Genomic DNA, 70,050 nt, shown 5'->3' with positions numbered 1-70,050 from the left:
TATATACATACATACATACATATGACCATACATACATACATACATACATACATACATACATATGAGAATACATACACATATATGACCATTCATACATACATATGAGCATACATACGTACATACATATGAGCATACATACATATGAGCATACATTCATACATATGGCCAAACATATGACCATGCATACAAACATACATACATATGACCATACATACATACATACATACATACATACATACATACATACATACATACATACATACTTATGACCATACATGCATACATATGACCATACATACATACATACACACATATGACCATACATACATATGACCATGCATACATTCATATGACCATACATACATACACACAGACATACATACATATGGTCATACATATGACCATGCATACATACATACATGTGACCATACATACATACATACATACATATGAGCATACATACATACATACATACATATGAGCATACATACATACATACATACATACATATGAGAATACATACATACATATGACCATTCATACATACATATGAGCATACATACATACATATGAGCATACATACATACATACGTACATACATATGAGCATACATACATATGAGCATACATTCATACATATGGCCAAACATATGACCATGCATACAAACATACATACATATGACCATACATACATACATACATACATACATACATACATATGACCATACATACATATGACCATGCATACATACATACATATGACCATGCATATATACATACATGTGACCATACATACATACATACATACATACATATGAGCATACATACATATGAGCATATATACATACATACATACATACATACATATGACCATACATACATACATACATACATACATACATATGAGCATACATACATACATACATATATATTGAAATTCTTTTCATAATTCTTTTAAATTCAAAATTTAAAATGAATTGTGACTTCTTGATGTTATTGAATATTTTTGCATATGTTTATGAAATAAACAATGTTCAAATTGGAAAAGGAACGTTCTTTTTCACTTATACACCATTATGGTACAATGTTGCCTACAGGCAACGAACCCCAAAAACTTCCAAAAATAAAAATAAAAATAAAATTTCTTCAGATTATGTTTATTTAGTCTATTTTGAGACATAAAAACACTCCAAACATTTTTTCCCTCACTGGCATCATAATGTGTACCATAGAGGGTTAAAGCCTTTCTCCAGCCTGATATCCTATAAAATTGCCAACTCATTACACAACATTGCCATGTTACATATTACATGACACAATGCCAGACCAGAGAATGTGCCAACTCAGTGGAGTGGGCAGATTCGAAGGTCTGGATCCAGGTAATCATTTCTGCATAATGTGAAATTATATATTTTTTTTAACTTGTTTTTTATTTTTCAAGATGTAAGGCTTGTTGAACTCATAACATCAGTAAATAGATGGATAAAAAGAAAGAGGAAAAAACAAAAAATAAACAGATTTAAGAGATTGAAAATGTTATATCGAAAATTGTTTTAAAAAAATGACGCACTAAAACAGCATTCAATCCATATATACATTCAAGTTTGTACTATTCAAAGGACTTTTGCTCAGCTCTTCTATCACTGGCCTCCCTCTTGTAGCCTAAAAGAAAAACAAGAGATAGAAATTAAAATATAATACAGTAATATGTACACTGAAAAGTAAAGTAGGATAAAATGGTAGATAAAAATAAATACAATATAATCTAGTCACAAAGTCATTCTAATCATGTAAAAGCCAGTTTAAACAGGTGTGTATTTATCTGATAAAATTACAAGCAAACACAGAAGAAGTGGTGTGGACTGTGACTGGTTTTGCATTCCACCGCTTGTTTGCAATAACAGTTTGATAGATGTTTTTTGAAGTGGAGCAAAGGGCAAACAGAAAACTTGACTGTACCTTAACAGGACCAAGGTTATTATAGTTAACTAAAACTAAACTAAAAAAAAAAAATAAAACTAGTTGTTTTTTGTAAACTTGAAGAAACTAACTACTAAAACAATATTGTGTACTTATGAAGCTAACCAAAATAAAATAAAAAGGAAGGAAGTACCTTAAAAGAATATTTTTAGTTTTAGTCTTTGTTAGTTTAGTTGAATTTGTAAACACAACAAGCACGAGGAAGTGTCAGTGCACAGACTGGGATCTCTGCATAACATGTGTCTGTATTGTAATACCTATTCTGAACTTCTTAAATCTAATGGAAAAATAAATCCCTTATTATATTAAGAACTAACACTAACACTGAAACTTGAGATGAAACTAATCATTTTTAAACAATAAAAAATAAACTAAAATGCGCAAAACCAGTCTGCAAACTAACTGAATTGAAAACAAGAGTTTAAAAACAACATGAAAAATAGAAGAATAAGTTAATCTGAGCAGGACAGCAGTGTGGTGCACAGTTATAAATAATTTTGTTATGAGTGAGTGGCTCATAAAAAACTGTTTGCTTATCTAAGCACAGCTGCAGACCGTGCTCTTGTTAGGAATGTCTTTGAAGACAGTTGAACTTTGATTAACAGGATAAACAGGCCTTGAGCTTTTAATTTTCTTATGGGTGGTGCTGCATTAAATTATTGTTGTATCATACTAAGAGACATACTGATAGAAATATTCTCAGACTTCTGGTTTGCTGGAGACTGATTACGTGTCTGTTGCCTGTGTCTCTGCAGGCCGTGTTGTGAACCTGGCCAGCATGTACGGGAGGATGGGAAATGTCATGCGGTCGCCTTACTGCGTGTCAAAATACGGCGTGGAAGCGTTTTCTGATTGCCTTCGCTACGAGATGAAGGCCTGGGGAGTAAAAGTGTCAGTGATCGAACCTGGGAACTTCATTGTGGCCACCGGCATCCTGACCCGTGACATTGTGGCGAGCACAGCCAATAAGCTGTGGAACGAGGCGCCCTCGCACGTGAAGGAGGATTATGGGAAAACCCACTTCGAGCACCACATGGCTCTAATGCGTTCTTACTGCAACAGCGGGCAGAAGGATGTGGCCCCTGTTCTGGATGACATCACCGACGCCATCATTTCCAAGCGTCCGTATACGCGATACAACCCCATGGAGCCCCACTGGTGGATCAGATCGCAGGTGATGACCCATCTGCCGGGCGCCATATCCGACTTCCTCTACTTCTAAACCCCTCAGATGACAGATAGCAGCATATGTATGTAGCACTACGCAGATCTACAAACTTACCCTGAGGAGGGGTCTCTGATTTGATATGATGTTCCTCAGCACTTGCAAACATTCACTGATTGAGCCTTAAAACTTAACGGTTTTTAAACTGTAAGTACATTATTGCACTTTGCTTTTTGTATGTCTGACAAAAAATCATAACTTTATCTATGCAGATATATTCCGTGATAAGTAGTAACTACTTTGTGTTGGATATCAGCAGGGCTATGACATACTTATAGCTATAAATACTGCATTGTAATTGCTTGTGACTTTGTCTTAAAAATATATATATCGTGTTCGTTCCCTTATATATTTTTTCCTCTGATACTTGTAACAGGGCTGGGTGATGTGGCTTTTAAATGCAAGCCCAGTTCCAAAAATATTGTAATGCTGTGTACAATGTAAACAAAAACAATGCAGTAATTTGCAAGTCCTACAATATATTGAATACAGTAATTGAATACAGTACAAAGACAAGATATTGAATGTTTCAATAGATCATTGTTCTTTTGTAAATATACATTTGAACTTTCAATCTGGATGGTTTTGGTACGTGAGACTTAACATCCATAATTTCTAAAAAAAAAAAAAAAAAAAAAAACTGAAAACACACTTTTGTACTTTCTGTCAGTCCAACTCAGATGAGCAGCATAGTAGAGTCTTGCATTTGTAGATGCAGCAACAGACTGTGTTCACTGGTTTTCCAAAGTGTTCCTGAGCCTGTGTTGTGTCCCTTCTATAATCATGTCGGTTTTTAATGCTTTGATGCTTGAGGGGTCAAAGGTCCTATGTATTCAGTGTTGGTTTTCGGCCTTGCCCCTTATATTGCCCCTCTGGAGTCTCTGAATCTTTTATTGATATTTTGAATTGAAGATGGTGAAATCTCTAAATTATTTGTGGTGAAAAATGCTATTAAACTGTTAAAAATTAAAAAGTTAAACTAAAATTTAACGGAATAGAGGTCAAAAAGAATTTGCGAATCATTGCATTCAGTTTTTGTTTGCATTTTACACAGCGTCTCAACTTTTTTGGAATTGGGATCATAATGTCTCAATATTTTTAGGCTATTCCACAGTAAACGATATTTGTCTAGAAATTCACATTTTCTCTAAAATAACTATAATTTTCAAATATTGCAAGCATATGATGATCTCTTTAGATTATGATGCATTGCTGTAGATTAAACTACCAAACAGTAAAGGCTTACAGTGAGGCTGATCGATATGGACAAAATCAAATATCATTTTTGACCAAATACCTTGACATTAATGTTGAGACAATTAAGTCGGGATGACAGGTGATACTTTTACAAATATTAACACAATGAGATTTTTGACAAAATAATCAACAGTACTGTGATGTAATGACTAAGTGGATAAAAGCCAATAATAGAACAGCTAGAACAATCTGGTATGTTCCTAAAATTACTTTACTTTGCTGTAATGCAGCCTTTAAAACCTGGAAAAGACATTATGTCATTTCATGACATATGGTTATCCAAAATCTAAGATGTCCAGATTTCTAATCTCATATCACAGTGTAGATGTAATATGAACATATTTCCCAGCCCTAACTTCTAATGTTTTGCCTTATGAAAATCTTTGGGAGACCCACTGGAACAAGGACCAAAGCTGGTAGAACTGGAGAGAACGCTCCTGCTGTTCTGTTGTGACCGACGCCGGAACAAACCAAGGTCAGCTACTGTAAGACTGTGGTGAGATTTGGCTCGACTCGCCCCAAAGTTATGTAACAACCAACACAAGTCCACTTTGTTTCACATGCGCCATGAGATCCTGCGTGCCACTTCAACAGTGAGGTTGATTGATGTGATTAATGGGCATGCTTGAACACAAAGGTCCACTCCCCCTCTCCACCTCTTTGGTGCAACAATATTTTGTATATTCAATGATGTGAATGAATAGAGCATTTTATTTTGAAAATATTACAATCACAGTATCATTTTTTTCCAAGAATGATTTGAAATAAAGTGACCAAAATGTGATTGTGTGTCTGCTGGTCTGATTTGAGATAGGCCTGGGTGGTGTCAGCATGTGTAATGATACAAATGGCCACCAAGTGGCATACATGCATCACACAAAACTACCACTGCTGCCCTCATGCGAATCATCTGCATCATCAGATAATGTTAATGTCCTAATTTAAACTACATTATAATGAAGCTAAAGTACAGGGAAGAAAAAAAATCTGCCCTGTTTAAAACACCAAGCCTGGTCTATAAAACATTTTATTTGCAATTCAGTAAAGTATTACTTTAAAGGGACAGTTCATGCATATTTTCCTTTAGGCCTGTTGTTTTGTTGATTTGAAGAGTTTCTTTCTACTGTAGAAAAAGTTTTCAAACATGTTTTTGATGCTTTGACAGCAACGAGCCAAGTGCCATCTAGTTCCATTATATTCGAGAAAAGGCAGGCATCTTTGTGGCTGATATTGGTAAAACTCAGCAGTTCACACCAAAACTATGTAGATGGATAAATAGCACCACAGGCCAGAAGAAAAATGGCTGCACTTTATTTTACAGTACACTAATAGGACATAACAAGCTGCATGCTTTGTATTAAATTAGACAAAAAAATCGAAATAAAATGTTCTTTATTAAACAGTATTAGACCCTTTATTAGAATTTATTAGAGGGTGATTAGGGACACATTTCACTGACATTTCACTTTCACTACAGTACAGTTCTGTTGTAATGTGTCCCTGATTACCCACAAATTGAGTCTGATGAGGGTAAAACACTGGGAAATAACACTAAAGTTCACAGTGCAGGACTGTTCTAATGGAAACCTAATGACCCTCAAATAAAGTCTAATAAAGTGTCTAACATTGTCTAATAACATTATTTCTAGTTTTTGTCTAATTTAATACAAAGTACAGCTTGTTACATCTTACCAGTGTACTGTATAATAAAGTGAAACTATAAAAATAGGTACTTTTGATTTTGGGGTGAACTGTCCCTTTAAAATAAAATGAAAGTGGAAGTACCGACATTAAACAACTCATTCTGAGAGTATTCAAACATGATACATAAAAACAACACTATAAATTTTTGTATCGTTTATTACGTCTTTTGAACACTCTAATAAACTCTTCTAAATTATTACACCTGAAGACGATCTCCCCTCCATAAAAACAGTATTAAGAGCATGACATTAAATTTCACAGCACTGCCTTTAATCATTCCACAGCATGGATCTGTTTTCTTCACTCTCTCTCCCTCTCATACAGAAAAAAAAAAAAGCTTTGTGAGACAAAGAACACCATAGAAGAAAATGTAAGCAGCACAAAAGCACCAAAAGTTTAACACGGGGGTCACTTGTTTGGGATATTATCAAGAAATCGAAGAAATCTCAGGGTTGTTTAGCAGTCGAGGGGCTGCGCTGTAGTTCTCGATCGTGGAAAATAGTTTGATACACAATCTCTTGATGATATCCGTCACAACTGACTTCAATGTCTTTTTAAGCAGATTTAAAATCATTTCTGTACAGCTACAAGGCTCTGCTCATGCGGCCTCCCGTTGGTGTAAAATGAAAAAGATCCCAGTTTATAACAATATCTATGCAGGGAGATACTGTAGTTCTGTATTTGAATATCAAGTAAAACATTTAAGTATTGAGGATTTTTTCTTTCTTTTTTACATATTTAAGTGGCTAAACTGCAAAAGTGAATGTCTTACACTAGTCTTATATGAAATGCATACAGACATAAAAAACTATTTCCTCGGAAACCATGACAGTTTCTTCACAACCAACAATATGTGATACCGTTAACTTGAGGTGCTCATACATGAGATTCAGGTCACACCTGGGGGTTATGTTTCTGAATGAACATCAGCACATATTTTATACTGTACATGTAGGCATTCACTGTTCAATTAAGTAAAGTAAAGTAAAGGTAAGGTCACTTGAAACTACACACAAGATCACCTAATGGGCATTTTATGCATGACAAAAAAAAAAAAGAAAGTTAGACAATGACATTTTCAGATTACGTCAATGAGGAAATACCCTTCTTCTCTGTAAGGATGTTTTCTGATCAGACTCAACTGACGCACATGCAAAGCTTTAACCAAATAGCACGCAAAGGTGATGGGAGAAGTGGGAAGAACAAGATAATGGTTTTTTTCTTTTTTTTTAAAAAAAAGGGGACACTAAACCTTTGGTTGACAGAAAGCTGTGAAGGCACATTAAAATCTCCTCCTAAATCCTTCAAACTGGGGCACATTGCGTTGGCGTTTGTCACTTTAATGCTGCGTAATAATTCAGATGCTGTAGAACTGGAAGTCAGGGAGGAAATTTCACAAAAAATAACAAGGTTGCTGTCTGAAAGCGGTTGATTTCTACTGTAGACAAACACTATCTCACATAAAGTGTCAGAAAAATGGCACAGATTCAACAGCCAGGGGATTGGGTTGTAATAAATGACAGGATTCCTGTAACCCAAATACTTATCTGGTGAGTGAAAACAGATCAGAAGGGTGAATAATACAGGCACAAATGTCCTATTCAACTTGAAATGTTTACAGGTTAAACTGAAATAAATATCGGGGCCCCAAAATGAACAAAATAACACTCAAAGCATGCTCAGATTTTGAACCATGTAGTCATAAACAAGACAAGATCTTTCAAGTCCTGACAGAAGCTTTTTTAAATCCTGGAATGTTTTTATACTGTTTAATAAAACTCACTTAAATTAAGCTCTCAAATGCTACTGTAGGTGTATAATTAGATCTTGCCATCTTAACCCATCATGAATCAAACTGAAAGCTAATTGTTTCACTGTTTATAATTCATCTCTTACAGCTCCAAAACAGAGAGAACGCTCAAGTCGTCACACATAGCTCTCATATGAATAGCTCTGTCAATCACCTGGGGAATGGAGAGAAAAGAAAGTTCACACCCATGTTTTGTGCTCTTTGTGGCATGACTGACTCTTTCATGCTTGGATTAGCTAGATCTCACCAGCCCTCCCAAAATACTGCCATCCAAAAATCTTTTATTCTCCACTATGATACATCAACGTTGGCCTCTGTTCATTTCCCCACCCGTATCCGACGGGGAGTGGTAATCCAGATACTCTATTCAGTGGAACAGATTCTCCAAGTCTCCTCCCTAGATCCTACTTTTGTTTTTAGGGTCCATTTTTCCATTGCTCCTCTATGAAATCCCTCTTCCTCCCTCCCTCTTTCTCTCTGTCTCCCCCCTCTTTCTCTGCGCACTCGGGTCCAACTGGCCACAGCTGGAGAACTCATCATCGCAAGCATCGTGATCATCATCATCCTCTCCCTGAGCCCACTGCTGGAGCGGCTCCCCGCCGGCGCTGCCGCTGCTCTGATTGCAGGCGCTGAAACTAGCTGCCCTTCAAACATTCAAACACTACTTGGTCCATTTTCACTCAACAAACAGCCACTCACTAGAGACTCGTACTGTAAATATAAACCATGTGTCTGCTGAAAACATTTAGGTCGCACTGATTTCTAACTTGACACTGACCATACCTTTGAAAAAAATAGCTAGATTCATCAAACCAGGAGACTTCTTCCCATCAAAATAAATGCCCAGATATAAAGCCTCTAAACCAATTTACTTTTCTTTCACCAGAACTTAGCTGTAAGAAATTGACGCTTCCTAAGTCCTGCCCCTTTTTGCTCTGTGCTCCAATAACAATTGAGCAAGCTTGGTACCTGTTAGAACCATGGTCAAATTTCTCCTTCACTGTTTCCTCTACTTAATAAACCTGTAAAAGCTACATATAGAGTCACATCTTAAGTTAGGTAATGTTTGCAAAACACTAGCAAACTAGCTTGCTAACGATTGATGTAGATCAGCTAGCTAGTTAGCTAGTGTTTTGCTATGGGCAAGGTGGTTAAAAGATGTTGCTGTGACATATGGTCACATCGTAAGTTAGCTAATCTTTGCAACACTAGCAAGGTAGCTAGCGTTTTGCTAACATCAGCTGTCAGATGTAACTAGCTAGCAAATGTTGATTAGCTAGCTAATTAACTAGGTGTTGGTGAGTAAACAAAATTCTACAAATCATTAAAAGATGTTGCTGAGGGACTTGTAAAAAAATATAGTCTAATCTTAAGTTAGTTAATGTTAGCAAAACACTAGCAAAGATTAGCAAAGTATTATCAACAGCTAACTTGAGATATGACTATATACATGTTGCTTTTACAGCGCCCCCAGCAGCATTTTTAATCATCTTCAAAATTTGGGTTTCTGTACAACATCGATGTGTCTAACACTTAGCATATGCATAGCATAGGTACAGGAAACAGGAACGGAGAAAGTTGACTGAGGTTCCAAAATTAGCAGGACTTGGAGGGGTCAATTGTTTTCTGAAAATCCTTGACGTATATGTGTTGCAACCACACTAACATGACCGCTGGGTGACCCTCAACTCCTCCATTCCCCCTAGTGATCACTAATTCAGGAGCAGTGACATCACCCTCTGGACTGATCCTCCATTTCCCCTCCCAGCTCCACAGCTCTGGCGGGTTTGTCTGGAAGCCGCACTGCTGTCAGCATACATACACCCTCCCCCTCTTCCTTCTAACTCCACCCCCACAGCCCTCTTTCCTCTTCATCCCCACAGAAACGTCCCCTTTGGCAACACTGGGAGGACTCATCGGTCGTCAGTCACACTCTAGCAGGGGAGGAGGGGGGTTCCCCTCTGCACCGAGGAGGGAAATACTTTTTGACTCTTCACATGACCACTCGACACATGGATAAACCCCCACAAACACTCATGCGGACTGACTGTCCATCTCTCTTTTGAGATACAGTGAAAGGTGTGAGGACACTATTCTGTTTGCGTGCATGCATGCAAAGTCACGGGGTCTTGAGCCCCCACACAGTCTGCGATGCCTCGGCTTTGTAACATTCACATGATATGGATACAGCAATATGTGAGACAAGCAGTTCTGTTGTACAAATAGAAAGTTGAACAACTAGTTTGAACTTGCACAAGAAGAGGAATCCTCTGAAATCCTCAAAAAACAGATGCGTGCGAGTGTGATATTCTGATCTCTATAACCGTGATCCTAACAGAATTGTATCAATAAATATATTTTGGTCACTTAATTTTTAATTCATGATTAGCAGTTAGCAGAAGTTGTGGATTAGTGAGTCCACAACCATACGAATTAAGACAGACAACACAAAAATGAGTTGAAATGTAGACCTCTATAGGCTAGATTTGCTAACACCCGAAGAAATGCCACATATGGGTGGTTGTGGTGTATTGGATACAGTTAAAAATCATCACATTTTAAAAAGAAACTGTTAAAAAGATTATATATTATCGACAAAAACAAAAAAAAATGAAACTAAATGCAACTCTAATAGATATCAAGGTGGAAATACATGGCATTGCCTATGACCTAACACATCTGGATAATTTAAAATAGGCGACCAAGAGGTCTGTAGTCAACTCTCAGGAGTCCATAGTCTCTTTGTCTCCCCTTTCCATTCCTCCTTGTCTCTCCCATGCTTTTTCCATACCTCCTCTTGGAATGCTCACAAATCGGGCATTGAAGTCCTGATGATGTGTTAAGTCCTCAGGCTGGGAGTTTAAATGTTAGTGTGTGTTTCTGGCGTAAGTATCTGTATGTGTGTATATATATATGTATATATATATATGTATGTATATATGGATGCAGTTAATGATGTATATGTATGTATGTGTGTGTGGGTGTGTGTGTGGTTGCCTGTGTGTAAGTGCGTGTGTGTGTGTGTGTGTGTGTGTGTGTGTGGCAGAGAGGGATCAGGAGGCAGCCAGGGCCTTGATCAGGTACAGTTTGTCTCCCTGCTCACTGGTGAAGATGGGGGCCTTTTTGTAGTGTTCAACAAGCTCTTCCATAGAGTTGAACTTGCGCTGTCCAATGCAGTAAAGGTTTTCCTTCAGCTGCACTTTGAAATGCTTGTTCTTGCTCTGCGCCTTCAGGGAGATGGAGAAGTCGTTTGGCTAAAGAAAGAAAAGGAAACAAGCTTTTATTATCAGTCAGACGGGTGTCTTCAGACTATTAACACTGTATAAATGTACTGTGCGTCACAATGTGAGAGATGGGCCTAATATAATCTTGGCTGCAACGTACAATATCTGTTTCAGACATGTAAGATACGCCACAGTGCTCACCCTTCTATGCATCAAAAAGGCAATGCAAGCAAAACAAAAACAAAAACAAAAACACCATCGAGGGCCAAGTGAGACGCCTGAGACGTCTGAAACAAATTTTGTGTGATTAGAGATGTTGTCAGTGGCTTTGCTGCTTGTAAAAAGAGCCAAACATTATTAGCTTCTGATAGCTGGAAACTAAATTGCCACTAAGGAAAAACATTAATGGAACAGGTGCTGTGCCAACTGACTTTGTATGTGTATTAAATCACTGGTCAGGTCGCAGGACTGATATTAATGTGTGTGGGTGCAGATTAGTGTTCTGACAATTACGCGGGTAACAGGTCTGTTCCACTATGGAAGTTTGCAAAATTGCAAAATTGGACCCGTGTAGGACTCTGTTCTGATTGGTTGGTTTCTAGACTTAGCTTGTAGCAGCAGTCACATTGTAAGATTTGGTCCAAATCAGCCATCTGTGGATGTGTGTCAGTTCTGATGACCTAAGATGTCACTACATTTCTCTATGTATCAACTTCTTCATCTCAAACAGCCCAAATCTTTCAGTGTAAAGGGGTCTTAGACTTTACAACAAATTTAAGATGGCAAGCAGGTGTAGGGTACTGACTGATGACTCGCTGTCTCGGATGAGGAAGTCTCCCTCGATGCCTCTCTGGTTGAGGGCCACCTCCGCTTGGTGGCGCGTCACCTTTCCGTAGTACCACTCCTTCCCCGCGAAGCGCCCACTGCCTGAGGGCGAGATGTAATCACAGTCAGGTGTGGGGGGCCCAGCGGGCCCTGCTGCGGGTTTATGGGAAGTGGAGTCTAGCACAGTGACGTAGTTTTTAGGCACCAAGCCCAACTGTCCATCCGCTTTGCGACATTTCCACCACTCTGGGTCATTCTCCGGCTTCTCCACGACCTCCATCATCTCGCCCTTCTCAAAGTTTAGCTCCTCATCGTTGCCCGAGCTGAACGGGTAGAGCGCCTGGACCGTGTGCAGCACCCTGTTCCCGTTTGTGGTGCTGTTCACCACGGCTGCCAGCTTCTCCGTTAGTGATCCAGCCGGGTCTCCGACCCCACCCATGCCCCCTCCCCCCGCCGTCCCGTCCACATCCTCCGTCACGTAGTTGGACGGAAACCAGCCAGAGCGTCCACTGTAGCTGCCGCGCCACCAGCCGTCACTGCACTTCTCCATCACCACCACCCGTGTGCCTTTCACCAGCGTCAGCTCGTCCTCACGCTCTGCTGTGTAGCTGAACTTGACCAGGGCGGGCAGGTTGAGGTCGTAGAGCCGCTCACCGTTGTCTGCATACATGTCTGTGTCTGCATTGGAGGCCGTGTCTCTCATTCCCCCCTTTCTGCTCTTCACCTTCCCAATTCCTGGAGAAAATAATCAAGTAAAGGTGTTAAGAGTTTACACAGAACATCATCATCATTATCTACGCTAAAATTAAGTCCAGTGAATTAGGAACCTTAATTACAAGGCAGCTGACACTTTGAATTAGCAGGCACACAGGCCTTTAGGTCTTTTTGTGTGAATTAACTTTAAAGTCACCATTTTTCTAAAACACAAGTCCCTGGAATTCCAATTTTCACATCGTTCCACTCATGTGGAACAAGTCTCGACAGAAAAAAACCACACACACAACATTAAAAACACCTCCAAATTTAAGGGAGGAGGAAAAAAGCCCAGACAAATACCAGGCAGCGATAATAAGCATTAAGGGTTGTGCTGAAATACAGAGAGGGTGGGTAAGTAGGGCTAAAAATCATTCCTTTTCCACATTACAGTGCCCTAACCCCCCACACTCCAAATCCAAATACATTCTTGGGGATTAGACCTAGGTACCGAGAAAACAAAAAAGCAATGCTGGTGTGGCTGAACAAAAAAAAATCTGAGTGGGATGAATCCTGTGGAAAGTTAAAAAAAAATGTACACTACTCTATCAAATCACTGCCTCCTAACACTGAAATTAATTACAACATGCACATGCTTTGAAGTCTGTAGGCGAAAAGAGCTCAGTCACATTTCATTGTTGCTAATCACATTGCGTTAATCACCTCGGCTGACCTGACACCTGCGGCCTTGCTTGCTCAGCAGCTGGATACCCAACTCCGACCCATTTCTGCCAACAGCTCTCTTTCCTCCCCTCTGTCCACACAAACTCTCCACTCCCCCGTCCCTCCCAACCCCCATTATGCTCCAAGCACCCCACTGAGCTAACCATTTGACTTCAGCATACAGCAGGGATGATTAAAAAGGGCAGATTTATTAAGTCTTTATCAACTCTGATCTAGCTGAGAACCAGCTTTTTCCTTTCTGTCTGCAAGCTAAATGTCAGCCAGTCAAACAGGGAATGACTACAGGGTGAATTTTATCATGAATGCAGTCAAACCTCTTGGCATAGAGTCTAAACAGCCCAGAGGCTAACAGAAGGGGGATTACCAGGCCCTTTAGCCTTTTCCTAGGTTATGGAGCCTGGAGGCCGAGCTTTGGCAGGCCTGTGGTCATCGTCTTACTGGACAAGAATTTCCACTTGGCAGCCTGGCAGGCGAACAGTTGTATGAGACTCATGTGTAGCTAGCAGTGGACACAGTGGTGAGATCACACCTTCTTCCAACTTTCCAAGAGACCAGAAAGCAGCTCTAACAGTCACAGTTTGATCTCTCTGTACATGTAGAAAAAAACAACAGCATCTGTGCACATTTTTGGTAGTTCTTGCTAATAAATGACAAATTGCTAGTTAATTAATCTTTTGTAAATTATTTTACTGTTATGTTTCAAAAACTGTTTATACTGGCTTGATCAGCATTTTTTTAAGCCATTGTAAAGTATTATTAACAAGTTACAACTTAACAATGACCATCCAAGTAGTGTTTATAATCAACTTGTTCTCATTTTCAACTTGTCAACTACAGCAGGTTTGTCAGTGGCCCTACGCTTCACCTAGCGTCAGTTTTGCCCCAGTCACATTAGCAATTGTAAATATGCAATGCAAAGTAAGTATGCAAAATAAGGCACAAACTTTTCCTGGGTAGGTTTGGGAAAACATCATGCTTAAAATAACTATGTTACTTGGGTGAGTTCAGGTACATAATGTAACATGTGCAAGTTATGTATGTAAGTATGTTGGGTATTGTATTCATCCTTTGCAACTTTATAATAGCCATTCAAAAATTAGGTTTTAAAAAAAGAATTATCAACCTTTAACAAGGTGCTACAAATATCTGACAAAAACACCTGACAAAAAAAACACCCCCTAACATCTGGCTTTTGTTTTCGCAGGGAAAGGGTACAACTGTCATTCCCACAGGCTTTTCATCGACTCCAGCTTTGATTGGCAGTGATGTAAACATCACAACCAGGTAGACACGGTATTTGTGCCACTTTTTTCGGCCGGAGGCACCAAAGGCTTGCCACCTCTTTTGCTCCTTTTTCATACACGCGCTGGTTTAGCTTGACTCTGTGCTTCAGCCCAGCACAGCAGAGTTCTAGGTGTGTGCTGAAACATTTGTCTTTAGTCACAAACAATTTCTCTCCTGTAAATTCTTCACAATAAAAATCCCCCTGTTACTTTGTTATCTAAAAGCTTTTGTGATGAAGCAGCAAAAATAGGAAATGTTTTCATCGACTGTAACTGAAAACGACTCCTATCCAGCTGAAAGCAAACATTAAACAGTAAAATAAAGCAGATACCTCAAAGTACAAACAGTGTTGCAGGGCAGAACGTAAGCTTCAAACCACAGAGATTCAGTTAGAAAAAGTACTGAGCTGAACACAGACTTTTAAAAACTGAGAGGCAAGTGGGTCTATTAGAAATGGGAAAAGGGTCAACTGCTAATTTTTAGTTTGTGATGTCTGCAATCACAAACTGTTAACAGTGATATAACTTATTAATGACTATTATTAAATAGTGTTGCTTAACTGTTATTATCACAGATCTCTGGCCTGACTGATGATGTAGGCAACCAGACCAACACTGAGGCAAACACTGATACCAGACAGAGTGAGCAGACCAAAGGACAGACTTTTTCTGATTACGTTTGCAAGGCCATTGCTTTCATAATCCAAAGTCAGCCAGGTGAAATTATACAGCGAGGCAGGGTGTAGTCTCCAGGACGGTGTGTGTTTGTTTACTGACCGAGGAGGAACGTGACTAATTTGTCACAACGCCATACTGAATCTGTTTCACCACAGATAAATTGTTACCGAAAAGTGTCCATGACTCAAGGAGAGCAGACAAATTTCATGGTAGTGCTGAGAGTCCAACGTCAAATTGCTTCCAGGTAGACCCTGTTATTAGTCTCACACACTGTACATAACTACAGACTCCAGACAGGGTGTTAAGAGCTGATGTCTGTACGTGGAGGTTAGGTCTAGTTATGCCTCTGTGTAGTGTAAATAACTCAAAGGGAGAACTGCAAAAAGACAAAATCAGAAAACATACCTATAAATAAACATATTTTACACATAGATGGAATAACCAAATTAGAGAAGACCACAGAACCTGGGTTTGAAGCTTCCTTTGCTCTCACATACCAACAGTTTACTCATCTTTTGTGTTTAAAATGACACAAAAATGAGAAAAACAATATCTACAGCTAAAATATCACATGTTGAGGTGGAGAACATGAACTTGTGCAGGTGCAAGCCCCAGGATGTGTTCTGTGCACAGTTGGAAATGACCTAGTTAGCTCCAAACAAAGGTTAGGGGTCAACACTGCATAAATAAAGTATTTTTTAGCTCCAGCTGAGAACAGAGACAACTGAGAGCTTAATATTTTATCTCTCTGCCCAGGTAACACAATCCTTATCAGTGTCCCTTGCCAGAGATTTCATTTGCCACTTCCTGGTGCAGTCACACGGACACTTTGCATTAAAAAAGCACAGAGTAAAGAACTGCTGCATTTGACTAGATGCTCAATCTAAGCCAAGGTACTAAAAGGAAGTAGAGATTTGACTGCACCGTTATAGGTAGATGATGCTGGGAGAAGATAAGGGTTACTGAGGGCATCTACTTCTCTAAAAGCCCATCTGTCATGCTGTTGTAGGTTAATAGCTGAGAATTCAGTTGTGTGGCAGTGAGGAACAACCATGAGTTTGTGCTCTCTTTACAATATAGCATCTTACCAGGCTTTCACACCAAACGCGCGGCACTGGTACTGTTTAGAGCAGAACTATCTTCAGTGGTGGACACAACGACATTCTGTTCATTTGATTGCGAGTCCAGTAAAGCTGAATTTAGGGAACAATCTTTGATCCTTTAAATATGTGGACTAGGGATGAAATGAAAATTGAATCATCATTAAAATGTTTATCATGCTTTGAAAAACTTATGGTAAATACTGTATAGCATCAACTAAAGTTAGCAACGGTGTCTGAGATGCAGGCACAGAGATCACAAAGGACATGATGCCGTTTCAAATGAGGTTTTCAATTTAAATCTTGGTGAAATTATTTCAATGCGTGTATCAGCACTTTTTGGACATTTTCAGTGCATTTGAGCAATACCACAGTAATACTGATTACTGTGTTTATATTTTAGCAACTATAGAAAAAGGCACTGCTGTGTTAAACTGCAGAGCTGTGTGGCAATGTGGAGGGTGTACAGGAGTGTCCATTTGTGCTACGAACATAACTGCTGAGAAACGATCAGAAAATAACATTTTATTTCTCTGATTCACTGGCTTTCTTGCTACCCACTCTGTCTCCCCATTCAGTCTATATCCACAGCTGCATGCTGTTTCTTCCTTTCTCTCTCTCAAGCAATGAACACAAACCAGAGGAATCATCTTGGGGGTCACTTTTTTGTAGCCAGACCCAGACGTCGAAGCTAGGTACACAAGATAAACAAAGCAAAGCCACAACTATAGAGTATCATCCTGAACTCCACCTGGATAGCACCTTTTGTAAGATCTTTCAGGTTGACTGCAGAGTCTGATTGCCAGCTTGTGCTAGACCACCGCAGCATGATATTGGGTTGTGTTTCTTCAAAAATTGACATCTCCTCCACCCAGCCCCTCCACCAATGCAGCCTAAACAGATTATCGCCAATCAAATGAGTGAGATTCCTGGTGTTTTTGCTGCAGCATCCGATTCTGTCTGAATGTGATGTTCCAGTCCAGTGGCATTCTGGTATTGACAAGAGGCTGAATGTTTGCAGGAAACACATCTGACTGCAAGCAAGACAGGTGGACTCGAGTAATGTCAGCATACATATGGTTTCATTTTGGTTGAACATGCTCTAGGCCACAATCTGTCTTGTCAAAAAAACTCTACATATGGTATAAAAGTTACATAGTTACAATGACTGAGCAGTCTGAGGTCAAACACTTCAGACAGGACTCAGTTGTTGTGATGGACACATCACTGGTTATTATGAGTGAAGCTGGAAATTATGGGACAGTCCATCTTACCAGCAGGCCACAGTGCTGTCTATACCTGTCACCTTTACACACACGTGAAGACAAGTAAAATTCAGTTAAACACTGAATAGTTAGCCAATTTGGTGCCAAAATAGGGTATTGTGAAAAGGATAAAGGTTCCTTCATACAAACAAAATAGTTCAAATAACTAACTCCACAATGACTTACATAAACATGTAGTGTAATAGTAGTTGGAGGGAGGAAAAACTAAAAATACACACTATTTTGCCCCCACCCATAACAGCTCCCTCAACTCCTCTGTAGCTGAGGGAGCACAGTCCTCCTCCCAGTGCCCATTCTTGATCTCTCCACTTAACTTAACCCTGAACACTGCCAACTACATGAACTTTGCATGTGTGTACGCAGATGTTGTGGCTGAGCACTTCCTCCGAAACCATCAAACCATGCCACTCACTGCTGCTACCTGGTAAAGCCTTTAAGACAGAAGAAACAGTAAATAGTGCCGTTTGCTGGAAACTTTTCTGTTTCGTCACATCACATGCTTTTTCCTGTGCATTTCCTGAGAGAAGGATGGGGAGGAAGGAAATCATGTTGCGTCAGATGGCAGTAAATCACTGTACACAATGACTGAAGGCCTTAACACGCATATGTTAAACCCCTCTGAAAACTTCACTTTTTGTTTACAGATGAGGTGCAACAGCGGGAGGAGAAGAAAGTGCCGGTGGAGTTTGTTTGGCTACCAGTGACAGACAGGAAGTAGTTTTGTTTTTTAACTCTGGCCTCCCTACGCTGGCTGGCCGTCCATTGTCTGCCAGGGCCCTTTCGACCTCTCGGCTTCCCTCCATTCCAGGGCTCTTCCTCTGTGGACGACAACACCCCGCGTCAGACTGTCTGACAGTGTCGGGAACATCCCTGTACTTGAGCAGAACATGATCGCTGGGACAAGTTCAACAGCAGTGAAACAAGAATGAATCTTAATATTTTAAACAAGTCTCGATCATATCCCAAATTGCAATTACAGCAAGGTTGCCTAATTACTATGAAGTAACTGCCATGCCATCACCAGTGAGAAGCGTGTCCATGGCAATTCAAAGTCCGACAACAATGTGTCACTGGCACTCAGCAGACATGTGACGCAACCCATCAACCCTCAGCCATATGGTCTAGTATGAGACTTAAACGTATTAAACGTAATGGCACCACATGCAGTTAGAAAGAGTGAGTCAAACAAGCTAAAAGCGAAGGGACGCAAGAATGAGCTGGCGTGTTCTTCAATGGGAATGGGTCTAGGCTGCCTTTTAAGACGACAGCTTCAATCAAGCTGCTAACATGTCTGACTGATGGCTGCACAGGAAACATGCAAAGCTCTTTCAACTTCAGCCGTCGTAGACATCAAAAGCAGGCAGCCATCAGTGTCTGTGATGGAGCGGAGGGAGGGATGGAGGCTCGGCACTCCATTTGGTTTTTTACAGCGTGACTGTCAGAGGCTATGCCAAGTACAAATCTTCCTGATAGTGAAACAAACAGGCGGCTGCATTGATTCCAGCAATTATTTAACTTCCTACTGGTTGTGCATCAAGCCAGGTTGTTGTATCTGTGTGCGTATGCATCACTGCAGCAACATGAGAATGATGACCTCACTCAAAACTCCTGTTACAGCATTTGTATCTGTAAAAATGTCCTTACAAACAGGAGCTTTTTTCACTTGACCTATTTTTCTTAACCTCTACTCTGGTGACCCAAATTTAAATTATATTTCATCTTGGGTTCCCCTCCCTTCAGTACAAATGCCTCAGCTCAATACCGAAAGATCTCCTGAACTTTGTCATATTGTATGACTGTATCATTTAGCTACGTCAGTAAATCAACAGATGTCATGACACTAATTGTTCTACTGTAGTGAATGATAAAAAATAACTTAAAAAAATAGCATTTATGTGTGACCAGCAGGGACAACTGCAACAAAGCTAAGCTGGAAGATAATATTAGCCTTAGTGGCCTCTGTCAAATGACTACAGCTGGATGTCAATTAAAATGTTCTAAAGTGCCAACATGACACCTGAGTTTTTGTACAAAAAGCATTTAACTATTAAGGTTAAGGTTTTAAAATGTTAAATGTACAAAGATGTGCTGTACACTGACTTTGATAACAGATCATACATTTCTTTCTATACCAATTTTATAAAATCCATTTCCACTAAAAGAAAACTGCATTTCATATTGTGGTACAATTACACAAAGGAGAAGACTGTTTGTACTCTGTCCACTTTACTCAACCTGAATAACTGAACTAAGTGAAGGAACTGATAGAAGATCAGAAGAAGAAAGAAGAAGAAATATTAATAAACTGTAGTTTGCCTAATCAAAAGAAGGAGGACAAGAAAAAGAAGCGAATAACTGTGTGATTGACAACAGTGGTACTGGGAAATGGTGGCCAAGTGAGACCTTATTTTGTCTGTGCAAAAGAGCTGCTAGCCCAGGTCTGATCGCTAGAAACCTAGCCTGAGATTAAAAAATAAACTCTAATCCCACCCCTGGGTGTAATGTTAACATAGTGTTTTCCTCTACAATATGACAGCCAATCACAAGAACAGTTAAGTCTTACAGCAAGCAAGTACAAGCATGCTGCGTGCTTATTTGCTCACCGACACTGATGGCAATTTAATCTTCTGGTATTGGAATTTGGTACCGACTGACAAGGTTTTTCTCAATACTCGCTAGGCTCAAAGCAATTCAGTTGGTTTCATAAAAGTTAAAGTCCAAGACCCAGCACATATTCATTTATGATAGTAAATCATCTTTTGGTTTTGGACTGTTGCTTGGACAAAACAGGACATTTAAAGAGATGACCATGGACTCTGGAAACCTGTAATGGACATTTTTTGCGATCTTCTGACATTCTGTAGTCTAAGGCTGCCACTAATCATTATCGATTAAGATACCCATTATCTTCTTGATCAATCAAAAATTGTTTTGTCTATAAAATGTCAGACCACTGTGAAAAATGCTGTCACACAGCCCAAGGGGACATCTTCACATGTCTTGTTTGGCCCAACCATCAATAAAAAACATAAAGACGTTCAGTTTACCACATCTGAAACACTGGAGCCAGTAAAAAAAGGAGACTAAAATGGTTATTCAGTATTACAACAGCTGATAAGAAATTTTCTCTCAAACTGACTTACTGCTCCAAATCTACCAGAGACCAAACAATAAATTAATTAATAATGTGTACACCAATCGATAATGAAAGTAATCATTGGTGTAACAATTGACATGGGAAGCTATGTAGTAAATGTTACCACTTTTCTCTACCAACGTGTTTGCTGTGCTTCAACAAGCTCAGATGACTGCTCACTTCCTTTTAAGCAATTCTGAATGACAGAAGACGCATGAAAACAAAAAGGAGTAGACAGACTTATGAGAGAAAAACATCTCAGCCTGTGACGTTGACAACTCTGCTGCAAATCTCCTAATTATGAACAAGTCTTTAGCTTCTCTGATTGAGCAGTGGTTTGGAGAAAAGAGGCAGGAATTGGGGACAGAGACTTGCCAAAGAGTCCAACAGACAGACCCCCGCACAATGATTCAACTTCCTTCTAACTTCTCACTTCCTCTCTGGCCTGCGCTCCTCCAAAGCTGAGGGAGAAATGTGGCTCAAATTAGAGTTTCCGCTCGCTGGGGAGGCTGAGAAACAGGAAAACAGGGAGGGGAAAGAAAGAGAGGAGACTAACAGCTCTCAGTTTACACAAGCGAAAGGTTTGTTAGCTCATCTCTATGTTCTTCTCAGCCCTTAACAGTCTCTGGATTCTTTAGTCAGCACACACACACACACACACACACACACACACACACACACACACACACACACACACACACACACACACACACACACACACACACACACACACACACACACACACACACACACACACACAAGTAGGGGAGATAGGCAGAGACAGGAGATACCACTCAACAGTTACAAGGTGAGATTACAACATGGGTGTGCGCCAGAGCCTTTTGAAAAAGTGTGTCAGTGTGGCAAAGTATCCACAGCCCCGCGGAGCTGCCGAAGCAATGACATTCCCCTGATAACCGGGCGAGGTGCAGGAGATGGCAGCCCGGGTCCCATCAATCAGCGGAGAACCCCTTCCTCCTCTCCGCACAATGACTACAGTGTTCTACATGAGCACCCCGCATCCCTTCAACTGTAGCTCATGACTGGCGGTGGGTTGGAGGGTGGAGGGGTGGGAGGGGGTGAGCTCGCCCTGAGGGCAGCATAAAAGAAAACAGACTATGTCTTGAAGATATTCCTAAACAGGGTGGAGACTGGGGGGGTCTCTAAGCATGATAATGTAATCCAGTGAGTTGCAGCCCACTCACTAGGACAAATGTTAGAGAAAAAAAATGAAGTAGGATTACTGTGTGTGTGTACGTGCGTTTAAAAGAAAGAGACAGAGAAGGATTGCTGAGGCAATTACAGGCTTCAGCTCAGCAGAAGGCTTTTCAAAAAGCATATCCACCCAGTCTTTGCAGCCACTCACACATAGACACAGCCTCAAAAGCTGCTGAGACACCCGCTCTCTGCCGCCCTGCCAGCACTACATGTTAGCACAAAAATCTGTTTCCTGCCTGCTCTAATTATGACACATTCATTTGGCTAATGTGAAGCTGAAACATCAGAAAGGGAAGGAAAAAGTAACACCCTGACAGCCGCTCCTGCACAGTCAGAGAGAGAAAAAAGAGCCGCTCAAACTTCAGACAAAAGCTCTCCATAACACCACTTGTAAAACAACAACACATCAGAACAACTAAAAAAAAAAGGAGAAGAAGAAGCTACAAAAGACAAGTTGAAAAACTCACGAAAGAAATGTTTGAATAGGTTAGCCATGTCCATTTTGGGCTCGCGATCTCTCCCTGTCTCTTTTCCCGGCCCCTGCTCTCTTCCCACTGCAGCTGTAGAGTTATTCCATGTGAACACCCAGAGAGCTGGGGCGGATAGCGGAGCAGGGCGGCCCACTCCTGTGACCATGTGGTCAGGCTTGGCCAATGAGAGCGCGGGATAGAGAGGCCTCCGGTTCAGCTCTGGAAGGCAGAGTACAGAGGCCTCATGGAAAGGGGAAGAAGGAGGGAGGAAAGGAGGGGGGCTGAAGCTCAGACTCAGAGAAAGAAAAGAGATGAAAAAAGAGATATATAGAGGGAAAGTAAAGCAGCTATTCTGTCAAAAATTAGCAGCATGGTGGCATTTGTAAAAGTGTATTGATCTCGAAAATAAAATATACTCAGTTTGGATCTGTGAGGAGACTTCCAACGGCTGAGTGAGTCAGTGTCACATGACTGCAGTTGTTTGTAGAGACACACTCATAACTTTACAACAAACCCAGGAAACATGAGTCCTCAAACACAGAAACACACACACACACACAGACACACTCACACTCCAAAACACAGCCATCTGCAGACGGATCATACACTCACACATTCTTTCAAACGATGACACCACTCCACACCCAGCAACTGGCTTGTTTCAAAAAGGAAAAAAAAATGGAAAGAGAGATAGATTTTTTTTCCTCCCACATACATAACATATGAAAATGCGGTCATCTTATTGTTCTCCCACACACATATACAAGAAAAGCACGCACCACCCACGACCGGCCAGTTAAAATGTCTTAAATCTACTTATAGATCATAAAAAAGGAGAAATGAAGGTGAAGTATTTACAAGCTTTCTATGATTGTATTAGTGTTTAATGGGGTCCAGTTTCGCCTCAACTCATGTTTTACATTAGTTTCTGTTTTATTGGGTTTATGTGTGAGACCTGAGCCTGTGTGTGTATGTGTGTGTCATTCATGCAGCTGTTCACCTGAGGTTATTTGATCGATGATGTAGTGACAGGTGGGAGGCTGTCGGGAGGCTCATGGTTGAGCTGCTTGACAACACATTCCCCCTCCCAACCACACACACACACAACACATAACAGATAAATAAACCTACACACTTCAGGGCAAAACAAACTGGACAGACTGATAGTGTAGCAGTTAAAGGGATAGTTCAGACTTTTTTGAAGCTGTATGAGGTACTTATCCACAGTCAATGTATTAATTACAGGAGATGGTGATCAGCACTCCGCAGTAGGAACCTAAGCAATATACTGTTGTGGACAAGGTCAGCAACAAAACAGACTGTATTTTAGCCAGTAAAAAATAAATAAATATCTGTTTAAGTGTATACTATATTTACAATATTTTCACGATTTCACCTTGCTGTCAGACAACCTTTTCTGATGGGAAACTACAAATATTTATCCAAATAATGCTCTCTTTAAAGCTATCAGACTCCTTTGGCAAAATTTTACTTTGCAGAACATGGCCTGGCTTAGTTAGCTTGTTTGTGTTATTGTGTGACTTTGGTGTTTGAGGATTAGTTTGGATTCACCAAAATCACACAATAACACAAAGATGCAAACTGATGGAGGCAGTGGTAGACCAGCATCTCCTGTGTTCTGTGAGGTAAAATAATGATTTTGACAATGGTTTGGAGGTGGCTTTGGAGAGAGCTATATTTGGCTTATATAACATTGGCTTCCTATCAGAAAAGGCTGTCCGACAACAAGGTAAAGCAGTGACTATATTGTCTATTTTTGACTGTTTATTTTCTTAATTTTTGACTAGTCTAAATTAAAATTTTTGTTTAATTGACAGGGAAATTAGTCACCAGGAACATCTCTAGCTAAAAAACATTTTTCACAGACAAGTCAACTATCAAAACCACAACTGTGCATCTTATAAACTAGTCATTCATCTATAATTTTAAGAAAATTTAAGGTATTTAGAGAAGGAAAGATTTTCACTATCCACTCCCATCCACTTGCAGTCATGTTGTTCCTGCAGTCAAACATTATCTCCAGCTCAGACAAGCTCGCTGGGGATTTAGTCCAATCAGAATGCGGCTTATTTGTAAAGAACCTCTCAGAGTCAATCAAGGACTAGGTATCCCCCAAGTTAGTCACACCTACATTAGTTAACCTGTTAGTGGTTGTATTTGAGACCTTTTTGACAAGAAATATGATCTCTTGGGAGTAGCTGATGACTAGTAAAATGCAGCAGTCATGAAGGCCCTAATGCTGACCCTGTCCACAGCAGTACATTGCTAAGCTTCCCTGCTTCTCCAAGCTGGGGGCAAGCTGACTGCCATCCACAGTAGATATTAACCGACTATGGATAAGAATCTCAAACAAACCCAGTTAAAATAATCCAATCTATCCCTTTATACAATTTATATCCTCAAGTCGAGGAATAACAAATAGGAAAAGTCTTGTGGAATTAAGTCTCTGTAATCAGGGAGATGACTAAAAGTGAAAAAAAGTGAATGAGCTGTATGTAAACAAATAGCTACAGTAAAGAGGCCTTTTCCTGTCCTTGTATTCAGCACACAGCCCTGTCCAAATGCCACCAGTCTCTTCTCACCAGAACACACACACACACACACACACACACACACACACTTAAAGAAAAACACTGTGCAGCTAACAGGAAGGCAGGGTTCACGTGTCCAACAGATAAGTGTTTTGCAAACACTGCAGCGTGTGATACAGTCATAAACTGATGACACACTTCTGGTGAGCAGCACCCAGAACAACCCCCTTCTCTCAGTTGTCTGTGCAAGGAAACGCCACTTTGAGCCCCAGGGCTTCCTCGCACAGGTCACCGTATGCAGCAGCACATCATCGTCACCACATCAAACACGAGCAAAGGAGATAAGACTACGCGTTTTGTCAGTCTCATAAGTGTGGTCTGATGTTCTGTTTTGTCACACAGGACCATAAACAGCAGGTGCTGGTTTCGGCTTCACAAAATTAGACTATAATAGAGAAACAATAATTATTATGTATTAATAGTATTATATTAAAATCACAGGCCTTTATAAAACAGACCATCCTAATTTAATGTCAGTATCATGTTTTAGTGTGCCTTTTATTCTCAGTAACAAATGCTGGTGTACAACCTTTAACCCAATCTAATAAGATGTGGGCCAAACAAACACGGCTTACTTACAACAACAGAACATGGTTATCCCATCATGCTCTTAATAGAGACATTAATGCCCTGCAGAGCAGAACAAGTTGAGGATTAAAGCATGAAATGCATCAGAAACTAAAGACAAGATCCACACATTTCATCAGAAAAATGATCAAAAGGTAAAATCATAGGCAAAACAAATGCCAGGCTACCTGACTGTGTTTCAGACTGGATGCCAGCGGTCAGAGTGTATATTCCAAATTATAATTAATGTCTGTCAACAAGAAGAATTAAGCAAAAGGCAAATGGTAACCTTGGCTTACATTCACAGTTACATTTGGCTTCCTCCAGGCAGTGCAAGGCCCTTAGCGAAAGGCAGTGCCCTAAAATATTACTGTTGTGTTGACAGAGCAGACAACACCTGCACTGTATCAATTCTGGTCAAAATAAAAGGGCAGGAAGAGACCCTCTGCTGTTTTCACTTTACACACAAACATAAAGTGAAGATATTTACATTTGTTAACACAAAACAGGCTGACTAGATTTCTTTTTGCTATGAAACAAAACAATCCAACTTTGTATCTCTATTTAACCTCCAAAAAACATCCAAGAAATGTGTCTTACCTGTGCAAATGTTTCAAGGTAAAATGGAAAAACACCACCGTACATTAGACACTATGCTACAGACACCCAAATCTGATACGCTTTGGTCTAAGTGCACTGTGAGGAGAAAGTAGCTCTCAGCATTTCAACCAATCAGACGTCAACCTGAGACCATCTTCCTGTGCAGACTGTTATATTGCACATTAGTTACCACAACAATGTGGTCAAAAACAAACTGAGGTAAGTGCTGGCCTAGATAAACAATGTTCTCTTGTGCTACTCTGTGTAGGTTAAGTAACAAAAACCAATGGTGTGAAACGCAAAGTCACACAATAAGATAGATGAGTGACTAAAGATATATACATGTTTAGAGTGCAAAAAACTATGCACATTAACTGGAATGTACACTTTATATTAAGGTGCCTGTAATAAGCATTAGTTAATAGGTAATTAAAACCTTGTAAGATGCAAACTGTTAACAAATACATTATAAACGGTTAATTAATTAATTAATTAATTGAGGTTAGTTAACCTCAGACCCAGTACTCCCAAAATGCATAGTTAACCGTTAAGAACTGTTAATAAATCCATAATTAAGTATGTAGAAATCTTAATAAAGCAAGGACACAGGTATAGGTAGTAAGGTAGGTAAGGTAAGTTAGTCAGACTTAATAAATGTGTTTGTAATGTTGTGATAAATAATTATAAGAAACGTGTAAGGCTTTTAACATTCTTAAGCAGTCTATAAATACTATAAAGCAGTTCTTATACTTAAAAGTGATTATAAATATCTTATAATCTAACAATAAATACGTTTGATATGCCATTATTAACACTTACTAATGCATATTAATTTATTAAGAATTTTTAAGAGCCTTATTACCTCTTAACTAATGCTTATTAAGGGCACCTTAATTACTACATGTTACCAAATTTTGCTTATTGAACCATCACATGGTGAATTCAATGACAGATGTTTTTACCAAGTGTGTCTTTGAGATTCTTGACAATAGAAGCTTTCCTGGCACTGTTTTTCCTCTCCACATAGTTGGACGGCACAAAGCCTGTTTTGTTGGTGGCATTTCGAACCCTCCACCAGGACTTGGAGTCATCGAGGAGCCACAGGCGCTCGTTTTTCTTGATGTCCAGCTCCTGGTCCTGCTGGGCCATGTAGTCGAACTTGGCGATGACAATCACCTCTTCCGTCATCTTGCACTAGATGCACTGGTGGGGAGAGAGGAGAGGACAAAGAATAGACATCAGAATTACAGTATTTTTCAAATAATTGATGAGCAACAAGTCTGGTCAGCTGGCAGCAAAAGCAGCAGTGATAAAGCTTCAGTTTCTACTACAATGAGGAGGACAACACTATGGCACAGATTCTGCTGTAGTCAAACATTGGATTTCCCCCAGGAAAATGGTAAGCAGAAGTGGTGGGCAAGTCCTTTTAAATAATGAGCAGTCAATAAGCATTTAAATGCAAAATATCTCATTTCTAGGGCTGCAACTCAATTTTTTTTTTTACTGTTTATTTATCTGCAGATTATTTTCACAATTAATCAATCACTAGTCTATCAAATGTCAAAAATTGTGAAAAATGCTTATCACAGTTTCCCAGAGCCCAAAGTAACATCTGCAAATGGCTCATTTTGTCCAACCAACAGTCAAAAAGCCAAAAAAGCAGCAGATCTTTAGATGAAAGAAGTTGGAACTTGCAAATGTCATATTTTTGCTTGAAAAGTGACCAAACAATCAATTACCAAAATTAGCAACTTATTTTCTTTCTATCAATTAATCAACTAACTGTTGCAACTTGAGTAATTTCTGCCCCCATTGGACTCTCACATATTAAAATAATGACAAAAGATGTAGTTTGACATTGTGAGGTAGTGTGGGATCATGAGAGTTATCTTCACTGTTTAACAACCACCACCGCCAATGAAAATCTATCTGACATGACAGAAATCGTGTTCATGGATGATGTAATATTAAAGTTTTATTCATGTAATGTTTAGTTGCATTTGCTAACAGATAAACTAGCAGCTAGGGGGAAACACACTGTTACTTTGAAAAATTACAGATTTCTATGGCTTGAATCATTGTTAGAAATATTTTGGATAATATAAGTACACAACTAAACAAACTATAACATATATCTAGGGTTATTTTAACATTTTAATATGAAACTCCACATTAACATAACTAGGAAATGAACTGAAAAAACATATATGGAACCTGATTTTCACAGAATCTCCCTCTGACCAATATCTTGCCTGTGTATGGATCAGGAAAAGCTGTTTCATCTATCTGCTCAGCCTTCATACATTTTGTTCTCCTACTGTGCCGTTTGCTCCAAACACAGTGATTAGGTATTATAAGAGACACACCAAAAGTAAATTTAGAAACTGTGTTTGGAAATAGATATCTGTACCTGTACTGCATCAAAGCTGAGAACTTCAAGGGCTCTGATATGTCTCTGCTGACCTAGAAAAAAAACAGAATGCATCAGTTATAAATTGACTCTTCTCAGAATTTGCCCAGAATTTTTTTTTAAATAATACTGTATTTCTGTTGAAGTGCTGTGAATGCCACTGTTCATGCCAAACTATAGACATCTTATCCAAATATACTATCCTGAAGAAATACCAGCTACCATTTCCACAGTTTAGTCTCGTCAGTCATGATTTCCCCACCAATTGTACTCTTGAAATAACAGATATAAATGACTATTCTTTTCAGTCTTCAACACTAACAGCGGAGTATAGAGCCGATCTCACAGTATCCACTACATTCTTCATAAATTTACAGAGGGGATGATTTCCTCTCAGAAGCAGTCCAACAATTGTCTATTGTGTAAGCCATCAAACATGAACCTGTGAGCCAGGAAGATGGCAAACTGTAACAGGGAAATGAAGAAGAGGAGCTCTGTGCGTCAGCAGTGTGGCTTCATCAGGGAGTGAGGCTCTCACTGAGCACTAATGATGTAGGCTATTGCTTCAAATTTAGCACAAGCCTATAAATATTCCTAAGTGTGCAGTGCAGCCTATGCAAATGCTGTGATTATGTGATCCACATCACAAGCATGGCTCCATTGTTTGCAAAGTTGCTTATCACAAGAGCTTTCAAGTTGCCCTGGTCATTTTAAAATTATCATTTGGGAGTACAGTGATACACAATCAAAACTTGTTTGTGTTCAACAATAAGCACATTCACAACCGCCTGGTCTTATGACCCAACTAGCCATCAGCTTAGGTTTATACTGCACTGAATGGGCGAGGAGGCACCACTGAAGCGGCTGCTTAGCTGCTCTGATGTCATGGGAGTGGATGGAGTTTCACCTTTCCCCCCCTGACTGACTTCAGGGACCAGACACTGACCTCATTGATCGAGAGCACTTGGGTTTTTATTTGAAGCAGTAGTGTCTCGGTTTCAGCTGCAGCTGGCCTTGAGATAGGCCCCCGAACCTGATCTTAGGCAAACATAAGAAGCCAAGCTAACTTACAGCATGATTAGCCAAGAGGAGTAAAATACACAATAAATAAGCACAGGCTTACAGCTGAGGAGAACTTGACTCATGCTTTAATGGAGAAAAAGTCAAGATGTTGATGAGGTGGTTCATCACCTCAGGAAACAAAACATAGCGTATATAGTGCCACATCTGATTCCTACAGAGGCCCTGAAGGTCAAAACACAACAATTCATAAAACTACATTTTATAAAATACAACATTTCACATAAAATGACAAGGTAGGACTCTTCTGTTGTTGTAATGTGTGAAATGTTGTGTTTTGTGAAATGTTAATGTGTTTCCTAAAATGTTGAGTTTTGTAAAATGTGTTTTGTAAAATGGTGTGTTTTGTGAAATGTGTGTTGTAAAACATTGCTGTCTTTTGTTAAATGTCCTGTTTTGTTAGATTTTGTGTTTTGTGCAATGTTGTTTGTAAAGTGTTTTGTGTAATGTTTGGTGAAATTACGTATTTTATGAAATGCCATCCTTCAAAAAAATGATGTATTTTGTGAAATGTTGTGTTTTGTAAAATGTTGCTATGTTTTGTTTATGTCACCATGTTTTGACCTTCAGGGCAAAGGTACAATTCCCCCTCTTCACTGGATGAGAGGTGAATAAAAAAAACAAGAGCCTGAAGGTAAAATGTGCAATATGAAGACAGACTGGCTCTGCATTTCGTATCGCAAGTTTGTAAAGGGGGACACCTGTGGATTGAGCCATCTTTCACCATGGGGGGTGTTGTTGACTTCCTTTACCAAAACACATTTAGGGTGTATGCTGTGGTTTTATGTCATGGCATGTTATTGCCTGCTCCTTTTCCATCTCTAATTAAATTAATGAACACTGGGAGACATGTTAGGGAGCGGCACACAAAAACAAAGAGCTGATTTACTCTCCTCGAGTGCTGCTTCTTTCACCAAGACAAAAGCAACAAGCTCTCCACTCCCTGGGCTGGGCTGGATAACTGTCTGCCAAAGAGGCTGACAAGTGTGTATATGTGCTCCTTCTCCATTTACAACATCCCTCCCATACTATCTTTTTTCCACATTTTACTCTCCATAGCAGCACATGAAATAATCATCAATGCAGGACTTTCCTTTCCCCAGCTATCTCCCATTTTCAGAGAGCACCCTGCAACCCGGTCTTACTTCTTTTTACTGCCCTCACCCCCCATGACTGGGGTGGCTGAGCACTAAGTGCACATTAACACCGCAGTGACTTACACTCGTGCAGATGTGAGGGAGGATCAAAAAGTTGGGCGACAGATGCTCTAAGCTAATCGCACAGCTCCAGACTGAGCCAAGGCCACACGCCACCCCAAAGCACTAAACACGAGGTCAGACGGGTCAAACTGCTCAAATGGTGTCATATCCACAGTGGATCTCCGCTTACCCTGCCGCCTGGCAGAATTAACAGGTACCCAATCCATCACCCGAGGCACAGAGCACATCAAATAAGAGTTAAGCAAGTCTGATCAAAGTCTGATTTTTGTGCTTTTATACTATACTTCTCTAGAATCAAAAAATTGCTGCGTTTCAAATGTTTACTATTTAAAGCAAACATGCCAGAACCAGATTTTGAGCAGCCTGTTTGAGTTAAAACATAAGATCACAAATACAGACTACAGTGGGACCTAAGATGAAACAAGTTCAGAGCCATCTTCCTATATAATGCCAGCTTGATTGGTGACAACAGCATCTGTAATGCTGTCTCCTATTCTACTATTTTAACATTTGAAATAGGCATATATATATATATATAAAACAAAGCTGATTTAGTGATCATTCAGAAAGGCATGCAGCAGTAGGAGAATAATCCAGAAATTTCAAGGTGAAAAGGACACAGTTGCTGATTTGGAAATTAGGAAGACTGCCTTAAATGTAATGACATAATGAATCACTGCTCTCAGCCAAACAGCATATGACCCTTGTGATGAGTAACCAGTCATATAGATGTTTTGAAGAAGCATGTCAAGCTCCGGAAATAACTTGGGTACCAGACATAAAGCAAAAACAGAATCTGTATGCACGAGCTTTGTGGTTGTCAACAAGGACGACCAGACCACATTGATGGTAGACAGGTGGTCAAATCTGGTGGCAGGGTTTTCCCAGCTAACTGTGGCTACTTCTTTGTGGCAACTACTCCTCCCTCAAAATATTCAAAACTGAGGCCATGACAGAAAAGAAAACTCCCAGCATGATATTTTATTTTTACATGAACAGAGAATTTTAGTGTGTCTGCAGCGGCTTCACAATAAAAGGTTCACCAGCAGTTTGAAGCACCAGCAGAGGGTATTCTATTTGCATCAATACCATCTTAACAACAGCTTACTTCATTAAAGCTCCTATAAAACAGCAAATGGGAAGCCCACCTACTGGTAACTATGGTAGGGCAACACTGAATTGGGCAACTTAATAGCCGTTAGTTTGATTAGGGCTGCAGCTAATTAATGTTTTCATTATTGATGAAACTCTGGATTATACTTTTTATTGACTAAATCAATTGACAAAATGTCAGAAAATCCAAAGCCAAGTGTGACCTCTTTATATTGCTGTACAATCAATGTGCAGTAAAGATGTTCCAATACCATTTTTTGCTTCCTGATACCTAAACCAATACCAAGCACCAATCCAACACCAGTGTGTTAAGAAATACATGTTTATTAACAGTTTAATAGCTTTACACTACTCACCCTGTATGGATGTGCTATGATTGTTGTGTGACTTAGCTCAGGTTAAAAAACACTTGGTGTATGCTGGGTCACTGCTGTGGGAAGCGTAAGGGCCCTGTTTTGCAGCCAATGAATTTCATGATATCGGATTTGTGCACAGACAGATAACTGTTGCAGCATTTCAGGCAGTATCAAAGGCATTTTGGATAATAGTATCGGTATCGCAACAGCTAGGCCAGCAGGTTCAGGACTTCAGGATCTGCACCTTGCCAAGCCTTTTCTCTTGTAACAATTGAGTCACTGGACTGCTACTACAAGTGACAAATTCAGACTTAGCGTTATTGATTTTGCCATTAACATTTAACAGGCGACTTGCTTTTGGCCCCCAAAAATATGTATTTAAATAATTAAATTAATATAAATGTGCAATGAGTAGTCAACTACTGACTTGAACTGACAGTTACTAGTTAACTAGGAAAATCAATCAACTGACAATAAAAAATGAGTGGTTATGCAATTTAGTCCTTTTTGATGTTTTACCTGTAAAGCAGCCCCATGCGGAAAAAAAATCATCTTCAATTCACTGGCAACAATAAAACACTGAATTCTCTGTGTTGATGATACTACATGACAGAATAGTTTGACAAAGTAGAGGTGAGCCTATTTGTGTCATGCAAGTATACACAACTTTTAACTGCTAAATACCAAGCTGATACAGTGAGCTCATCTTATCTACTCCCATAGCAACAATTGTGCACCAGTGGTCAACCAGTGCTCTATCAGAAATACACTTATGTACTCAAGAGTGTCAACAGTGGTCACAGCTGTTTCCCTTCAGCAAGAGACCACTAACCCAATTCTGACACAGTTATCTTCAACAAATTAAAAAAAAAAAATAAAGTAGTGATTTTCTACTTGAATTTTCAGAAAATACATTTTTGCTTGTCAATAAACTGTAAAGAAAAAGGCTTAAATAGCACAGTAAACCACAAACCACAGCAACTGCATATCAGTGGTGATAGAGATGCAGGCTGCAACTTTGCGAGTTACTATGAAACAACAATGACATGAGTTCACCACATCCTGCAGTCTACAGCTGCTGCCACAACCCCCTGTATCTCTGAGGGGAAAAAATACAAAAGCGATGATCTCGTCAAAGAGCACACCCAGCGGCTTATGTGGAAATGCACTATATAATAAAGGTATGCAATAAAGCATGGAAAAGTATTAAGTGTGGATTCCACTCAATGACTTTGACTTTATTTACCAGACTGCCATCACAGGGATCTTTGTAAAAATGAAGTCACAACAACTGGTTACTGTGTAATGTAAACAAGCCTCAGATAAGAATTATGGATCCTTGTCTCTCTTTGCAGTGGGAGCAAATAGTGTAGCACTGCTCCACAGGATTGCTGAGGCATTGAGACAGCAACAGCATGAGCTCACAGAGGCAGACAGAGTAACCTAATCCCTGTGACAGCCTGCTAAAATCACAGCCTCTGCTGCCTTCTGGAATGTGCTCTGTATGCTCACTGCTCACTCAGCCCCTCTGGCACTGCTGCACTTCCTCCAATTTTACACCAAAATTCACATTTTGGCCATGGGGGAAGGCCTGCTTCACCAAAGGACAGTACAGACACAGCGATGAACTGATGAATACATGCTTGTGCTCTTTTTCTTACATCGAACAGCGGCAACTGAAGCCCATGAGACTGCATCTCATCCCAGCTGTCCTAGATTCTCTCAAAACAAAACAGCAGCATAGCAGCAAAGGGTCATGGGAGACTTGGCAGGCCAGCTGTGAGACAGGAAGTGTGGACACAAGGGTGACCGGATGATGGGAAAGTGATGCAATCTGACAGTGCAGGCTTGACCTGCTTGATGAGTTCAGATAACTTATCTTTGCCTTGCGTTGGTGCATGTAATTTACCTCAATTAAGAGATGCGAGATCAAGTGTTCTACTGCAGGAAGAAAATATGACGTTCCCCATTAACATTAATTGTATTGTTCTACTATCATATTTAAACTTTGAGGGCAGGGGGACTCTAGAGTGTTTTGGGCTAAGCATTTAGGCTCATGACTGTGTGAAACCAGTTGGTTATCCACCCCTCGGGATCACCCTCAGCAGTTGAGAATGGCCTAAAATAGACCGGGGCTCATGTCCTTTGAGAATTGCCAGAGATTTACTCTCATAGCAACAACTAACACCAAAAGTTTCAAGCCGTCTTTTAAGCCAACTTCACATCAAAAGGCTCCCTCTGTGCTCAAAACAAATCTGTGAGAAGCGTACACAAACGCCACTGTTTGAAATATGTTCTTGCATAGCAATTTAGCCGCTAAATGCAAAGTCTCATGTTAAGTCTAACCAGGCCACTCTGACTTATTGTACAGAGAAATTATTTATAAAGACAAGAGCAGTATTTATAAAGCTTAGGGGAATCTTATCCAAATGATAATGTATAACCAAATACCTCTTTAATTACTCTAGAGCTACACGTACTGAACTTTAATCACAGACTATTCTTCAATCAAATCTATGGTAGGGCTCAAGACTAGCAATGTCCCATCATCTTGAAGACAGTAGAAAATGTATCTGGGATGAACGGACATCTTCCATGGGACAAAAATGACTTTTATGTTATGTATGTATGTATTAACTACTGTTTTGCAAATGACAAACTGAACCAAGCGCGGACTATATCAGGGCACATCTTCTCATGCTGTCACCATACATACTAGTTATCACTGGCTGGCTGGCTACAAATGGTCTAGCCAACTGTTTGCTACTAGCTAGCCAACTTTAGCCCTTACTGTGTGTGGGTGAGCTAAAGTTGGTTGATTCTGTGATGTTTTGGTTCAGATTTTAAAATCTGCAAGGACACTCACTAGGAATGGAGGTAGGGCTGTGACGATAACCACATTACTGGTCATGTGATTCCCACTGTGGAGATGAGTTCCCGTCATTACTGCCAGATTGACAACTTTCTAGATAGACGATACTGGAATTTCTAATGTTGATACAATACCTTTAACAATATCAATATTTGATGTTAATGGGGAAAAGCTGACTCATTGAGGGCATAAAATTTTGGATATTTATTCAAAGATAAGTATAACATGATGAGTGACAAGAAGAAGGCAGCACTGTGAGTATGTAAGAGAAGGCGGGGTTTTGTGGGCAATGCATCATCTTGCAGAACAGTAGTTAACTCAAAATAAATAAATAGATTTAATTATTTCCTCAACATTTTAATAGTGTTTTTATTCATTCATTCATTCATTCATTCATTTTCTGTAACCGCTTATTCCCGAAGGGCCGCGGGGGGCTGGAGCCTATCCCAGCTGACACTGGGCAAGAGGCGGGGTACACCCTGGACAAGTCGCCAGTTCATTGCAGGGCTGACACACACAGACAGACAACCACTCACACTCACATTCACACCTACGGACAATTTAGAGTCACCAATTAACCTAGCATGCATGTCTTTGGACTGTGGGAGGAAGCCGAAGAACCCGGAGAGAACCCACGCAGACACAAGGAGAACATACAAACTCCGCACAGAAAGGCCCTGCCCCAGCCAGCTGGGGGATTTGAACTCAGGACCTTCTTGCTGTGAGGCAGCAGTGCTAACCACCGTGCCGCCTAGAGAATAGTCATTACTAAATTTTACAATCATTAGAAACAGATCATAATGTAGATAAGGTATGTAAACACACATAACTTTTCACTTCCCCATTTTCAGTTCCCCGTTGATTACGGCTGCATATTCTCCACTTCACAAATATAAGACTGGATGTTTCTGTCTAGCCCACAGAGAGGTGGCATTGGTGAACTGACTTGCCATTTTTGTGGCTGGAAAACAGGATGAGATGCCCACACAGCATGAAGCAGTTGATAAAAATCCAATTTTAGCTAAACGTCTTTATGTGTGGATGTCTAAAGTAGTCCTTTATTTAGGAATGATAAGACCAGATCAACATAAAAGGGGGTGAGACAAACATTAGACAAAAGTGTTGTCTTCACAGAGTTTCTTACATGAGAGCTTACTGACAAAAAAAGAAAACCAAGATTGTCACAATAAAGTAAATCAGTGATCCGTATCAGCCCTGAAAAGCCTGATCAAAGCATCCTTATCATACACCACAAGAAACACGTAACCGAAGTGGTTGAAGGAAACAGGCTAAATTTAGAAATAAGACCACTACATTTGAAGAAACACATTGAAAGTAAGCCAGACTCACACATTATCTAATTATTACTCTCCAGTATTTACACTAAATGAGCTAAATGTCATTAAACAACTGGCCTCAGTAGCAGCCTGCAGGCATGGAAACACTTACGTCCTCTCTGTTAGCAAATACCTATCAGAACATAATACCTCTCTGGAAGAAAGGATATATTTCCTCAGACCCCACCTACATCAGCAGAGCTACATCCGCATCCACACCCTGCTGGTTGCTGTCATTGCCAGTTGTTGTTCTGGGTGGCCTATTTGCTTACAGCTACCAGGTCCAATGATAGCCACATCCAAGCAATCTGGGATCAAAATGAACCTCCAGGTTACCTCACCAACTTGGAGAGCTCTGGGGGATTTCCCAATGACTAATCTAAGTTTACAAAGCGGGAGGATTCCTAACGTCAAGTACTACAGTACAATAAAGCTGTTTGTGGTTTGGTTTTGTGTGGTGTCGGGCTACTTGAAACTACTAGTAGCATTAAGGAGTCAGTAAAAGAGATGATCCACATAAAATCTAAATCGGGCCACACCACACAGTGTACTGTAGCTGTATACCTCATTGCAACTGTAGCCTTCTGGAAAAAGCTATTGTTACAGTCAAAATAGCAGATCATTTGTAAACCACAAGATAATAATCCCAGACAGCCTATGTCAGAGAGGTGAAATGGATACCCTCACTTCCTCTCAGTCTTCGTACAACCTGGCAAATATGAGCCCTAGGGTGCTGTCACAATAGGACTAAACTAGCCACTTGGGATACAAGTCTGGGAGGGCCACGTGTTGAAACTTGTGTATAAGCATCTCGAGAGCAGGAGACATTCCAGATTGCATCGTGATGCCACAAAAATCTGGGGTCTGCACAAATCAACGAGATCAGCAAGATATTCGATAAGAAAGAGACAAGAAAGAAAACATTTTTCCACAGAAACCCACACCTCTGTGCTGCCTGACTGAGAAGCATCCTCTACAGATTTTTAACACTAGGAAGACTGTGCTTGATGAAACTGGAAGTTCTTTTGCAAAACTGTCTCATGTCATTTCACTTAAAACCACCACTTGTCACCTGGACACTGGCAGATGTCAATGCATGTTACAAACTACAAAGGATCAAACCCAGAGACACTGACAGGTTAAACCAACATGTCCTAAGTTCAGAACATTTTTGTCAAATGTACACTGGTTCGGAACCCAAAATAGCAGATTCTACATGGGAACTAAAGTAGGCATATCACATTCTACAGGTTGTTGTGCTTTTTGCAACGCCCTCTGTTTATGATGCATCCTTGATTACTATAGTTCCGCTTGAAACTGGTGGAATTACGGGCTGGTTCAGGAGATAAAACCATGGTTCCAATAATTTTTTTAAGCATATTTTTTGAGCATTGAGGAAATGCAGAAGAGATAGGGGAGAAGACCCACAGCTGCTGCTGAGGAACTCTGTACATGGGCCACACGCTTTACCAGCTGAGCTACTGGGGTGCCAAGAATTTTGAACGGAACCATTTCAAGAACCAGAGGGGAAAGGGCCATGAGATGAACAAGTTGGAGGCCATACAAACCAATTTTTACTGGGATGATTGCATTTTTCTACAAGCAAAAACTTGCACCATCAAAACAATTTGAAATGACAACTGCCTGAATAATCAACAACCTGAACTAGATTTCCAGCATGTCTAAAGCTTTGGTCATCTTTTTTTACAGTGTAAGCAGTCCCACAATCCAATTTCCCACATGCTGTCATGGCAATCTATCAAGCTTATTTTGAAATAATTTAACTGAGAATGCTTTCATATAAACAGACCATATTGTCTGCATCTTTTTTACTTTCTGTTCAAAGTACAGTTGCAGAAAGTACAATACTGCTTTCTCTCTTTTTGTCAACATTGTCAATTATGCAGTTGTTCCATTTGAACAAACTTCATTGGAACTGTCACTGGACATCTGCCCATGTTTACATTCAGTACGAGCAGACGCATCATGGCCAGCTAATTGATCTGTATGGTGTGAGCTTAAAAGTTACACATTCTGGCCGTGCAGACCTTGGTTGTTATGTGTACCATTATATTACGCAGTCCAAATTATTTATTAAAAATATGTGTTACAAGATGTTTTAATTAGAATATCGCCATATAATACAGCTCTATGAAAACCATTTTAAGTTTTGAATAGGTCTTCGCATGGTCATTGATTTCAGGTCCTCAGATGTGCTTAGATCTCTTACTACTCTGTGGTAGAGTGAAAGATTAGGATCACCATTTCAAATTTTAATAATCATTTAAATGTTTCATCATTCAATATCTAATTGTTTAATTATGGTGCTTTCTCTCAGTGGCAGACACATAGCATGCAACATCATTTTGTCTTGTTTTGCCGATGAAGACATTGAAATCACATGATGCATTTCAAAACGTTGAGGTTTTCAATATAAGATTTAGTTAAATGATTTCAGTGTGTATCAGTACTTTTTGAATATTATCAGAACATTTTAACAATACCACAATAATACTGATAACCATGATAATTTGATCACTATAAGCAGGATATGAAATTTTCATACTGTTTCATGTCTACACCTACAGCTAGTTCGAAAACTCACAAATATCTAGGACGTGGGCAGACTAAACATAGCAATCAAAGTGAAACCGCAGCTGTGTCTTGAAGTTCTACTTAAATCTAGACAGAAATTTACACTAATAAGAACACATCATGACATGTTCCTTTTTTAGTCATGGATACACAAGAACTGCTGTCAACACAATCAAAGTCGCAGTTGCAAATACACACATCCTCATTTTTACACTGCCAAAACCCACTGAAAGAAAACCCCCGAACCATAATGAACTAATGGAGAAAACACCACTGAAACTGCACACTTCTTTTCTCCTACATGAGGAAGTCAAATCACTTACTTCAAATGAGAAAAGATAGCAAAATTCTTAACCGCACATAGTTTTAGAGAAGTAGAGAGAGATGTCATCATACTTCACATTAACTGTGTGCAGTTTGATGACTTTACTTTTTTATATTGTAATGTTATGTTCTTAGGACTGAATTCTTTTTTTCCACAGGGGACCTTGGTTGACATATAGAAACTACCTTTGTTATTCAATGTTCAAACATTCAAGCATGCATGGGCAGTCAAATAAAAATGACAAAAAAAAAAGTTCAGACAGAAAGAAACAAAATCGTGACAGAAAATGAGGAAATGGAAGAGTGTATGCAGTAACTGAGATTAGGGAGATAACAAGCAAGAACAGTGCTAATTGCGAAAAACAAAATCTCCCCCATTTCTCAATTTCAATAGAACTCTGAAGTCACTTGATAGAGAAGATTCCCGAGCTTGTCATTTGACGAGGGAAATTTTCAGCCACATTAGTTTTTTGGCTATCATGAAAATGCACAGTTGGTATTTTCCCCTAGGCTATGGAGACAGATTTGGCTGCTTGAGGCCACTGAGAAAGAAGCAAGGGCAGGATCTTATACAAAAGAGCTCATCACTATATATCCATATGATTATGCTGCCATAACACTGAAACAAGGGCTCTGTTAGAGGGGATCTGAGTCAACAGACCTATAAATAGGACAAATTAAGTTTAAAGGGCCACATTATTGCAATATTAACATGCATAGTGAAAGCTTTAGTTCAGGAGGGTGAATGTGAGCTCATGACCTGGCAGCTGATAGGTGCAAATATGCTCCACAGGTCCCCTTATAGCCATTTTCACATGTCTTACAAATTGGGCTCAACACTAAAGAGAAAAATAATATCAGCCTTCAAGCAAATCATGCTGGTAAGCAGGTCTCCACCATCTTTCTCTGCAAACTGTGGCTATCCTACCTCTGACTCCCACTGAGAACAGAGAAACACAAGACCAAATGTCTCCCCCTCTCTCACCTCCCTGAAACCTTAATGAGAGACTGTGAAGAGTGCTGTCAGTGTGACAATAATTACAGAAACTATACCATTCAGCAGCTGCATAAAGACCCCACCTTTGGTGTTTGGAAAGACACACGTTACCCACTTAAATCATTCAGTTCCAACCAACCACATATCTTCAAATTGATATGTGAGATAATATACTTGAGCCATATTAATCTGCTGATTGTTTCACAGTACTGTTTTGTAACAGGCCATACAAACATGCGCCACAAGAGCTTGCCAACAATTATACAGCCTTATCGCCCATTGTGCTACCGAAGCATGACATTTAGTCTGGCTTTGGTTGTGTAAGGTAGAAACAATGTTAGGAGATAAACAAAGAGAGCAATTATCTTAAATCTTGCCCAAAAACAGAAATGGTTTCACTTACACAGTACATTTGCCTACCTATTACTAGTCTCCCAAGATAAATGAAGGTTGCAGACATTTTCCTACTAGTACGTTAGTTTCCCTTTATGAATGAGAGAGGAAATGATAAGTCCATTGACAAAAATTAATCAGCAAAAACACAGAAATTGCTCTCTAGTAACACTTTCCAATGTGACAATTTTCTGGGCTTTTGTTTTGTGTTTTATATAATTGTACACAGATTATCTTTGGGTTTATGGCTTTTTGACATTTTATGGATTAAACAATTAATTGTGAAACCAATCAGCAGATTAATTGATAAGGCAAATTACTGCTACTTGCAGCAGTGAAAGATGTATTGTTTTCTTGTGTTTTATGTAATTGTTGTAAACAGATTAGAGACTGTTGTGTCAGTCAAAACAAGATATCTGAAGCCATCACTTTGGACTACTTGGAAAAATGTCTCAATAATAGGAATTCTTAGTAGGCAAACAAGAAGTGATAAACCGACTAAAATCAACATTAATGTAGGTTTAATCAAAGCTAAATTGCTGTTATTAGAAGTACAGGGAATCATAAATTAGTTATTAATATCAAGCAATGCCTCAACTGTGACAATGACAAAGCTGGTTCCAATCAGTTAATGTTACATACATAATACAACTACAACAAGATAGTGTCAGTACAGTAAATTAGATGTTTGCTTTATAAAGCAGTGGCTGCCGCTGAGGTGGCATCTCCATTTTCAATCTCAGAAATAAAAGTGTTACTTAACATGCACACTGCATGAAATTAAGTCACATTTATAGTCTGTGCAGCAGTTTTATCTGAGCTTTTAACCTCTTACTTAGAGATAGAGAAGATATATTTTATAAACATATGCATGTTTTACTTACTAATTTGGCTTAAAATCAGCTATCTGAAAGAAAAGCTGTACTCAAGGCTTTTAAAGCAGTGGGTTATATTTGGGTTTGGGACTGTTGTTCAGCCAAAACAACATATCTGTAGCCATAAATATATCTTTCATTCATCTCCTTTGAGATGAATTTATGATGAAATGATTCCCTGATTCCAATGAATCAGCAGAAGACCTTATAAGTAGACAAATAAGAGGTGACAGACTGACTACAATAACCATTTATGTGTGTAAAATCACAGCTAACTGTCGTTTTGACACAAGTACAAGGACTCATAAATTAGTTGATGTCAGGGAATGCCTCCATCGTGACAATGACAAAGCTGGATCCAATCAGTGCACACCACCCAATAACTTAAAACTTGAGCATTAGGTTTGCTAACATTACATAAATAGCACAAGCTCAAGAGAATACAAGATAATTGTGAGTGCAGTAATTTGCTTTGTAAACCGTGCTACAGTGGCTGACGTTAAGGCGTCTTCTCCATTTTCAATCTCAGATATAAAAGCGCTACTTAACGTGGTGCACTGCATTAAATGAAGTGTGGCCACATATATAGCCTGTGCTGCAGTTTTATCTGAGCTTTTATCTTATAACTTAAGCCTGACAGCGTGTCACGCTAACTTGGCAACCGATTGCCAAAGGAAAAAAATCACATGAAATGCGTCCAACGGTTACAAAAATCTCGGTTAGAGCGAAACTAGCCGCTAGCCAGCTGACTAACAGTATGTTGGCCATGTTGGCACAGAGACAGACTGGTTTTTGTCTGGGCTAACAGTTAGCTGCTAGCCGACGTGACTTATAACGTTAGTCGGTGAATTGAAGGATAGCAGCAGCAGGGGCTAGCCTGTAGCTCTCCTGAGAAACGTTAGTGCGGTAGCCTGGCTCAGATAGCTTCACTCACATTCATACCCTGCTCAGTCATACCACGTCTTACCCGACTGCTGATGGCCACCTCTTCTTCTCTCCTTCACAAATAATTCAGCGTGTAGAAACGTCACGCAGACTGGAACTGGATGCACGCAAAATGATATCCAGAGTCTCAGCTAGCAGCCTGTTAATTTTCCACACCAAGAAGCTAGCCTAGCTGATGAGACGCTGCTGTGCCCCGTTGGAATAGCATTTCTGTATCAAAGCATGTCATTGCTCAGCAGCGCAGCTAGGCTAGTTAGCAGCAGCCTCACAAGCCGTTCAGACGCCAGGCACCGCCCGCTCGCATCCGATTGGCTGCAGCGGGATCGACTCTCCAGTGATTGGACAGCAGCACTGTCAGTCAATCACACTGCAGCTGCTGATGTTTTGCCTTTCCCACAAGCATCCATCATGTTTTTCGATTTCTGAGGCTAAAGACTAAACCTAATTACTACAGGAAACATGTACATGGAAAGAGAGATAGACAGACATATCATATTATGTTTTACTTGGCAGACATTTGTTGGTAAAATTGTGGTCTGCTCTTAAAAATGTCTTTGTTTGGTATGTATTTAGTTTTTTACCTGTTTACCTCATATATTACCTACCCATCTTGTACTATTTTATATATATATACACACATATATGTATATGAATTATTGTTGTATTTTAGGGAGGTGGTTTGTTTTTTTAAGTGTATGTAAAGCACTTTTTAAAACTTTGTTTATAGAAAAATGCTATAGAAATAAAGTTATCATTAAATAATCTTATTATAACTCACAAATGTATTTATTTGGCTTAGAATCTGCTGTCCAATTGTTTGAGCAATAAGTGCAGCTTAGGTGTCATTCTGTATAATTTAGTGAAAGTTATACTCTGCACTACTTACAACTTTATTTTGAAATGACAACTACATAAATGTGTTAAATTCACATTTACAAATTAAATACTATAAAATGTATCAAATAGTCTTAAAATGTGTTTCAAAGCTTAAAGGTTAAGTGTGTAGCACTTAAGAGGATCTATGGTAGAAATGGGAAATAATATTCACATTTTTTCATTAATGTGTAATCACCTGAATAGAATAATTTCTGTGGTTTTCAATCAGCTATTTCACTGTTAGATGCCAATAATAAAGATAAAAGTATGACCTCATGTAATAAATAGATGTGTTTAATTGTTGGAAATTCAAGTATTTTGAGGCTTTCACAAAAATGCACAGTCATCTGTATTGTGCAGCTCACACGCATTTATACAATAACTCATCATTAAATTCCATCCAGGCCCCTCCTGGGAAATGATGGTACTTCTAATAAACATGTCTGTGGTGAAGAGGGTTGCAGAGTAATTTGGAAGGTTGTGCAGCTCGCTGCAGGATGCAATCTGTTTCCTGCTCAAACAGATGGGCCTCCTCTACATGTATTCTGCTTTCTGCACCCAAAACTCCATCTCAAAACAAGGCTGTAATACAACACATATAACTGGAGACTAAACCCACTTTATCTCAGTTTATTCATCTTTTAAAGTTTTGAAAATAAACTTTAACTACCGACCACAGATCAGAGAAAATGTTACATGACAGAGAGAATGTGAAAGTAAGACATTTTCACATTATTTCTATGTGTTTGTGTTGGTGGTTGCAGATTGTCATCACACATAATTATTTGATCTCAGCAACACCTCTGCTATGTGTGAGGTCATAACCACACCGCTGATTATTTCCAGAGAGATAAATTTAACGTTCAGCAGAGTGTCATAAATTTATAGCACATAAAACAACTCATATAACTCCTGCTCACTAAATGAAAAGGACTTGGATGATATACATTGAAGTATGGGGTCCAAACATTTTCATGTTAAAGACCCCTGAAATAGATTCACATTAGAGAATGGACCTCCGAATTGAAAAGACTTTGTCTCCTCTGAGTAATCTTTTTATTTTTAGGTTTAAGACAATAAAGTCTTCATAATCAATCAGTAATCAAGCTAGGATCGATACAAATTACAATAAATTGAAACATCCAACCCTATTTCTTCACTTGTTGTTCCAACTTACAAGAAATGTGATAAAAGTTAAAATATTCTGTCCCTCTTTTTGTTTAAGGCGCCCTATAACCTACTCAAGGACCGCCGATGGTCCCTGTACCCCAGTTTGAAACCCACTGTCTAATATCATGTGTTTAAATACTTTGGATGCAGTAACAGCCCTTAGCTGAATATTGTTAACCGCTGGATAAACCACTAATTACCCTCAGAATTTGCCATATTAAAGCATTACATCAGCTCACTCTGAGTAATGAAGTGGATTGTGAATGCCACCTGCTGGGCTGTTAGTGAAACATCCATGTTGTGTCAGTTTTGCATCCCATCATGCACCGTGTCCTCTTTTGTCCACTCTGCATCATATATTATTATGTCTTTATTTCATTCCATCACTTTTTGCTCTGCCTCAAGGGAATCACAGAGACCGCCTGCCTCGGTTTGGTTTTTTAACTCGGAGAAAGGAAACACTGCTGATGAGTCACTGAAGTGTCCACTACAGAAAAAGCAGATGGTCTCATGTTGTTAAAGGGGACTTTAATTCAATACAGTGCACCTGCCTCTGGGCATTAGTTTGATATGAGTCTGAAAGTAAACAGAAGCAGTGTCCAGGGATGTAATCACTAGTGTCAAATATCAAGCAGCTGCTGAGGCCAGAACAAACAGAGGAGTAGTAAGAAAGTGCAGTTTGTGCACAAGATATTGCTGGGAGAAAATAGTATATAGTGAAGCGTTAGTTTTCCTGTGCACAAATGTTGCATCACAGCCTCTTTTCTAAATTTAGATTACATTTTAAAATGAGATATTGGTCAGGCTGCCACAGGCTAGACACAAATGTGATATAAGGTCCTAATAATGGCTGAATCTTTCATAATGGAATATGTCAGAGGGGCTCACCGGCACATTGATGTTTATGAGCTAATAGCTGGGTAACAAAGCAATGTACTTGCTACTGTTGGTCACCCTTTCATAACTGTGATATCATGAATTATGGGCTAATTGTTTTTATTGGCAGGGTCCAAAAATGCTGGATAACGGCTGCAATGAAAGTAGCAGCAACAGAAGAAGAACAATGTAAACATGGACGTGTGGTGTTGAGTAAATAGAATTACAGTTTAATGTAAAGGATACAGTTCAGTATCATTACCAATGAACACAGCTTTGACCCCTTTCAGAATAAAGGCCAGATAATGGTTTAATGGTAGGTAAAATGATATTAAAAGGACAGTTCACCCACAAATCAAAATTACATTTTTTCCCTGTGGCCTGTAGTGCCATTAATTCATCCAGTTTGTTTTGGTGTGATTGGCACAGTTTTGGAGGCATTTGCTGTAGAGATGTCAGTCACACAAATGTAATGGAAATTGATGGCACTCGCCAAAAAATGTGCCAAAAAATACATTTGAAAAATGTAACAGCAAAGTCTCCTTGCAGAAATAACAACCCACTTACTGAAGATAATCCACAGGCCTTGTTGTGACAGTTTCATGTGAGAACTACTTTATTTCTGCAGTCGAATCTACCAGAACTATTTTTAATTTTTCTAGAAAGAAAGTAGTTCCCTCATGAAACTGGTCGCAACAAGGACTGGAGATTATCCTGAGTAACTGGGTCATGATTTCTGTTAAGGGGCACTGCAGTTGAATTCTTCAAATGTATATTTTTTTGCTGCTTTGAACACCACAAGACATGTTCCATTTAGTACAATATATTCATGAGAAGGCAGACTCCTCTATGGTGTCCTCCTGAAACTCAGCAGCTCACACCAAAACAATCTACATGGCTAAAAGGCATTATAAACCAGAGGGAAAAAAATGTGTATTAATGATTTTAGGGTGAACTCTCCCTTTATGTGTTTTTCTAGATGACCTTACAGGCCACATAGAACCTTTGAGTCAGCCTGATCTGGCCCGCCGGCCATATTTTGCCCAGAGATGAGCAATATTATATTCAATATGACAAAGCCTCTATCTCTGCACATAAAATCACCATATCCACCCCTGTTCACATGCCGGCTCCTCTATATCATTTCATTTGAAGAAATTACATCAATCCAGCTAAGAAAAGCAATAACAGTTATTTTATGAAATGTGGGTGATATTTATTTTATTCTTTCATTCCTTGTACGTAGTGAGAACGTTTTCTGGGCTGACATTTACACAGTGTGACAAGTGTGGCAGTGTGACAACAGAGAGATACACCACACCTTGCTGATGTTATCATCATGAAAGGTGCATATCATCTTACACTGCCACTCACAAGACCAGATTCAATATGCTTTCAAATGTTGGACCAAAAATAAATCACAAAAATTAAACCGACTCTTGTTTTTTTGCTGACATTTTGGTCTTCGACACAGTTTGACATTAAAGCAGTACTATCAGGGAGAAATGATCACCATATTACATTTGTCTTTTATTTCACACACACACACACACACACAAATATTAAGACATTAGTTACACAACTGGCACCCTTTCAACAACACAATACAAAAATCATCAGATGAAGATCCAGACATTCTTTAAATTGCACAACCAAGCAACATTGTAAACAAATAGAAAGACCGACATATTAAAACTCATTTGATGGGTGAGTCTAGGATCTCTTGATAATCCTGGCGGATGGCCCTGCTCACCCTGTACAGCTTGACTCCCGTCAGAGTGAACACACTGATCATGATAACCAAGCCTCCGATGACATCATAGACGGACGGGATCATCCTCAGGACGATGAGCTGGAGGAACATGGCGACCACGATCTCGAGGTGCTGCACGGTGCTAACTAAGGCTGGATGAAACTTGTTTAGAGCATAGTAGACTCCGAGGAACGCCACGGTGGAGCAGATACAGATCCCAATTAAATAGCCCCAGGTCTCCCCGTCCAGAGGGATGATGGGCTCCTGCATGATAAACATGGTGGAGGCGCCCCACACTGTGCCCGTCCAGCCGAAGGTAAAGAGCGCCGTCCACATGCTGACGCGCTCCTTGATGGCCCTGTAGACGATCATGGAGAGGGCAGCGGTCAAGCCGGCCATCACTGTCATTGTGTAGCCAAAGGCCTCCTTCCAGAAGCCCAGCCTGGACTTCTCCTCGTCTGCTACGTTTGGCACCATGACCAGGCACAGACCGAACACACTTCCCACCACCGTGACCACATCCGTGTAGCCCAGCCGCTCATCCAGCAGCAGGAAGGCCAGGATTGCACTGAAGACTGTGGTGGAGGCACGCCACATGATGGTGCCATTACTGGGTGGTACAATGGCGAAAGAGGTGTAGGCGCAGGTGATTGAGATTACGTTGCACACGCCGTAAAAGAAGAGACGCAGCCGGTAACCCTTGGGGCCAAATGGTGCCTCATGGTAGTAGAAGACCACCAGGATGGACAGCACTTGGATCACGGAGCGGATGAAGAGTAGCTCAAGGGATGGCACTTTAGAGCGGTCGGCTGCTAGACGAGTAATCAGCGCCACGCAACCGTGAGCCACCGCCGCCCCAAACAAGGCCATCCAGGTCACCCTGGAGGCCAACACATTCGCCTCACCAAAACTGGCCAGCTGGCCCCCGACCCCCTTGTCTTTTTGCACGTTTGGCTGCTTTGGCTGCGTCTCCATGGTCCCAAAGAAAGTCCTACCACCTTTGCTGCTATCTGACACCAGTCTCTTCCCCACATTAGCCTCCGCGAAGGCGCCAAAGTCCTCGAAAGAGGGTGCGTCATCGTACCCTTCATCCCCAGGCTGGGGGAAGTGAGTGGCATACTTCACTGTCACCGTGTCTGGGTGGATCTTGACCCGCTTTTTTGATCCATACTGCAGCGAGGATGAAGATACATCCATGTTTCTTTATACGTCAGAGGGGGTAATCTGAAAAAAATGAAATAAAACTGTTTACCCTCTGGTGCAGTTTTGTTTCCCTAATTAGACAAAACCAGAGTTTTTCCTAAAATGTTTGCATAATTCATCACTTGCAATCTCAGCATCCATCCCCCAATACACACATGTTGACATACTCACACATGCATGCACACAGATAAAGCCCACAGTTGTCACCCCTGTCTCTTTTACCTTTGTACTCTGCCTAGCCTTACACTTGTGTTGTGTCACGTCTATATATATCCCATGTGAGCTCCTATAAGCAGAGCAGCAAACATTCTGAGGCTGATGCAGTCTGATGGGGATGACATTACATAACGGGAAACCACAGAGGGGATGATACATGAATGTGGGCCACGTATGAGATGAATGGAGATGTTGCAGACCATAAATTAGTAAACCCTGGAAAAAAGGACTGTGTGAAATGGTTAAATGGTGCTGAATATTTTGAATGGAGAGATTTCTGATGGTTCCTTTTAAACAGACAGATTTGGTTTAAGGGGGAGATTAACAAATATTGTCATCAAAACTAACATATTATCTAAAAAAAAGAAAAAATATATAAATGTCAGAAGCAATACCATTTTATTTATTTTTTTCAAGATTATTATTATTACTTCATTCATTCTGTCAGTTCCTTAAGACACAGCATGAATCAAAACCACAAGGGGGCAGATTGATACTCTTTTTTTCTTTCTCTCCTCTTAGATGCAGTCGCTCCTCCTTTTTTTAAAAAAATATACATAAATATAACTTGATTTTTAATAATAAACGACGGTAGTTTGGTGCTAGGTCGCGGGATGGTCATGTTAAAGGAAACATTTTGTCTTTATAAGTCGAAAAAGACACCTCAAAGCAATGCTGTGAACACTTAAAGCCAATTTAACGATGGATTATAATCTGTAGCTGACAAAACCGGTCAAAAATGTTATTTTCAGACATTTAGGACAGAAAAACACGAACAAAAATGATAATTTCTCTTTAAATATCAGCATTTGGGTTGATGAATCCAATAGCTTTTAAAATAAATGACTAAAATCAAGTTTAATTTTCGCTAAAACTGGCATAAAAAGCGTGGATTTCCAGTCAAATCGTTGCCGGTTGACGTTTTTAAGGATGTTTTTTTTATTACACTTTTGTAAAAATGAAAAATGATATCTGCAAATATCTTACCTTTTGTTCTTTGAAATAGTTCCTATTGTTGCATTAACGCGGGTTTGTATCATAAATGAAGATGTCGTTTGATTTCTTGATCCTTACATTCGGTCAGCTGCCATTTCCCCATCTTCCCCCTCGAGTGGAGCGCCTCCTGAAGATGCTTATTTTGCTCTGCTCCACGCTGTCGATGGACGCTGTTTCTGCCTCTGCTGCTGATGAAGCTGAAGCTGCTGTTGCTGAGGGTGATGATGATGATGGTGATGATGGTGAAGCGGGGTGGTGGTGGTGGTGGGGATTGAAGCAACTGTCACTGTCACAGCCAGTGGTTTCTCCTCCTCCTCCTCCTCCTCCTCCTCCTCCCCAAGACTGCTCCCTACCTAGACCCGCTCATATTCGTCATCCCCCAGGAGGGAAAAGGGATGTGCGTCGGCCAGTCATCATCATCATCATCTTCATCATGTTTATAAGATTTAAACCCATCCACTTTAAGAGGGCGGCAGGATTTTCCCTATCTGAATTTAATATACAGTGATGATGGAAACAGAAAATTGCAACCATGTTCCACTTCATTTCCCATCTTCAACATGCATCAGTTAAAACCGTCTGGGTTGCACCAACAAAGATGAATTTAATCTAAGATTACATCTAATAAGAGTTTGGCAAAACTAGGTTTAAAATGAGTAAATCCTGGTTTAAAATTAAGCAAAGCTGTTGCACAATTAAAAACTAATCTCAGTTTAGTAAATCCAAGTTTATTCATGTAAACCGAAATTAAATAAACATGGAGATGCTTGCATACCCAAAATAAAATAAATAAATAGGCCTAAATAAATAAAAATAAATTTGAGTACTGTAGGGACCTAGTAAATATAAAAGGGGGTGGGAAACTGTTAACTTTCAACTACTCTGTATTGTAATATTGAATATTTTGCTGGCTAGCTAAAAAAGTTAACTAAATGATACACCGTTTGCCTGCAAGCTAAAAAGTAGCTAAAAAAAAAAAAAAAAATCAAAACACACAATCACAAAAAATGTTGTATTAGTTGCCATCTCATGTTAGCCTTTTCCAGCTAGCTAAAGTATTGTATGCTAGGTAGTTCAAATAATAATAAAAAAATCATTGTGTGCTATCTAGCTAAAAAGCAATCACAAAACAAAACAAACCTGTTGGACTGTTCACTAGCTGGTAAAAAAGTTAACAAAAGTTATATTGCTTGCTAGCCAAATAAAACGTTAGTTAGCCTAGTTAGCATACTTGTGATGGCTTGGCAGAGAAGCTCTAATTTCCCGTCATTTGAGAAAAACTTGTTGGCTGAATTATCAGCTGAGTTAAAGAAAGAAACTGAATCTTTCTTAATTTGGAGCTAGTTGAAAACTTTGGTGAAACATAATTTAAAGCTAAACCTCGATTTAATCAGGTTTTACAATTTAATCCTTGTTGGTGCAACCCAGTTTATATGACACACTACACGCTACATCGCTTATTTACGGCCATATTTGCAACATCTTTGTTTGGCTGGCATCTGCAGATAGATTCTGGGTGATTTATTTTATTTGGTGCCAAGCTTGAAGTGATTGGGATTCCCATAATCCTCTCTGGGAGCCTCTCATTAGCTCCAATGCCTCTCATGAGACCGGTGGTTCTCTCCTGTGTGCAGCGCTCAGTTCACCACTTGTACCCAACAGCCCAAAAACAAGACATGTCTATCTGTCTTTAGAAAGATCACTTTAACCATCACTTTCATACGCTAAACGCAATGGTCCATTCTGCAGAAAAGAAGCCAAATAAATGTCATGAATACTGATGTAACGAAAGTAAAGCGTGGGTAGCAGATGTTGATGAAAGGCAGACATACATTTATAGTCTGTTCAAGATGGGGGAAGTTGAAAACACTAAAATTAGATTGTTGCATTTAACCCCAGGGTGATGCAACAGGAACCTCAGCTGGTAATATAGATCATTCTGCCACTGGCTGCCACTGTTGCTGTAACATGACTGTGATTTTAATTCATAGGCTACAGAGCGCCATGGATGCTGATTTGTGATGCTGTGGCAATTAACTCTGTGTCAACATTTACTGTATTAAGCTATTCACAGGCACCATAAACCAGGCTGTAGGGAATATGAACTTTACAGCACTCAACTGACCTATTATGGGTGCAGTAATTGTGGTCGTATATGACTGTTTCATTATCTTTATGAATAAGTCAACTTTGCATGAGATAAATAGATAATTGGTCGGTGTAAAAGCAAACTTGGCATAAAGAAATGTCACATTAAATAGTTAAAGTGAATGCTTGAGTACATTTGACTACTTGTGCCACTCATATTTATGTGTTTCTCAAATTAATTAAAACATCAATGAATATTGCTTGAATTTTCTTCAGAGCAATACATAAATCCATGATTTACCAGCCTCACAAAATATGATGCTGCTGTCGAGATGTTGCAGAATGAGTCCACATTTGTTGCAATAGTTTGACATTTCGGAAAATACTCTTAAATGCTTTCTTGACTAGAGTTATGCCAGAGTCACACTGGCTGCATCAGCAGTGCGTGTGCGTCACGAAACATGCAGCCAGTGTGGCCCAAGCATTAGATAGGAAGTGGACACAATTTCATTTCTGTCTGCTGAATAAAACGCAACAGCCAGGAGACAGTAAGCTTAGCATATGAGATGAAGATGAGAGAAGACAGCTAGCATGACTCTATCCAAAATTAAAAAATCCACCTACCAGTGGCTCTAAAGCTCATTATGTTATGTCTCATTAACATAGGCGGATATTTTTCTGAGCCCCCAGTCTTATTGCTAGGCTAAGTTAACCTTCTGAACTAATGCATATACATGAGAGAGGTATTAATCTTCACATCTCACTCTTGGCAAGAAAGGTTGATTGGTTGTGATCTTTGTAGTCTTTTGCTGATTATATGTTTTTTTTTTTTTTTTTTTTTTGTCTGAAGCTATTGAGGGAACACCCCAATTTGGAGTGAGAATGAAGCTGTAACTGCTTAAGCATCCAGTATCTGAGCCACAGGAATAAATGAGGGGATAAAAAAAACACCATAAATTGCAACTCAGAGCTCATTGAACCACACTGAGACTGGGAAGCAATCGCACGGTGCCTCTTCATTTCATCATCTGCAGTGCATAATCTTGCCATAAGAAATTCATGGAGGGTTTTTCTGAATTATTTGAAGAAAAATTCAGACTATTGGAGGAGAGTTCAAGGAAGTGAAATGCTGGAGTTTTTTTTATTATCTCCCTTAACAGGGGGAAAAATCTGCTCTATTAAATATGTCTCAGGAGAAAGCTACACGTTAAGCTTCCCTAATCCTGACTACAATCATTTTATATCAGGCAGCTCCACTGCTCTTGTATATAGATTGCACTGTATATCATCTAGTATGGAGAGTGCTGGTCTTTTTCAGTCTTTTTACATACATGTAGCTTGTATCCCTCATATCGGCTGAGCTCATTAGTTAAATGTGTGAACAAGGACCATTTAAAACAGATGTGAGCACATAATTAAGACTAATTACTGGCGAGGGCAGGTCAAGTTTGTTATTATGCCCCGTAGTGCAGTAAGTTTCAGTGCCACTAAAATCCAGCATACATAAGTGATGATTTGAGAATCTGTGACAAGGAACAACACTCCACTTGCACTACATGTGGTTAATGAGTGGAAACATCTCAAGTCATGTGCAAAACTTTGTACTTCTTCTGTGAAGAATTACACTCATGGAGGTTATGCACTGATTAGTACAAAGCAACACCAACACGAACCATTTTCTGTTTGGAAATGACAAGGCTGAAACTGGAAATTGAGCTCTATGGGTAGTCTAATTAATTTTGTTTCAAAGCTTGTCATGTTTGAAAACAGAAATTAGAAAAGGGCATCCAACTGGTTTCATCATGTTGGGGATTTTAGGCAGAAACTCATGCTGTGGACTTTTTGTTAGGTTGACATTTCAAGCATTTTCATTTCCATATCCTGCAAGGTGCTTTCTTGCCTGCACATATTTCAGTGGTGCCTGAACTTTGGTAGCTTAGTTAGGGTAGACTGCAGACAGCTGTAACAGGGGATGGTTGTAAGAAAGTCTTATCCCTCCAGTATGCTAGAGTGATGATACTCATACTGCACACGCTCAGTTAGACCCTCTCCCTACCAGGACAACAGAAGATTCAACATCTGCTGCTGCATTTATTGAAAATATAAAAACAACAACAACAAAAATAGTAAGTAATTTTTTTCATGAGCTGTAGATTTGTCACACTCTCCTGACCGTTTATATGCATCAATCATAACTTACTTAGTTTGAATCATTGTTTTCTTGACTTGACTTTACATGATGTTCTGTCATAGAAAATTAATTTATTTTAATAAAAAAAAAAGAAAGAGAGTGAAATTTTGAGTTGATATTCCTTTGCATTATGCATTATACGAAAGTTTTCCATGAATAGGATTTGGTGTGTTTTTTGAAAAGGTCTTTAATTACTTTACTGTGCTGCATTTTGTGTTTGGTTTGTTTTTAATTGTGTAATGTCATTCAATATGCAATATGCACCGCTAATATATGTTGATTTAGTGAGTCGAGTCCAAACTGAGTAACTGAGAGAAATGCAAAAAGTGTTGCAACTGTCCACAGTCTCCCCTATTCAAAGGACCAAAAGATTTAATCCCTTGCCTGTCTCTACAACCTTCATCTCATATTTCTCTTACTCTTTTCTTCGTTTTTTCTTTTCAGCGAGCTGTTTTTCACTGATAATGGCTTTTTGGTGAGCAGATTGGAGAAAATATGAGAACCTTGAGGAGTGTTGTGTATCGATCACCTGTGTTTTTTCCTTGAAAAGGCTTTCATGATGCACATGTGGCTGATTTGTCTTCTGTCTGGGGCTTAGACCATCTGTCATTGATGAAGCAGTTATGTCTCTGTTTTATTGGCTGTAGAGCAGAAAACGACATCCCTCCGATCCGTTCTATGGGTGCGTTGACTGACAGGCTTATACAGCAATTTAGGATTTGGAGAATAGGGAAGGTGAGAGGAGGGCTGTCACTGACACAGAGCAAATAAAGTGGAATAAATAGAGGATGGTGACTTAAATAGGCAATTTGTGTGTGTGTGGTGACAGAATAGATATGGTTCTTGTTTTATTCACCTTTAGGGTGAAGGAACAGATCAGGTGAACAGATCAAGCATGACTGACAATTTTCTTATTAACCAGCAAGACAAGTGCTAAACATATATATGCATATTTCAATGCACAATATTTACCCATTTATAAACACATTAACAGTAATTTTAGCTTGTGTAACTGCTGTTGAAAGGATCCTACAGATAAGCTGGAGGCTGTTAGTGTTAATGTCCGCCCAGCTGTCAAGGACCAAGCCAAACTTTCTCCAACATGATGCTACCTGCAAACATTGCTCTGAGAATAGTTTATCCCCGTCGGCAAGCTATCCCCACTTGTTTTCTTTTTATTTGCTAACCTCAAAACCAAATAGGGCCTCATACTTCCATAAATGGGCCAACTCAGCAGTTTGTTCTAAATCGAGCCTACTTAATTATGTATGAGCCGAGGAGGATTCCTACTTTCGAAAAAGAGGAGCCTCTTGTCTGGTTTTGATATTCTCTTCCACTAAAAAATAACTAAATAATTGCTTTTCTCAAGTGAAAAGAAGCATTCAAGCATTTGGTAAGAGACACTAATTATGAATATGTGTAATCACAGATGATACAATATTGTTTCAAATACACAACTTCATAACGTGGCTTTCCTTCTAGCTTTAAAGGTCCTAGGGGATTTATTGTCAGAATACATCTGAATAGACAAATACATACATATATGGAATATAACAATGGTTCCCAACCTTTTTAGGCCGTGCACCCTTTCTATATCCATACCAGGTTGATGCACCCCCAATTCCCCACATCATTAAAAAAAAGCAACATAGCCTATTTCTAGCTGTTGCCATGGTGAAGGCGGCACATTCCGATGCTATTAAAGATATTGCACACAATCTGCTACATAAGCAACAAATGACACATACATAGGCTCAGAGACAGATACATTATAGGCTCTCTCACTGATTGAAGACAAAGAGGAGGAGATATGTGAGTGGGACCAGTAACCTTGTAGTAATAATAAAAATACTACAATTGCAGCAAAGCCGCCATGTTGCACTGCCATGTTTCTACAGTAGTCCAGAACAGACAAACCAAACACTGACTCTAGATATGGCCTTTAATGTTGTTTTTTAAATTTTTTTTATTTTGGGGAGGGGGAGCCGAGGTATTTGCTATCTGCAAGCTCACAGTGAGATACCATTATATCTTTCACACTGGCCCTTTAATATAAACACTGATTTTACCAAGGCTAAAAATCAGCAGCCATGCTAGCTGCTCTGTGAGGCTGCAGCCTACTGTGCTTAGACAGTATTGTTTTGCATTGAGCTAAATGCTAATTTAAACATGTTATTGTAACAACTGCTGATTATTTCGTTTGAAACGGACATATCTGGCTTCAGATGTAAAGGGAACATAAATTAGCCTTTATTTTAGCAGATGGTATGTTAATGTTTGCCAGTCATTACTAAACACAAAGTACAGCTGTTTAGTCTTAAACCATCCAAAAGTTGTTGAGACATGTCAGTCTGTCTGGACCAAAGTGGTGGACTGACTGAGAGCTTCTAGCATCGCTAAAAATATTGAGAAGAGAAACAAACATGTATTATTTAAAGGATCAAGGTTAATTCATTTATCCTTCTACAAAATGGGGTGTGCAGTAAAATGCAAGCTGTAGTCACTTTATGCTACACACAAGACAAAACACTATTATATATAGTGAACAGCGAAGGTAGTAAATTAATTAAAGTTACTGATGAACCACACCCATCCTACTATACAGACTACTCAGACATCTATCAGCTGCAGTGATTAAACTTAATCCAAATAACACAAGTTAGAAAACTATGAGCAATACGTTGAGGCAAATGAATCATAATCAGGCCTTACAATAGTTACAGTATCACAAAGACTCAAAATAAACTCTTATCTCACACATCTCACCTCAGTTATAAAGCAAACATACACCAGAGGAAGGCAGCACATGGAGGAGTTAATTGACCATATGGTGCATCTGTTTGAATCTGACAAGACAATGATGAAGGAGCATACTGTACCTCTGAAGATTATTGCTCAGAATTGTGTCAAGTCATTAAGCATTCGTGCAATCGAAGTACACTCAAAAAAAGATAAAAAAAAGATGTACATTTTAATAAAGTATGGTAATCATGCTCAAATATCAGCAATAATTGATGTTATACAAAAATATCTAACCAATTAGACTGTGGAGGAAGCAGTTCAGACTTCTTCGATGTCCTCTTCACACTCCTGATCATCAAACTTGTACTCACTGTAGCAGATGATGAGTTTTAACACGTTATTTTTTTTTTTTTTCGCTTACTGTGATATTATCAGCTCCTCTGAGCCGCAGAGGCTGGGAATAATTGGATCCTGAAGCTCCAGCAGCTGTCAGTTCTCCTGCGTTCTTTTTTTTCCCTATTCTTGCTGGTTTGCCGTTAGACTTCACTGTGCCTCTGAGAACTCTTCATAACTCAATAGTCAGTAACGCTCATCATTTCTTTCTGAAGGAATTTTAATTCGGAGAATCATTTGGGAGAAATGTGGTGTGGTCTGTCATTAGATGTCTCACTGCTAGCTTGCGGCTGTACCTTGAGACCTTGATTAGCATGATTGAGTGTGAGCAGCAGATGGGTCACTTTAAAATTTGCCTCATTCATTTTCTGTGGGTAATTGGCTTGATGATAGTTGAGTCATTTAGTGTGTGTGTGTGTGTGTGTGTGTGTGTGTGTGTGTGTGTGTGTGTGTGTGTTGTGTGCAAGTTTTAATGTTTGTGTGCATAAACAGAAAGACAAACAGAAAGATGTGCTTATTGGATGCATGCATGTAGGTATGCTGACCTTGGCCATCCTTATACATAGAGTACTAGCATCAACCTCTGCGGATCGATGTGGTTTGATATCAGTCCAGTGGGCTACACAACATAACATAATGCTCATTAGGCTGTTAGGTACATGAAAATGTCACATGGTCACAGTCTTTTCATAGATCTGATTCAACTTTCCATTAATTCTGTCCAAAGGTATCAAAATCCCCTTACAAGCACCCCTGAAGGCTCATTTATGCTAAATGTTAGATACGCATACAGATACAGAAAGAACCTTTCTGTCTAAACTCTGCATTTTGTCTGTATTTGTGTGTGTTTTCTGAAATATTACAGCTGCAGATTAAATGGAGCAGCGCCCCTGGTTGTTGTGAGTTAGTGGAGCCAATCCAATTCAAAAGCATTGGAAATGATGTTTGTCATCAGTTAGTTAGTGAAATTATTCTCCATTCACATGTCACGATGTGGCACACAGACCACAGCCTTATTACATCCTCCTCCAGCATCACTAGGACAGTTTGGCTGCAAGCTAATGGACTTAATACACTGTTACCCTAAAATTTACATACCTTTTCAGAAACTCTTCAATTCTCAATGCATGTATTATAAACTTCAGTGTTTCCTCTATACTGTGTAATATCTGCACAGGCTGCAGCAGTAAAGGTTCTGCCAAATGGATAGAGAGAGAGAGAATCCATTTCTTGGTCATTTACACAGCTAGTTATTTTTACATATACATGTGTGTATTGTGAGTGTGGCCATGCCAATCATGACACAACATAAGGTAACCACAAATGTGTTTTGCCACTGTTAGCTAGCTAGCATTCCTTTGGATGCAGTGACAAAACAAATTGGTTTTTGAAACAAGAAAGTGTTGTTGGAGACAACCCTGCACCAGTGCTCCAAAGCATGTGGGGATGAAATATGACCCTAAATACATTAAACTGGGATTTATAATGGTCAGCAGTCATGTTGAGTGCAAAAAAAAGACTGAGTTGAATGTGGTGAAATCATGTCATAAATTAATTTATGTTTTGCCTATTTTGGTCATTGTACTTTTTTTTTTCCCTCATTGGTTTGGAAAGGATGGTCCTTGTGATTTTCTGTAACAAACAGAAGTGGGCCTCAAGTTACAAAAGGCTGAGAACCCCTGCTTATGTAATTTAACTTTAAATGCTAATTTTACATTATTATGGAGAAAGGACCTTAATACAATGTCTAAATTGGATTGTATGGGATAATGCCATATTCTGGAGGTAATCATATATTCTAGCTGACAAAGGAGTTAATATGTTAAAAGCCAGTACTGAAATGTAAGCTCAAAGATCAAAAGATGCCATTAAACAGTTAAATGCAGATCCCACTGGTCAGCAGGCTGAAAATTGCACCAGAGGGAAGCAGATCAGAGGGCAGACTTTGACATGTGAATATTAGACAAGGCAAGATATTACTTTTTCATTCCATCACTGTGTGACAAGGTGACAGGTGACACTTTGAATAAGCAGGTGTAGCACACCGCCTTCAACACCTATTTGCATGTGATGTGAGCTGAAAGGCTGCTGAAATGCTGCTTTCAGTGACATTTTTTAGGTGAGATAGAGAGTCCTGGGATTACAGCAAGTGTGTGTTGTATGCTGTTGTGAGTGCGCTTGAAAAGCCCAACTCAACAGCCTAAAAAGCATTGTGTGAGAGTATACAAGGGGAGACGGTGGGTACGGAATCTCTGTGCCGGTTCAATAGTGAATGTTTCTGAAAAAGCTGCACAAAACTGCCGCATCTGACAGAATATGTTTCCTATACTAGAAAATAAAATCTGTTCTTCTTCTCCGTCTTAAAATAAGACCATCTGGAACGGAAACATCCAGATTTTGCCCCAGGTGGTTTACCCTTACATCAGTCTGTGATTAAAACATGGCCATTTCTGGTTTGGATTAGCCTGTGCCTCAAACCCTTTAGACTTCTGCCACAGCCTGGCCCCCGAGGCCTGATACAGCAGCAGCCTTTGTGTGTGCAACTGTGTGTGTGCTGATCCATAATGCATGCAACACTTTTGACTAGACGCGTCCTCTCATGAGAATGCCCTTTTCTTTGCATGTGTCCGCCCATTAAAACGCTACATCTCCTCTGATCCCAATACATGAATAAATGTTCTGCTCAATTTATTAGATTTACAATTAAGTGAATGTCTTAATGGATCATTATGCTGCCATGGAGGCTGTCTGTGCAAAGCTCGACCGAGTGAGATAAAGATTGTTGACAGCATGTGAGCGCATGAGGTAGCTGTGTGGTGTTTATTTCATCCCAAGCGCAGCAGCATGATTTAAAGTCTGGGCGCATCCATCATAATGTTATGGGGAGCACGAAGGATGCGTCAGTCAAATTAGGAGGTGCAAAACAAACCAAACTGTGACTGCATGAAATCACACTCAATCTGACTGTGTCAGAGCGAGCTCTGCAGGCTGGTGCTGCTGTAGAAACACACAGAACAGTAACAACACTGATCAAAGTGCTTTATGGCACTACATGTAGGTGCTGCAGAGGCTGTAGAGTGATGGTGTAAGTCAGCAATTCACGCCCGCAGTTCAAACAAGACGGTGCTACATCAATAGTTGTATTGATTATGTGGCCAGCAGTTGGCTCAAGAAAGTGTGTCTGTATCCAGCACACAAATCTCACGCCAGTAGAAACATGTCAGCTGTTAGAAATAAAATAAAACATCAAGTTTTAGATCCAGTCGTGCTAAATTCTATTCTACCTTGATATTATCAATGTTCAGAGGGACAGTTCCTCCAAATCAAAAATACATGCTTTTCCTCGGGCCTGTAGTGTTATTTATCCATTTAGACTGTTTTGCTCTGAGTTGCCGAGTTTTGGAGATATCAGAAAGCTTTCTGAATTCTCATGAATATAATTGAACTAGGTGGCACTCAGCTTGTGGTGCTCAATGTGCCAATAACAAATAAATAAATAAATAAGACATAAAAAACACATAGAAGAAGAAGAAGAAAAACTTAGAAGCAATGTTTCTTTACACAAATCTCAACCTTGTTTGTGAAGTTTGCTCACAACTTGTGATATTTTATTGTAAAAATGCATGAATTACCATACATTTACATTTGCTTACATAATCTTCATACTTACAATATTTATAGCTACATTTTCTGGTGAGGAAAAATGGATAGTAAAATAGATAGTAATGATCATAATATTAGTAAATTAGAAAGGAAAAAGGAATGAGAAAAAAACAGAGAGGAAGTTGATCAATAGTTTAAGTCTCAAAGTCCTTTTCAAACAGCAACATCAAACTGCTGGACTGTTTTTCAGACCACCAAGCAAAGAAGCCATATATCGAATTTGGCTCTGAGGCTTTTTTCTCCATTTTCTGACATTTTATAGACCAAGCGATTATTCAGTTAATCAAGACATTCATTGGCAGAATAATTAATAATGGAAACAATCATTAGTTGCCCCCAAAAACGTATCACAACATAAGACTGACATGCCAACAAGACAGACAACGTCAAAACCAACCTATGTCAGTCTCATGTAATTTAATAAATTAAGCTAAATACTTTCTTTGAGTTTGATGACTGAGCCTACATGTTTATGACAGATTATGCCAGCTTCGTTAATGCTGTTATAACAAATGATATCAACTTTGCATGACACTTAACACTTCTACATTAAAAAACACAAGACATATGTTGTATATTTTGTTGGTTTGTGTACTTACATTATCCCAAATGTTTCCAACAATGTTCAATACAGAGAAATCTGTGTGTTTCCCGGTACCTGTTGTTAGCTAGTTGCTAGATGCTATAACTTTGGGGAAAACACAGGCGATGTCAGAGAGTGAGGAAGGTCAGCAAATCTGACGTGAATCTACATGCACACCTGTTGCCATAGCAATTTCTCAATATTTTCTAACATTTTATGGACCAAGCAATTATTCAAATAATAAAGAAATTCATTGGCAGATTAAAACTTGGGTAAGCAGGTTATTTTTGGTGTCACTAGGCACAAGCTCATAATAACCTTTCAGCATAATATAATTCATATGTTCTGCGGGAAAACTAGACTTCTGCTCCTCCTTTGAGTCTCATTCCCAAACGTTTGACAACCTGGGAATAAAACTCAACAATCAACTGTGTTTCTCCAGAATTTCCACCTGCACCTTTAATTGATGATGGAAATAATCATTAGCTGCACCCACAAGCATATCAGATCTTTGTAATATGATTAATTCTCACTCTATTTTGCCCTCACTCACTGCCTAACTCAATGTTCTATTAGAAAGATACCCTCACATTCATTTGACTTTTTGATATAGAGAAAAAACACAGTGAAACCGATGTGAATAATATGCAAACGCATTTGAGGAGAGCACTTCACACACTAGACAGAAGGCAGTTCTTTATTCACACAGACGTTATGATATTATTTCTGTGTGACTGCTTTATCTAAAGGTGAGCGATAATGAGACAGACTTCCTTTTAACATAATATCTTTTCAATCTCATGATCATGTGAGATCATTCTGACCCAGACCTGACATTTAGAACATTAATGGAAGATGTAGATATCGCAAACTTTTTGTTCAGATGTCATGAGGCAGTTGTAAAGGTCAGAGACACCTGAGGGATATTATTCCTGCCATAAATGCCTGGTGAGGAGAAAAAGTACAGCAGCATGATAGAGTGATCCTGGAGGCTCATTAGGTTTCACTTTTCTAGTTGAGAAGGTGAATTTTCTATTGTAAAAATTGTTCAGTTTCATCCTTAATTTGTGCTTCATAGCATAAAATCTGCTATTTACTTTGTAACAAAGTGTTTAGTTTAGTTTAGTTAGTTAGTTTGTTCCATCCTGTAGCTCCAGCATAAATGAAAGAAAACTTACCGATCATAGTTTTAAATTTATAAAGGTATAGATTAGCCACCTCCCCCTGGCATTGTAATTATGGGCGTCTTTAACTTCTGAGCTAGGAACCATTTAAAATACGATGGACCACATGTATCTGGCGCGCTCTGTCCTCAACTAGAAGCCATTGGAGCAGAAAGAATAAGACCTGCCCATGTGACTCTAATGATTTATAGCCCCAGTACTACTCTCACCAGTTTGTTTTTGCTACGTGAAGTTTCTGTCTCAAGCCTTTTAGGCCTGGAGCCAATTCCACCCCTCACAGTGTTTTCTGCTACCTTTTTTTCCACTATTTCCTGCCTATTACCTTTGGCCATCACAAGTTCATACCAAGCACCCCCAGCTTGGGGCCATTTGGTCTCAGGGGGCAAAAAAACCCTTCTTCTTGCAAATGCATAATGTAATTGCAAATATTGTGGCACTGCAATTGCGAAAATAAATGAAAGGATGAAATTTGGCAGAGAATGTCCTGAAACAAATGGGCCCATAGCAAAATAAAATTCTGTGGCCTACAGCCATTATATATTCAAATATAACCTACAGTATCCCCAAAAAGTTAAAAAAAAAAAAAAATGCAGCAACAGCAATTTTATAGTCTCTACCCAGCAGTCTAGCCCTCCTGCCAAGGTATCTGGTTCCTGTAGTTACCTTACTCAAAATTTTTAAGGTCATAGAAACTCACATAAATTGCCATCAAAGATGCAATCCAGCTAATTGACAGAAGACTCTGACATAAGAGATTCTCCTTCACTCTTAAAGGGCAGGTCCATTATTTTTTTTTTAATTATTCATGTTTTTTTTTTTAAAGTTTTTATATCATTCTGTAGCTTCCCAGGAGTATTCATTATGTATTCAAATACAATGCTATTTTTCTGACCCTTCTACAAACTTTTTCCCAAATGACGTGACGCAGGTTTCTGCATGATGATGTTGCTGTAAAAACCCTTTGAGTCTGAAGGAGCAGCATGTAAATTAAAAGACGTGTTAAAGTTAACTCCAAACAAACAGGGGGCAGCATATCACCAGAGTGACCTCTGCTCACTGTACTCTCTGCTGTAAACTCTCTTTGCTGTAGCTAGCCTACTAGCTGTTGTTAGCCCAGTTAGCTGTGTGGCTATAAGCCATAATAAGACTGGAGTCTGGCTGGGGCTGGAGCTGGGAGCACTGGGGGAGTGGTTATGTTTACACCACAGGAAACTGAACTGGGCTCGGCAGTCTCTGAGAGAACACGTCCGAACGGGGACCAAACACAGTCCGACCAGCTTGACAACACGAGATACTGCTCTGAGCTGATATACAACAGCTCCAATCAGGACTCTGATTTTGGATGGAGACGGCAGGCAGGGACAGGAGAGGCGCGAAACGGAGAGAAGTGACAGGGAAGTCGGGCATCAGAGAGGCAGCAGGGAGCATTAATATTTTCACATTTACCACGGCTGATTAAGGATTAATTTTCAACCGAGCCAGAGCTGGAGAACTAGAGTCTGTGTAACATTTTAAACTGAATAAGACTACTAACATTAACTGAACATTCATGTGTACTCTTCAGCCCAGACCTAACCCTTTAGGTCATTCAACTCATCTTCCCATGTCTTTTTAAGTCATGTTGAGTTCAGTGGAGTTATGTCATGTAGGACAAGAGTATCAGGATCAAATTTATTTATTGCCTCCAGAGACTTATGCTCATCTAAAGTAAATTTCAGTAATTCTCTTTTTTCAGCATACTACTGACTTTGCATGCATTCATACTGCATTTTCTGTGGTTGTGTTCTGCATGAATTCGTTTCAGTTCAGGGGAATCTCAGATCATCACAGAGACTCTTTAAGACTTACTCGTTTCATTTGGTGTCATGAATGAAACAGTAGTATCACTATACTAGAGTCCTTGCACAAAGCCATGAAAGAGGAAAATGGATCAATAAGATATTCTGTTTTACACCTCAGCTCTCTTGTGGAAAGTCCACTGAGACGTACAACACCACCGCCACCGAGGGCCTGAATAAAATCAATCTGAAACAACAGCAAATGGGAATCACATTGACTGCCGCACCTGTGAATAAATGTGTCCTTCAAAGTCCTTTGTGGAATCACTAGCGTGCCACAAAACAAGCTGTCCAGTATTGGATGCATTTATCATATTCAATACCTGATGTGGTTTATAATTGGACAGCATGGTGAGAGGAGAGGAGACGCAGGATGTGATGACATGAGAGGACTCCTTCCCCACACCGGCCTATCACTGCTGTGACAGCATGGTGATACACACCGGTAGTTACAGCAGAATCTGGGGTCAGATAATCAGAGGGGCACAAGCCATTATTTAGTAGAGAATTAATCATCATCTGCATCCTGACAGTGTTGTGTAAAGATTGAGAGTTACAGGAGTGAGGAAGGTCAGAGAGGTGATTTATTGGGGGGGATTATGGATTCACTGGAGCCCCCATATGATAATAAATCTAAATCCTCCCATTAATCATTGTGTGTACCCTCACTTATATTACCACTCAATGGAATGAGAATATATGAAGATGAAGCTCAGACTTTAAAGACAAGCTTTATATGTGGTGGGAATTCCCAGTCTTGGACTGCCAACGAAGCTTACATAATTGAATTCCTTGCTATTGATCTTTCCTAAATCATGTCCATTTTTGCTCCATGTTCCAATAACAGTTGAGCAAGCTTGGTACACAGTGAAACAATGAACCCCCATACCTGCAAAAGATGTTATGGGGGTAATCATTTTAATCCAAACCATGACCTTTGTCTAACCTTAACCAAGTGTTTTTTACCCTAAACATATCATGATCTTAACCAGAGTGTGTCCCTTCTGGGTACAACCATAAAACCTCAGTCAACTTTTTCCTTTCCTGTTTCCTTACTTAGATACATTATGTGCTATTCTTGCATACACTAAAAAAGATTTTGTAGATGTTTAAAAGATGTTGCTGAGAGAACTGCAACAGTGACATACAGTCATATCTTAAGTTAGATAACAGTAAAATGTTATTAACTAAGCTGAGGGGACATAACTAACTTTAAAGGGAATCCATTCCACCAGCTGTTAACACATTTCACTTAAAACCACCAGTGTGAACCTCATGGTGGTGAGAGGAGGTCCTTACTGTCAGTTCATCCTCTGGGGACGACATTCCCTGGAGACCCGCCTGACTAAAAATACAACATTTTGCCACAGAGTTGCAAAGAGTGACCTGTTCCTTCATTACCACAAACACGGGCACGTTTATTTCCCACATATACCGCCCTGGTGCTGTAAACAATAGCTAGCACACAAAATATGTATTAATCCACAAATGACAATAAATGCAAGCTTTACCCTGTTTAAGAGACGTTTTAGAAAATAACTGAGACGCTAATTAATTGCTGCTTATGGTCTTTTCATGGGATTTGCTGACAATAAGCAAAACACGGAACGGTGCCAGACATTTCCTTTAAACATGTCACTTAGAACGACTCTACCTCTGTCTCTATTAGCTCCCATTTCCAAGGCTATTTGTCTGTCAGGAAAAAGACAGAGAGGGCTGTAGTATGCTATTTCCTTATTACCGCCAAATGCAAGTATCTTAGATTCAGCCTTGAAATTCAGTAAAAAGACCGCCTGCTTTTTCCATTATGCCCTCAGAAAGCCTCCTTGAAATGCCCATCAGCATGTTCTCTCAGTGTATTAGACCATGAGGTGGTGCAGTTTGTTTTGATTTTGCTTGAAGGGAACATTTTCTTCAAACAGTCCCTGTCGCCAGATCCCGCAGAATATTGATTAGAGCAGTCGGGTCACCACATTACATTTATCTCCGCAAACACCGTTGCCATGACATGGGAACCGGTTGCTAAGCTAATTTTGCATTTGTGCTGAAAAGGTTGACGAGAATCAGATAATGAGCAGAGGAGGTAAAGGATGTGAGATAACAGAGCAAGTGTAAACAGCAACGCTTCAATCAGGCATGGCGGGAACGTGTAACATCTGTTTTGTCAGGGACACTGATAGCTTAACATACTGTAATAAAATACAGCCGCAAATGTCATCACTGTGTCAAGCTGTAACAGATTATAATAGCCCTGTGCACTGATGCATATTAATCAGTGAATAATGTCATGAGATGAAGGACATAAATCATACTGAGTAAATGTTAGTGGGCTAATAAAGAGCTGGATAATAGCAGGTTTTCATGCACACAGCGCAAGAAAAATGTAGTGTGAGTAAGATTCAACATGTTATACAAAACACTAGAGTTTTAAGAGGCTCACTTTATTTTACAGAAAACTAACGAGATGTAACAAGCTGTACTTTGTATTAAATTGGGCAAAAAACTGCTATACCCAAATTAGACACCATACACCTAATGCTACACTAAGAAGACATAACAAGCTGCACATTGTATCAAATTAAACAAGAACTGGTAATAATGTTTGTTGTTTGATCCTTTCGTACACCCTTAGTAGACTGAATTAGAGGGTAATTAGGAGCACATTACAACAGAAATGTACAGTAATGTAAAATGAAATCACATATTTGCTACTTCAGACACACCTTCTTTTGCATGCAATTAGTAGAGAGGCCAAGACTGACGCCTACTTCTTTTAACAAATCACATTATCTGCCTACAGGATTATAATAAGTCAGTGGAGTCACAAATACACAAAATATTCCTCTACTTCTATATTTTTGGCCATTACTTGGCATGTCTGGTTCAGATATTGTTTTAATTGTGAAAGTAGCAGATATGTGATTTCACTTTTGTACAGTTCTGTTCTAATGTGTGTGTTTGAATGATGTCTGAAAAGGGTCTAACAATGGTAAATAATAGAACACTTTAGTTTACAGTACAGTTCTGTTGTAATGTGTTAATAATTATCCCATGAAGTGTAGGGTGTACGGTGTCTAATTAAGGTATATTTTGCATTTAATGTCTAATAAAGAGGATATTATTTGAAGTTTGTCAAATTCAGAATATGGCTTGTTATGTCTTATTAGTGCACTGTAGAATAAAACGCAACCATTTCAAGCTGCAGATTAAAATAAAGGTATTGCACAAAAGACTTTAATCAATATCTGAACATTACACAAGTCTGATTAAATTGACCTTGTAGTCCTTCCATTTTTTTCTCCGCTTGCGGGCAAAACTGAAGGGTCATAATGGCACACTGTAGTTTATCATTGTTCCCACGCCTCTGCTTCAGAGCCAGCAGAAAACCTCATCGACCCGAAGAACAAGCTATAGCGCATATTGACTGACCACCTCTCCTGGTGGCCATTATCTTTACTGCCTTGTTACCAGATGGAGCCGGTCAGCATTGGCACACAAAACAACCTCATCCACCTCCTCTGTGTGAACAGATGGACCGTGAGGACATGGGTGATATCGCATGGAGAGAGGGTGCAAAGAATTGAAAAGGGGACGCTTGCTGACCGTGTGCAACTGAGCAATGCAATCACAAAAGAGAGACAGACGCAGGGCAATTACGTGTTCAGATGATGACAGATAGGTCACATCCTGTAGAGGTGCACATCCAAAATAACAGGAAATGCTGGTCTGGACTGTCATCAGCCTCACTTTGATGATGGAAATATGCTACACCTTTGTGCTACTGCCTCATTTTCTTCTCTTTTACAAAGTTCATGAAAACAGAAACATTTCTTGGAGCACTTTTGACTTTTGAACACCCACCAACGCCTTCAGCCTGCACACTCCTACACCGCCGTATCTCCATAAATAAATAAACAATTCATATGATAATAATAAATAGCAGGGGCCCATACTATCCTTATTTCTTCACCTTAGCCTACTGTGTGTGTGGAAACCTCTCGAACAATCTGCAGATGTCAGTCATCTTGAAAAAGTTCATCTGGTGTTTGTGGGGGAGTCTGTTGTCCTGACGTCACAGAAGTTTTAGCTCCACTAGTGGCCTCGCTACATGGATGATCAGTCGTTCAGTTGGTCAGTCAGTCCAGACTGGAATATCAACAATCCAACAACTGAAGGGTGGACTGCCATGAAATACGGTACATATATCTATGTTATTCAGAGGATGAATCTTACTGCTTTTGGAGGTTCCCTAACTTTTCCTGTAGCACCACCAGCAGGTCAAAGTTTTTGGTATATTCAGAGAAAATCAGGTGATCCCTTGACTTCTGCATCCAGCACCATCAGGCCTGAATTGTAATTTATCCAGTACTTTGTTCTATCACAATACACAGCACTCAGTGCTGACAGAAGGTCTCACATCATCATTCTGCTATAGGGGAAAAAAAATGCCCTGCCGTATTTGTATTCCTCTAAACCAATCACAATTATCTTGGGAGGAGATAAGCCGAGGATGCAGCGACCGATGGTGCCCCTGCAAAATAGTGTTGGGGAATTTGTTCTGTTTGAATGTCAGGAGACGAGCCCTGGCATGAAAATGTCCAAATCACCGCAAAAGAAAAGGTAACAGCTGCCAGCCTCTTATGTTTGTACCATTAGAGACCTTGTGCTAATTTGCCATTTTCAGCGTGCATGTTGCTAGCTCGGACGTTACTGTTGTTTCCCAGGAGACTTTGAAAATACAGATAGGCAGATACCAGACCTTAGCCTTAGCTGTAGTTTGGTGATTAGATCTGACAGGTGTGTGTTGGCATGAGTTAGCAGTCTGCTCAAGTGCAGCCTTTCAGAGCTGCCAGGATAGCTGGGTCTTTAAAGAAATCTGATTGATATCCATCACCATCACCAGCTGTGACCACCTGTAATGAAATATCTTTTTCGAACACATGCCGATTACATGCTACTCTCTGTTAGTTGTACTTCTTCATGGCTGTTTGTTTTTTTCATTAACACTTGCTAACAGGCTTTGGCCTGATCGCCAGAGGACAGTCTGTGGTTCTGAAAGTCTGAATTAATTCCCTCCCTCTCACTTGCATAAAATCTGCCTCTGATCGGGAACAACACTCACAGGAGTTCAGGGCTGGAGTACTATCTGCCTGACACCGTTATCACTGGGAAAGTGATTTTAAAACATACATGGATGAAAGAAGAAGGTCTTTGATACTAACAGAAGGAACTCCTCCGGCAGGAGAGACACTGAAGTTATTGCTAGAATCACAGTACCAGTGTCTGCCGTTTGTGAAGGGATTTGTTGATTTATCTGCGACTCCGTCCCAAAATGGCCTCATTAGAGCGC

General features: G+C 39.6%; 3 protein-coding genes across 6 annotated transcripts in view; 1 reads left to right on the top strand and 2 right to left on the bottom strand.

Annotated features, from left to right (window-relative positions):
* bdh1 (3-hydroxybutyrate dehydrogenase, type 1) overlaps window positions 1-3,223 on the top strand; it is a 26,508-nt gene extending 23,285 nt beyond the window's left edge. Inside the window, exon 5 of the mRNA XM_084747038.1 lies at window positions 2,735-3,223. Coding sequence (XP_084603164.1) covers window positions 2,735-3,201 — 467 coding nt within the window. The 3' untranslated portion in view covers window positions 3,202-3,223. The remainder of the gene's footprint in view (window positions 1-2,734) is intronic.
* Window positions 3,224-9,581: 6,358 nt separating this feature from the next.
* On the bottom strand, window positions 9,582-43,179 carry nck1b (NCK adaptor protein 1b). Of its 3 annotated transcripts, XM_084747035.1 has the most exons (5): window positions 42,951-43,179; window positions 28,822-28,874; window positions 27,374-27,614; window positions 12,005-12,759; window positions 9,582-11,229 (listed from the first exon to the last, which is right to left on the bottom strand). In XM_084747035.1, exons 3-5 carry the CDS (start codon window positions 27,597-27,599, stop codon window positions 11,029-11,031), a joined length of 1,182 nt encoding a protein of 393 aa, XP_084603161.1. In that variant the 5' UTR covers window positions 27,600-27,614; window positions 28,822-28,874; window positions 42,951-43,179; the 3' UTR covers window positions 9,582-11,028. The 3 variants fall into 3 exon arrangements, with proteins under 3 accessions (XP_084603161.1, XP_084603162.1, XP_084603163.1); XM_084747036.1 differs by lacking the exon at window positions 28,822-28,874; XM_084747037.1 differs by lacking the exons at window positions 27,374-27,614; window positions 28,822-28,874; window positions 42,951-43,179 and adding an exon at window positions 22,630-22,779.
* A 2,880-nt stretch (window positions 43,180-46,059) lies between these two features.
* Window positions 46,060-50,333, bottom strand: slc35g2b (solute carrier family 35 member G2b). 2 transcript variants are annotated; one of them, XM_084747785.1, is made up of 2 exons: window positions 50,010-50,333; window positions 46,060-48,827 (listed from the first exon to the last, which is right to left on the bottom strand). In XM_084747785.1, the coding sequence occupies exon 2, from the start codon at window positions 48,798-48,800 to the stop codon at window positions 47,547-47,549; it is 1,254 nt and encodes a 417-aa protein (XP_084603911.1). In that variant the 5' UTR covers window positions 48,801-48,827; window positions 50,010-50,333; the 3' UTR covers window positions 46,060-47,546. The 2 variants fall into 2 exon arrangements, with proteins under 2 accessions (XP_084603911.1, XP_084603912.1); XM_084747786.1 differs by having other exon boundaries at window positions 50,097-50,333.
* Between the last annotated feature and the right edge of the window lie 19,717 nt (window positions 50,334-70,050).

This window comes from Lutjanus erythropterus, chromosome 21 (genome assembly GCF_056507025.1).
Source record: "Lutjanus erythropterus isolate fLutEry1 chromosome 21, fLutEry1.hap2, whole genome shotgun sequence".
NCBI lineage: Eukaryota > Metazoa > Chordata > Actinopteri > Lutjaniformes > Lutjanidae > Lutjanus > Lutjanus erythropterus.
This window is presented reverse-complemented; position numbering and strand designations above follow the sequence as displayed.

Coding starts and splice junctions, on each gene's coding strand:
- nck1b (XM_084747035.1), bottom strand. CDS start 27,599: ATGACGGAAGAGGTGATTGTCATCGCCAAGTTCGACTACATGGCCCAG. Junction 12,760..27,373: donor GAATCTCAAAGACACACTTG/GTAAAAACATCT, acceptor TATTTTCTCCAG/GAATTGGGAAGGTGAAGAGC. Junction 11,230..12,004: donor TCCGAGACAGCGAGTCATCA/GTCAGTACCCTA, acceptor TTCTTTCTTTAG/CCAAACGACTTCTCCATCTC.
- slc35g2b (XM_084747785.1), bottom strand. CDS start 48,800: ATGGATGTATCTTCATCCTCGCTGCAGTATGGATCAAAAAAGCGGGTC.